This window comes from Pongo pygmaeus, chromosome 1 (assembly GCF_028885625.2).
Source record: "Pongo pygmaeus isolate AG05252 chromosome 1, NHGRI_mPonPyg2-v2.0_pri, whole genome shotgun sequence".
NCBI lineage: Eukaryota > Metazoa > Chordata > Mammalia > Primates > Hominidae > Pongo > Pongo pygmaeus.
Genome location: NC_072373.2, coordinates 93,222,652 through 93,293,319, shown reverse-complemented (window position 1 = coordinate 93,293,319; position 70,668 = coordinate 93,222,652). Strand labels below are relative to the sequence as shown.

General features: G+C 47.1%; 2 protein-coding genes across 3 annotated transcripts; both read right to left on the bottom strand.

The window, feature by feature from the left end:
* Positions 1-12,906: 12,906 nt before the first annotated feature.
* ETV3L (ETS variant transcription factor 3 like) lies at positions 12,907-20,645 on the bottom strand. Its single transcript, XM_054439042.1, has 5 exons — positions 20,303-20,645; positions 19,978-20,215; positions 19,543-19,732; positions 18,705-18,825; positions 12,907-13,990 (listed from the first exon to the last, which is right to left on the bottom strand). The coding sequence occupies exons 1-5, from the start codon at positions 20,358-20,360 to the stop codon at positions 13,512-13,514; spliced, it is 1,086 nt and encodes a 361-aa protein (XP_054295017.1). The 5' UTR covers positions 20,361-20,645; the 3' UTR covers positions 12,907-13,511.
* Positions 20,646-42,109: 21,464 nt separating this feature from the next.
* ETV3 (ETS variant transcription factor 3) lies at positions 42,110-59,603 on the bottom strand. 2 transcript variants are annotated; one of them, XM_054439019.2, is made up of 5 exons: positions 58,923-59,603; positions 56,910-56,968; positions 56,074-56,311; positions 54,716-54,831; positions 42,110-46,909 (listed from the first exon to the last, which is right to left on the bottom strand). In XM_054439019.2, exons 2-5 carry the CDS (start codon positions 56,953-56,955, stop codon positions 45,771-45,773), a joined length of 1,539 nt encoding a protein of 512 aa, XP_054294994.1. In that variant the 5' UTR covers positions 56,956-56,968; positions 58,923-59,603; the 3' UTR covers positions 42,110-45,770. The 2 variants fall into 2 exon arrangements, with proteins under 2 accessions (XP_054294994.1, XP_054295005.1); XM_054439030.2 differs by having other exon boundaries at positions 56,910-56,965.
* Between the last annotated feature and the right edge of the window lie 11,065 nt (positions 59,604-70,668).

Genomic DNA, 70,668 nt, shown 5'->3' with positions numbered 1-70,668 from the left:
TGGGGCTTGGAAAGGGAGGATAGGAAGTAGGCAGGATCTTGTTGAAGAGGGTGCTATTATAAGGCCCTTTAGGGGAAGGATCACGTGTGGGACTCTCTGTATTAGAAGCAGGTGTGAGATCATGTGTCAACATAGCTGTCACTTCCCTTCTTTCAATCTCCTTTATTCTGTAAAATGATAGTGAAGCTTGATGCTCTCCTGGAGGGTGTGTGTTGGAGAAAGATGCGGGTGGAGAAGGGAAGGTATCTTTGTCATTGTAATTATTAGTACAAGTATAACACAATAGCTTCACCACAAAATGTCATTCTTGCTTACACCTTCCAATAACAGTACATGCTTTTACAATATTTACTTTTTTTTTTTTTCTTCAGACAGTGTTGCTTTGTTGCCCAGGCTGGAGTGCAATGGCGTGATCTTGGCTCACTGCAACCTCTGCCTTCCGGGTTGAAGCATTTCTCCCACCTCAGCCTCCCGAATAGCTGGGATTACAGGTACACGCCACCATACCTGGCTAATTTTTGTATTTTTAGTAGAGATGGGGTTTCAACATGTTGGCCAGGTTGGTCTTGAACTCCTGACCTCAAGTGATCTGCCCATCTTGGCCTCCTAAAGTGCTGGGATTACAGGTGTGAGCCCCCATGCCCTGCCTACAATGTTTACTTGATCTTCCTACTTGATCTTGTGAGGCAATTATGGTAGGCAGGAAATATTTACTTTAAAATTTTTAAATTTTATGTAAGTAATATGGTATTGTAGTTTTAAAATCGTCAGTATAAAATATATGCAGTGAAAAATCTACTTCTCTTCTGTCCTCTATCCATCCATTTTCTTCTCCCCAATAGGTAACCTCTATTGTTCTTGTTTATCTTTTCAAACATTTTATTTATTTATTTATTTATGTATTTTTGAGATGGAGTCTTGCTCTGTCACCTAGGCTGGAGTGCAGTGGCGTGATCTCAGTTCACTGCAGCCTCTGCCTCCTGGGTTCAAATGATTCTCCTGCCTCAGCCTCCCGAGTAGCTGAGAGTACAGGCATGCACCACCACGCCTGGCTAATATTTTTATTTTTTTATTTTTAGTAGAGATGGGGTTTCACTAGTTGGCCAGGCTGGTCTCGAACTTCTGACCTCAAGTGATCCACCCACCTTGGCCTCCCAAAGTGCTGAGATTACAGCTGTGAGCCACCGTGCCCGGCCCTTTTCAAGCATTTTAGTACCTAATCAAGTCAACACAAATTTATATATGTATTTTTCCCCTTCTTAAACAAATAGTAAATCCCACATATACTCTTCTGCTCCCCCTTTTTTCTCTTAAGACAAACTTGAGAGGTAATTCCACATCAGCACATAATGAGCTTCTGCTTTCTTTTTGACAGTGCATAGTGTTCCGTTGTATGGATGTACCATTATTTGTTTAATCAGCACACCAAAGGGGGACATTTAGGCGCTTCCAACATTTTTCTTTTGAAATCATGCCGCATCAAATTTCCTTGTAATTTTGCACCTGTACCAGTATATCTGTATCATCTCTGTTTCATAGATGGGGCAGCTGGGGCTCGAGGTGATGAAATGACGTCTAAGATCACAGATGGTCATCAAAGCAAGTTCTACAGCCCAGCCACTGTCAGAGTTTCTCTCCAGTACAGCATGGAGCCTGGATTTTAGTTCAGCAGCCCTTGTTGCATGTTGCCATATGCCAGACCCTATCTAGGAGACAGCGCCGTAGAGCTTGATAGGGCCTCGTCCCTGCCCTGGGGCAGCTTACATTCCAGGGTAATTTGCACACAATGCAGTCAGTGCTATGATAAAGCTAGGCGCAGAGGAAAGGCAGTTGACCCTGCCTGTGGGGTCAAGATGAGCTTCTGGGCCGGGAAATATGTAGGCCGGGTGCAGTGGCTCAAGCCTGTGATCCCAGCACTTTGGGAGGCAGAGGCGGGCTGATCATGAGGTCAGGAGATCGAGACCATCCTGGCTAACACGGTGAAACCCCGTCTGTACTAAAAAAAAATACAAAGAAAAAAAATTAGCTGGGCGTGTTGGTGGGTGCCTGTAGTCCCAGCTACTCAGGAGGCTGAGGCAGGAGGATGGTGTGAACCCGGGAGGCGGAGCTTGCAGTGAGCCGAGATGGCACCACTGCACTCCAGCCTGGGCGACAGAGCAAGACTCCAACTAAAAAAAAAAAAAAAAAAAATACGAGCTTCTGAGCAAACTCCTAAAGGATTAGGAGGAGTTAGCCTAAGAAGAGGGCAGGCACGGCCTGTCAGTCAGAGGGATGAGCAGGCATCCAAAGCACAGAAGCACAAGCAATTTGGTACCACCAGGGTGTCAAGCGGGTGTTGGGAAGTGGCTGCAGAAGTGTGTCTGTGAGTGCGTGGGGTCCAGTGACGAGCTCCTGGATCCCATGTTGTAGGGAGCTTGGGCCTGGCTCTTTAGGTCTTATCTGAAGTCCATGGAATTTCTAGGAAAATGTTAACTTTTGTGTCTTACTTTTAATGATAATATAAAAAACAAATGAGATAATCATGGTTTGGATCATCTGGGTGGCACTTTATAACCTATATTGTCAAATGATTTCAGTGTCTGCATTCGTCTTTGTGTTTGTGATGAGTTGGCACCAAGTAGTGCTGCTTTAATTGTCTCAGCTAATTAGAAAAGAACAGAGGAGGACTTAATATGTAAATGATGCGTTTGCGCCTGGAGGAGGCCAAATGTCCTCCCAGTAGGCTGAATGAACGAAGGGTGAGCAGAAGTTCCAATAGAGAAAAGTGGTGGAAGAAGTGAGTCATTGCACAGCGTGCCAAACTCCAGAGACCCTGAGCTGGAACTCTCCATTCCACGATCACATTTTGTGCAGCAATTAGTTTCAGCAAACATCATCTGTCACAATAAATTAATGTTTTTATTTTAAAATGTATTGGCTTTATAGTTTTGTTTCTATTTAATTGGTAAATTGCCATTGCTTTTATAGTTTTATGTGCCATAAATATATATTTATACCTAGTTTTATGTCTATATCTATTTAAATGACATTATAGTACATATAAATTATCATCACTAGGGGGATAGAGAGTTTTTTTTCCTTTCAGGGGAGCCATTGAAGAGTTTTAAGTTATGTGATCAGTTTGGCATTTTAAACAGAGCACCCTAGCAATACGGAGTATGGATTGGAAAGGGACAAGATTAGACTACCTATAGGGCCTAAGCTAAGTCAGTGTAGAGTTGTCCAGGAGAAAGCAGATTTGAAAAATGTTTAGGAGGTAAAACTGATCGGATCTGGCAACCTACTGGGTATAGGCAGTGAGGGAGAAGACAGCATGAGCTGACACGCTGGTTCCTGCTTTGGTATAATTGGATGTACTGTGGCGTCATTAACTAAAGCAAGGAACAGAAAGAAAAGGAGAGTGGAAGGCAGCACCAGGTGTTGAGACAAAGAGTTCCATTTTGGACATGCTAAGTTTGAGATGCCTATGGGACATCCAGGCAGAAATGCTCAGTGGGCATTTGGACCCATGACCTTGAAGCTTGAGCCAGAGGTCAGGGCTAGTCATACAGATCTAGGAGCAGTCAGCATTTAGGTGGTGGTTAAGGCATGGAGAGAAGCCCAAACGGAAACTCTCTAGGAAGGATGTGTAAAATACACAGAGCTGTGGACCAGTGTTCTGGAGAACCCCAAAGGTGAGGATACAGAAGAATGCCCAGAAATGAGGTTGAAAAGCAACAGTCTTAGGAAAGAGAGAACTGGGAAGGGATGGATATTGGCAGCTAATGGAACAAAGGGCTGTCCACGATATCACAACCAGAGGACAAAATAAGATAAGGACAAAAATGTGGTCACTGGATTTAGTACTATGAAAGTCATGGAAAAAACATGGCACCACTCTCCTCCCTAAGCCCCCAGCACAACCTTGGAATCCTTCTTGACCGTGTGCTTCCTAGTTGTGTCCCAGTCAATTAACTGGAGTTGGCACAAGAGCTAACACCTGCTTGACCTTCCTTGTTTGGTACAGGTGTAGGGGTTACATCACTGGGTCAGGAACAACCCATTCTTGAGACTAGAAGTAAGGACTGGAGGAAGGAAAGGAAGCCCTAGTAGGAAGTACAGTAGACTTTGTTTTTTAATTTGTTTTGTTTTGTTTTTGTTTGTTTGTTTTTTTGAGATGGAGTTTTGCTCTGTCGCCTAGGCTGGAGTGCAATGGCGCGATCTCAGTTCACTGCAACCTCCGCCTCCCAGGTTGCAAGCCATTCTCCTGCCTCTGCCTCCCAAGTAGCTGGGATTACAGGCATGTGCCACCATGCCCAGCTAATTTTTGTATTTTTTAGTAGAGACGGGGTTTCACCATGTTGGTCAGCCTGGTCTTGAATTCCTGACCTCAGGTGATCCACCTGCCTCAGGCTCCCAAAGTGCTGGGATTACAGGTGTGAGCCACCGCGCCTGGCCAAGGAATTGCAGTAGACTTTGGAGATGAAGGGAGTGGGATGTGGGTGGGAGGAGATTTAGAACAGATGCTGAGAGCTGACCCAGGACTAGCAAAAGGCTTGTGAGGGCCAGATGAGGTTGGAGAGGGAGGGGTGTATGGTAGCAACAAGTCTTGCAGTTGGGAGATTTTCTCCATCAGTTCACAGCAAGTTGATGGTAGGAAAAGTGAGTGTGATTGACACTCAGGGGTTCATACATAGGTTTTACTTTTCCGATGACCTGAAACAACTCTCCTCAGGGGCCTTTGAACCTGCAACTAAGAAATAAATGGATGGACTGGATGATATCCCTGGCTCCATTGCTAAGTCCTGGCAGTGGTCCATGGTATCTGAGCTGCGTGGGTCTCATGGCATTAGGATGCCCAAAGACCCGGTCTCACCTGTTGCTTGCTTTCTTCTGGCTGAACCCTCCAGGTATTTATGGCAGTGGTCACTCAGTTTTCCCCTGTGGTTGCTCTGCCTGCTCTGAGCCTCTGAAATGTTTGGGATAAAACAATGAAATAATTACGAACAGTCAGTAATTAGCTACAGTATTACAATTTCAAATGAAATTACAGCTTTCAGCCCAAGTAGCCAGAGGGGAGTTCTATAAAAGGCATTTATTTTTTCAATGCTAAATGAAGTAATTGATGGCTAGCCTGGTGATTGAAATGTTTTCTTCCCCCTTTTCCTCAAAATCTTCTGAAGAACTCTGTCCCCTTTTTGCTTCCTCTTTCTTCACCCATCTGTATTTCCTCCCTCCATCCTCATCTGGCAGTCATATTAATTTAAAATATCTTTTCTTTTTTTTTTGAGACGGAGTCTTTCTCTGTCACCCAGGCTGGAGTGCAGTGGCGCGATCTTGGCTCACTGCAAGCTCCGCCTCCGGGGTTCATGCCATTCTCCTGCCTCAGCCTCCCGAGTAGCTGGGACTACAGGCGCCCACCACCACGCCCGGCTAATTTTTTGTATTTTTCGTAGAGATGGGGTTTCACCGTGTTAGCCAGGATGGTCTCGATCTCCTGACCTCGTGATCCACCCGCCTCAGCCTCCCAAAGTGCTGGGATTACAGGCATGAGCCACTGCACCCGGCCAAAATATCTTTTCAATATTGTGTTAGTGAGGTGGTCCTTGTTCCTAATTTTAAAACAGGAGAGGCCAAATTATAAGTAGCAAATGAGCAGAAAAACGTTCGGTTGCCCTCACCAGCTGTTTGAAGACATACCAAAGAGGACAGTAATGACATAACAGTACTCTTATTGGTAAAAGTGGCCAAAGGTGGAGAAAGGCCACAGCTGCTGAGGTTCCAAGAGGACTTGTCTTTTACTATTGGCATCAGAGGCCAGCACTTGAGTAGAGACTGTGGAGCCAGACTGCTTAGGTCTGAACCCTGGCTCTGCTGCTTGCCAGGAATGTGGCCTTGAGCAAGTTATTTTACCTCTTTAGACCTTAATTTCCTCATCTGTAAAATGAGATTAAAAGCCAAGTGTGGTGGCTCATACCTGTAATCCCAACACTTTGGGAGGCTGGGGCAGGAGGGTCTCTTGAGGCCAGGAGTTTGATATCAGCCTGGGCAGCATACTGAGATCCCATTCCTACCAAAAAAAAAACTAAAAAAAAAAAAAAAGGGATTATAATAGTGCAAAGTTGTTATGAGTACTGATTGAGCTAATGTATGCAAAGCACTTAGGACAGCATGGTTCATAGTGAATGATGTATAAATGTAACTTTTATTTTTTGAAACAAGGTCTTGCTCTGTCACCCAGGCTGGAGTGCAGTGGCATGATCATGGCTCACTGCAGGATCTGGGAGTACAGACACACACCAGCATCCCTGGCTAATTTTTTATTTTATTTTATTTTATTTTTTTGTAGAAATGGGGTATTACTATGTTACCCAGGCTAGTCTTGAACTACTGGGCTCAAGTGATCCTCCCACCTCGGCCTCCCAAAGTGTTGCTATTATAGGCGTGAGTCACTGTGCCCGGCCTAAATGTGATTTTTTAAAACTGTGATAATCTTTTGGAGGATAGTTGGGCAATATGTATCCAAAGCCATTACAATGTCATAACTTTTTTTGTGTGTGTGTGTGATGGGGTCTCGTTCTGTCACTCAGGCTGGAGTGCAGTGGTGCAATCATGGCTTATTGCAGCCTCAATTCCCAGGCTCAAGCGATCCTCCCACCTCAGCCTCCAGAGTAGCTGGGAAAATGTCATAATTTTTGACCCAGTAATTTCACTCCTGAGAATTTATCTCAAGGAATTAATATAAGGAAAGAAAAAAAAAATTATAACCACAGACAAAAGTTTCAAAACCATTTTTATCTGTAAAGCAAATAACAAGAAACAACCTAAAAGATCATCAAAAGGGTAGTGGCTAAATATATGTTGAATCAACATGACAGGATATTTGCTATGGTTAAGATGATCAACATTAGCTGCAAATAACTGGTGAAGTGTTTATTAAATAATTAGATGGAAAAAAGTGACCACAGAATTGTATATGTGTTATGATAACTTTATAAGCACATATCACCTGGCTTTCTCCATTTGGGAATTACAGATGGCTTCTTAAGATTTATTTTTAGGCATTTTAAAGTATGTTGATTTCAGGGCCAGAAGTGGTGGTTCACATCTGTAATCCCAGCACTTTGGGAGGCAGGAGGCGGGTGGATCACTTGAGGTCAGGAGTTTGAGACCAGCCTGGCCAACATGGTGGAACCCCATCTCCACTAAAAATACAAAGAAAAAAAATTAGCCAGGCATGATGGTGGGCTCTTGTAATCCCAGCTACTTGAGAGGCTGAGGCACGGGAATCGCTTGAACCTGGGAGGCGGAGGTTGCAGTGAGCCAAGACTGTGCCGTTGCACTCCAGCCTGGGTGACAGAGTGAGATTCCATATCAGAAAAAAAAAAAGGTTGATTTCTAAACAACTCCTGCAGAGCCGCCCCTCCTGGCTGCTCCCCTACTCCTCCCCATCCCCATCCACCTGCAAGCTCGCTTGCCTTCTGTGCAATGTACTGACTTCTGCCAGGCTACCTGTGTGACACAGCACAGATGAAAGTGTCTTAAGGCAGGTACTCTGCTTCTCAGCACCTGGCAGTGCAGTGTTTGGCACACAGTAGGCATTTAATCAATGTTTGTTAAACTGTGTATACAGTCATGTGCCGCATAACAACGTGGTCCCATAAGATTATAATGGAGCTGAAAAATTCCTATCACCTAATGACATTGTAGCTGTTGTAATGTTATAGTGCACCACATTTTTCATGTGTTTGTGGTGATACTGGTGTAAACAAACCTGTGGCACTGCCAGTCATATAAAAGTATAGCACATACAATTGTGTGCAGTACATAATACTTGATCATGATGATAAATGGCTATGTTATTGGCTTATGTATTTACTGTACTACATGTTGAAATCATTATTTCAGTGTTCTCCTTCCACTTATTCAAAAAAAATTAACTGTAAAACAGCCTCAGGCAAGTCCTTCCGGAGGTTTTCCAGAAGGTGTTGTTCCCATAGCAGATAAACAGCCCCTTGCATGTTATTGCCCCTGAAGACTTTCCCGTAGGACAAGATGTGGAGGTGGGAGACAGTGACATTGAGATCCTGACCCTGTGTGTAGGCCTATGCTTGTGTGTGCCTGTGTCTTTGTTTGTTTGTTTTGTTTTTTGAGACAGAGTCTCACTCTGTCACACAGGCTAGAGTGTAGTAGCGATCACAACTTACTGAAGCCTTGACTCCCAGGCCCAAGCTATTCTCCAACCTCAGCCTTCTGAGTAGCTGGGACCACAGGCATATGCCACCAGGCCCAGCTAATCTTTTTTTTAAAAATTTTTTATAGAGAAGAGGTCTCCCTGTGTTGCCCATGCTGGTTTGGAACTCGTGGGCTCAAGTGATCCTCCCACCTTGGCCTCCCAAGGTGCTGGGATTATAGGCATGAGCCACCGCTCAGGCCACGTGCTTCTGTCTTTTTTTTTTGAGACGGAGTCTTGCTCTGTCGCCCAGGCTGGAGTGCGGTGGCACTATCTCCGCTCACTGCAAGCTCCGCCTCCCAGGTTCATGCCATTCTCCTGCCTCAGCCTCCCGAGTAGCTGGGACTACAGGCTCTTGCCACCATGCCTGGCTAATTTTTTTGTATTTTTTAGGAGAGACGGGTTTCACCATGTTAGCCAGGATGGTCTCGATCTCCTGACTTTGTGATCCGCCTGCCTCGGCCTCCCAAAGTGCTGGGATTACAGGCGTGAGCCACCGCGCCCAGCCCATGTGCTTGTGTCTTAATGTGTGCGCTTGTGTCTTAGCTTTTAACAAAAAAGTTTAAAAAGGAATAAATAAAAAAATTTTGTTAAATAGAAAAGCTTATAGAATAGAGATAATATCCTACATATAAGGATATAAAGAAAAAATATTTTTGCACATCTGTGCAGTGTATTTGTGTCTTAAAGTAAGTGTTACCACAAGAGAGTCTAAAGGTTAAAAAAAATTAAAGTTTTTAAAGTAAAAAAGTTTGGGAGGCCAAGGTAGGCAGATCACCTGAGGTCAGTTCAAGAACAGCCTGGTCAACATGGCAAAACACTGTCTCTACTAAAAATACAAAAAATTAGCCAGGCATGGTGGCATGCTCCTGTAATCCCAGCTACTTGGGAGGCACGGGAATCCCCAGCTTGAACCTGGGAGGCGGAGGTCGCAGTGAGCCGAGATCGCGTCACTACACTCCAGTCTGGGCCATAGAGCAAGACTCTGTCTCCAAAAAAAATAATAATAATAATAATAATAGATGAATAAAATAAATAAAATAAAATAAAATAAAAAGTAAAAAAGTTACAGTAAGCTAAGGTTAGTTTATTATTGCAGAAAAAAATCTTTTAAATCAATTGAGTGTAGCCTAAGTGTATAGTGTTTATACAGTGTACAGTAATATCTTCAGGCTTCACATTCATTCAACACTCACTCACCGACCTATCCAGAGTAACTGCCAGTCCTCCAAGCTCCATTCATGGCAACATGTGCTCTACAGGTGTACCGTTTTCTACCTCTTGTGCTGTATTTTTACTGTATCTTTTCTGTGTTTACATACACAAGTACTTATCATTGTATTACAACTGCCTACGGTATTTAGCACAGTAACATGCTGTAAGGTTTGTAGCCTAGGAGCAATAGGTCACGTGCAGCCTAGGTGTGTGGCAGCCTGTACCATCTAGGTTTGTGTAACTACACCCTATGATGTTTGTTCAAAGACAAAATTGCCTAACAATGCATTTTTTCAGAATGCATCCCTGTCATTAAGCGATGCATGACTGTTTATTTTTATATATTTAATTGGGAAGACATCCATGAAATATCGTGTTATGGAGCAGCATGTATAGTATTATCCATGTCTATTTGGGCACAATCAGGATTGCCTCAGGCAGGTCCTTTACCAGGTATTCCAGAAGAAGGCGTTGTTATAGCAGATGACAGCTCCATGCATGTTATGGCCCCTGAAGACTTTCCCGTGGGACAAGATGTGGAGCACTGAAATCTTATGTATAAAATATGTATATGGTGCTTGAATTTTTTTCTTCTCCCTGGGTCAGGGTCTTCATTAGGGAATGAAAGGGGGAGGACGGGGATTGTCCTCACTCTCACCAACGACTCAGGACAGCAAATACTTTGCTTTTGTTTTTGTTTTTAAATCTCCAAGGCGGGCCAGGCACGGTGGCTCACGCCTGTAATCCCAGCACTTTGGGAGGCCAAGGTGGGCAGATCACCTGAGGTCAGGAGTTTGAGACAAATTTTGTATTTGCAAAAATACAAAAATTAGCCTGGCCTGGTGGCCCGCCCCTGTAATCCTAGCTACTCGGGAGGTTGAGGCAGTAGAATCACTTGAACCCAGGAGATGGAGGTTGCAGTGAGCCGAGATCATGCCACTGCACTCCAAAACAACATCTCATCTTATTTTGAGACAAAGTGAGATGGTGTCTCAAAATAAATAAATAAATAAATGACTCAGGAATAAATTGTAAAGCTTTCCTCTTAACATATATACTCATTTCTAAGGGATTTTCGATTCTCTAATTGACTGGTCATGGTGAAATGGAGAGAACATTAAGTGATAATTAGGAAATGTATGTTCTACATTTGATTCTTCTCTCATTTGGTTTTGAACAAGTACCTTCTTCTCTCTGGGCCTGTGAAGTTACGGGACTTGAACTTGATGCTCTCAAAGGTCCCTTCTGATTCCTAACAGTGCAGCCTGGGAGTCTGACTCCCTGAAACTCCCCAGGCCCAGGTGTGTGTCTGCATGTGCCTTTGGTACGGTGGAGCCAAGTGCCCAGGAGCAGGGCTGGCAGGTGAGCTGACTCTGCCGTGTCTCGGCCCGGTGTCCACTGTCCTGGAAGAAGACTTAGCATCCACAGCATTCTATCCCCAGATGAGGCTGACAGTCACAGTCACAGTCACAGATGGCCAGAGGATGTGATGTCACCTGGTTGCACCAGAAACAAACAGGCTGCAGAGTGTGTTACTACGTTAGACCTGTACGCCTTTGGTGGATGGTCCATGATTTGCTAAGGGGGTTTGAAACGGGAAGGTTCTCATAAAATGTTTTTATTCTGCAACTCTCTTCCTCCTCTCAGAGGATTCCAAGGTGGGCATCACCCCTTCACCTCAGAGTCGGCTGTGGGCTCTCCACCCAGCCTAGGCTGGGGCTCTGAGCTCCTCTGGACCGCCGGTACTGACTCTGGCCACCAGAGGGCACTCTTGCCTTGTGGAGACCAACAGTCTTCTGTGTCCGAGGAACCTGGTTCCCAATCTTTGCCAGAACATCTGGATTTGCTGAAGCTTTTCTTTACTTAAGTGGCTCTCCACTGGGAGCAGTTTCTCCCCTCTCTCCGGGAGACATTTACCAATGTCTGGACCAATGTCCTCCACCCGGGTGGAGGAGGGTGCTCCTGGAATCTACTGAGCAGGGGCCCCAGATGCTGCTAAACGCCCAGGAATGCACAGGACAGCCACCCACAACAAAGAATTATGCAGCCGAAAATATCAACAGTGCCAAGGTTGAAAAAGTCTGCTCCACTCGAATCTATTGCCTAAATGCAGAGTGCACCACCTGGAAATGTAAGTCCTCTGGGGCTGAGCTTTTAGTCTCCCAGTTTCACCTACTCCAAAGAGAAATTTTAGAAGAGTGACCTCAAGGCATTTCCCATTGCCTGAGACGTTCGGGTCACAGACACCACAAAGCACTGAAGAGGCGGTGGGGTCAGGCAGAGGGGCATGTGAGGATCCCCATGAAGGAGAACAATTCTGTCCCAGGGGCTGGTCTCTCTGAACAGGGCCCAAACCCCATGACAAAACCATCCAGTTCCTTATGCTGGAGCAGACAACACTAGCTCTTTGTCTCCCAAAACTGGGCAGGGTGATGGGAAAGCCCCTGGGGGCTTGTCCTTCCTGCAGGGCCAGGGATGGGCCTGTGGCTTTAGGGGCAAGTGAGAAGCAGTTTTCATTGTAGCGCTGGGAACTCTCAGGAGAGAAACTCTGTGGTCCCCACTTTCTTGGCATCTGGCATGAAGGAGGGAGACTGAGATGAAGAACTCTCATAGATCCTTTCTCTTGGCTGAGATCCAGCTTGGAAACCCAGGACCTGTGTGCTGTGTCCATCACCACCTTCCTGAGGAGCGAGGGCCCATCCTGCCCGCGTCTGGGTCTCTCCTTTCCCAGTTCCATGTGTGGCCCTGTGGGCATGCATATGCCACTAAGAAGGGCTGAGAGGCTGCAGAAGCACGTGCTCAGGGCGTCCCTGAGAGGGATGCACCTACTCCTGGGACTGAGGAACAGGGGCAAACATTGAGTAAAGGGGCCCTCTGTGCCACACGAGTCCATGCTCCATGTCATAGAAAGGGAGTGGGGACAAATCCTAGGCTTTTAATAGGCAGCCTAGAGACAGTAGGATGATGGGATCAACAGTCATGGCTCCTGGGGCACCCCTCTCTGTTGGCATGTCCTTGTTTGGGCAAAAGACCCTCTCTGTCACATGTCCCCTACTTCCCAGGCACCTGATGCCTCACTGCTGCTCTGCTTGGCATTCTTAGGGCCTGGGGTGTAGAGGAAAAGGGGCCCCTGACAGCGCCCTCCTCCTCACCCAACCCTTCTGCTCCAAGGTGGTCCACAGGGATCTGAGGGCCATTCTTTAAGGACCCCTGCTGTGGTCTGAAGTTCCTCCCTTGAGGCGGGTTTCCCACTGTGCCCAGGAAGCTCCTCATGCCCTGGCTTCCTTCCAGCCTTTCTCTCTGAGAGGAGATGCTGGCAGGAGGGAAGAGACTGGCTGGTGGGATGTGTAGCTTCACTCCAGGCCTCAGGTCCTCCTCCAAACTGCTGCTCGGGCCCTTTCCCATCACACCAGACCAGAACGCAGGAGGAGCACAGTGGGAGGATGGGGGTCCACTGCAGGGTGGGTGGTCAGCCAGAGGACAGTTTGCAAGGGCATTTTATTCATGGTGACAGTGGAGTATTACAGAGCAGAGAAGGCCAGTGTCTCCCTACCCCACCTGCCTGGGTCCTGGGGAAATGGAGAGAGGAGGAAGTGCCTGCATGGGACAGGGGTTTCCAGGGTCTCAGAAATCAGAGGGATGGGAGAGAAGTTGCATGGAGGGGTGAGAAAGGGGCTGGAGACCTTAGCCTGGAATGGAGAGATGGGCCCCGGAGAAGACTTAGGAACACAACCACCCCTGTCCTCTCCCCAGGCTAGACCCTTAATTTTCCCCCTTATGTGGGCAGGATGGAAATTATGGAAACTTTATTCTCATCTCCCTGAAGAAAAGTTGAGATTAGGAATGTCTCCTTAGTCTGATTAGCAATATGGTGAAAGAGGAGGGGCACCCTGTCTTGGTTTTTCCCATTTCCACATTCACACCTTCCCTGCAATGCTCCCCACCTTGGGTCCAACTCCACCCCTTCAAATCCTGCAACTTTAGCCCATGTCCAGCCAGGGAAAGGGGCTAACCCAGAGGCGGTGGGCAAGAGGAGAGATGGACTTTGGAGGACTCCTCCCCAACTTCCCACCTTCCTCTCCAGTTAAGGAGGATCCAAGGGCCACACTGCTTTGAGGTTCTCCAGATTGGGGGAAGTAAGGCTTTCCTCCCCAGTTTTGAGTCTGCGGGTCTCTGGGCAGAAGACCTCCCTGGGATCCAGGTATCCCTTTGCCTCCATAGTGGGAGCAGGCTTTACTTCCAGCCCCTCGGGCCTGAGGGACAAGAGCCGAAGCCTCTCACCCGCACCCTGTCCCAGCCCTGCCAAGAGAGGAAGCCCTGGAAAATGCCAGGCCCCTGGGAGGCTCCTAGGTCCTGGGAGCAGGATATCTGGCTTAAAAGCCCCTGGGAGCTGCTGCTCTGACGGGAGAGGAGGCGAGAAGGGCCCCGAGAGGCAGGTCCAGTTGGAGGGCAGAGGGGGCGGGAGGGGAGGGGTGAAGGAGGCAACACCAGGCAGCTCGCCTTGGACGCTCCCCAAATGGCAGCAAGGGCCCAGCCGGCAGGGGCCTGGGGCAGAGCCAAGTCCTAGAGAAAGAAAGAGAGAAAGGGTCAAGGGAGCCCAAACTCTTGCAGATGCCCCTTGCTCCTCCCATTTCCCAGGCCTTCTTGTTTCTTGCTTGGAAGTCTCTCTTCCTCGCCCCACTGCCCTTCCTTTTCTTTCTGTCTTATTTTTTTGAGAGAGAGTCTCTCTCTGTCACCCAGGCTGCAGTGTAGGTTTGAACCCCTCCTGGGTTCAAATGATCCTCCCACCTCAGCTTGCTGAGTAGCTGGGACTACAGGCGCGTGCCACCATGCCCGGCTAATTTTTGTGTTTTTTGTATAGATTGAGTCTCGCCATGTTGCCAGGCTTGCCCTTCCTTTTATGCTTTTCTTTTTTTTCTTTCTTTCTTTTTTTTTTTTTTTTTTAGACAGAGTCTTGCTCTGTCGCCCAGGCTGGAGTGCAGTGGCGTGATCGTGGCTCACTGCAACCTCCGCCTTCCAGGTTCAAGCAATTTTCCTGTCTCAGCCTCCCGAGTAGCTGAGACTACCTGTGCATGCCACCACATCTGGCTAATTTTTGTATTTTTTAGTAGGGACAGGGTTTCACCATATTGGTCAGGCTGGTCTCGAACTCCTGACCTCAGGTGATCCACCTGCCTTGGCGTCCCAAAGTGCTGGGATTACAAGCATGAGCCACCGCGCACAGCCGCTTTTCTGCTTTTCTTTAGGCCTCATCATAAATACCACTCTTTGGAGAAGCCTTCTGAGACTCCTAGCCTAGATGAGAGTGCCTGCTGCCTGCTCTCATCACTCCATGAACCTCTCCTCCAAGGGCACTCGGCTGAGTTAGGGTCATGTAGTCATTTGTGTGCTTTTTATTTAATGTATGTGAGCCCAACTCTTTGGGGGCAGGAGCTGTATTTGTTTTATTTTCCCTCGAATCTACCCGGTCTGGACATAATCAGTGCTCAAGAAAAATGTGTCCAGCGAATAAGGGAAGGATATTCTCCGCTATATCTCAATGGATCCATTCTTCACTCCTTGCCTCTGCAGCACGGGCCTCCAGTCTAGCCGGGCAAAGAACTGGTTGTGTGGCCTCGGCCTTGTCATTTAGATTTGCAGTCCTTTGTTTCTTCATCCATAAAATCCCCTCTCCTAGCTTAGATTAAGCTGTGTCATGGGTAAGAAGGGGCCCTGCAGAGTGCATGACGGGAGGCCCAGGGCAGGTACGGGGTGCCCCAGCCTCCCTCTTCTCTGTCTCACTCTGGTCCATAACTTTCCACCTCCAAAAAGGCTTCCTTCTTCCTGCTCCTTCTAATCCTGCCTCTTTCCCTCTCCGACCCTGCCAGGGCCCTACAATAGGGCCTCCCAGCTGGGGGCCTTGGAGATGACTCTATAGAACTTCACGTCACTTTCTGTATTTCAAAAAGCCTAACTGCAGTTCCACATTTTTCTTAGCAAGACCACATCATTTAACTAAAAGAACAAGCATCAACCCAACCTAGTCACATTGGTTGGGCTATAGTGAATAAAAACTGGAAAAACAGGCCGGGTGCGGTGGCTCACGCCTGTAATCCCAGCACTTTGGGAGGCCGAGGCGAGCGGATCACCTAAGATCAGGAGTTCGAGACCAGCCTGACCAATATGGTGAAACCCCGTCTCTACTAAAAATACAAAAATTAGCTGGGCGTGGTGGCACGCACCTGTAATCCCAGCTACTCGAGAGGCTGAGACAGGAGAATCACTTGAACCTGGGAGGCGGAGGTTGCGGTGAGCCAAGATCACGCCATTGCACCCCAGCCTGGGCAACAAAAGTGAAACTCCGTCTCAAAAAAAAAAAAAAAAACTGGAAAAACAAATTAGTTATTACTTAATATGTCCAGTGTATTTGATAAGAAGAATGTTTCTGAAATCAGATCTATGTAGGGAGAAAACAGTGACAGTGATCCTCTAGGAGAACAAGTGTGGAGGCCCCTATCAGAGCACCCTCTTTCTGGGTCATTGTCCTTTTCCTTGGGTCCTTAGATGAGGTGGAGACTGATGTTGCACAGGAAGGCTGTGTCCCTCCGGGCTCCTGAGGGCATGTGGAAGAGATATTTTTATTTCTAAGAGTCCTCCTCTCATTCTCCCACCGGTTCCCAACCTTTCCCGGCACTGGACCTGCAGCTCCCCGCTTCTGGCTCAGTAGACCTGGCACTCCTGGAAGCAGCTTCCTTTCTTGGCACCGAATGCTCTGAGTGAGGGTGGAGGTGAGGGGCTGGCACAGGCTTCTGGAATCTCAATCTAGAAGTGGGGCATGTGGCTGCTTCCAATCTTCTGGTGACCTACACCTGCTTAGCATCCCTTAGGGCCCAAACATAGGCAGGGCATGTGTGTTTTCCTGCAGAGGGGAGGGAGGTGCAAAATAGCCCACTCCAAATGGGGCCTGGGAGGGAACACTTTTTTCTTTCTTTCTTTCTTTCTTTTTTTTTTCTAACACTATCCACCTGGAGAGGGAACACTTTTTTCTTTCCCTTATAGTTTCCCAAAGACAGAAGCTCTCTGCCCGAAGCATTCCCAGAGCTGGGACGGGGTGGGTGGGGGTGGAGAAACAGGGAGGGCTGTTCAGGTGCTATTGAGCTCCAGGCTGCCAGACCAGGCCCAGCGAGTCCCAGCAGGCCCTGGAGCACCCCACACCCATGGCCTCAGCTACACTCTCAGGGGTGCAGAGCTTGGGCCCCCAGCAGCTCAGGGGTGGGGTGAAGGCCATGGATCCTTCTTCCATGAAATTGGCTGGAGTGGAGGGGCAATTCTTTGACCTCTGCACAAGAGCCTTGGTTTGGCCGAGTGTCTCTGTGATCTTTTTCACAGAAAATCTGATATTGTCAGTTCCCAGCTCACAGCCTTTGTAAGAGCTGATGTCTGCCTACATTTCCACCTTCTTCTCCCACTCATTGGCCACGTGCTTATGCACTGGCCTTCTCCCAGTCCCTCTGTCCCAGGGCCATTGCACACACTGTTCTCTCGCTTGCCATGCTCTCCCTACTCCCTCTGAGCTAAGCTGACACTCATGTACAATTTGGGTGTCATCTCAAGTGTTACTTTGTCAAGGAAGTCTTCCCTGATGCCCTCGGCACCCTGCACTTTTCCTTTGCAGCAGTTAGTACAGTTATAATTACTTATCGATCATTAGTTGAATATCTGCATCCCCCCTTGCCTATAAGTCCTATAAAGGCAGTGTTGCTCACATTGGCTTCCTAGCCCCTAGGACAGTGCCTGGCACATTAAACAGGAGGTCATTAAGCATCTGTTGAAAGAAGAAATGAATGAGTGAGTGAATGAGTGAATGAACCCTATCTTCCCAATCTCTCTCCAGCTGAGCCTCCTTCTTCATCCCATGGCCCTAGTCTTGGTTACCGCCTCATCATCTCCTGCCTAGATTATCTTCAAAAGCCTCCCAACTCCAGTCTTATGCCTTCTCCAGCCCAAACTCTACACACACACAGTCATCTTTATAAAATGAAAGTCTGGCTGGGCACAGTGGCTCATGCCTGTAATCCCAGCACTTTGGGAGGCCAAGGCGGGCGGATCACCTAAGGTCAGGAGTTCAAGACCAGCCTGACCAACATAGAGAAACCCGGTCTCTACTAAAAATACAAAATTAGCCAGGGTGGTGGCGCACGCCTGTAATCCCAGCTACTTGGGAGGCTGAGGCAGGAGAATTGCTTGAACCCGGGAGACGGAGGTTGCAGTGAGCCAAGATTGCGCCATTGCATTCCAGCCTGGGCAACAAGAGCGAAACTCTGTCTCAAAAAATAAAGTAAAATAAAATAAAATAAAATAAAATAAAATAAAATAAAATAAAATGAAAGTCTGACCATGGATCTCCCTCCCAGTCCCTCCTGCCCACAGAAGGAAGTCCTGCTCCCTTAGCACGGCTTGTGAGGCCTCTGTGGCGTGACACCTGTTTGCCTTGCCAGCCCCGTCTCTCATCCATCCTGCTTGTTCCCACTCCATCACAAGACTTGCTCTCCAACAGCAAACTACCAGCAGTTCTCCAGATTTGCTACACTTGTTCACAGCTTTTTGCTTTATAAACGCTATTTCTGACTGGGTGTGGTGGCTTACACCTGTAATCCCAGCACTTTGGGAGGCTGAGGTGGGCGGATCACCTGAGGTCAGGAGTTCGAGACCAGCCTGGCCAACATGGCGAAACCCCGTCTCTACTAAAAATGCAAAAATTAGCCAGGCGTGGTGCTGCATGCCTATAGTCCCAGCTGCTCAGGAAGCTGAGGCATGAGAATCACTTGACCCGGGAGGCAGAGGCTACAGTGAGCTGAGATCCTGCCACTGTGCTCCAGCTTGGGCAACAGTGAGACTCCGTCTCAAAAAAAAAATAAAAAAGAATAAATAAATGCTATTCCCTCTGCTTAGGCATCTTTTTCCACATCCTTCACCTGCCCCAGTGTTGTGTCTTCTGGGAAGCCCCAGTTCCTTCTCTGGGCCTGAATGTACAGCACCTAGTGCTTACCTGAATGCCAGCAGCAGTTGCCAGCAGTAATCCCATCTCTGCTCCCCACTAGGTTCTGAGCCTCTTGAGCCTTTCATCTCTGAACCCCCACACCTAGTAAATAGCTGGTGTTCAATAAATGTTGGTCTAATGAATGAATGAGTTACATAGTATCCCTTGTCTCATGCCCCCTCAGCCATGTACTCAGCCGGGAGGGCCCTCCCTCCTCTGGCTAAGATCCCCTGGGCCCTCCCAGCCTTGAGCACTCACGGTGAATGCTGCTGCTGCTCTCCTTCTTATCCCCAGAGGCCTCTGGTGGCCCTCGGGGGGTCTGCTGTCCCATTAGCTGCTCCACCATGGCCTGATGGACGAACAGCATGCTGTGCAGGAGCTGAGGGGTGAGAAGTAGGTGTGAGGTGTGATGGGCTCTCCTTGGCATGTATCCTCCAGTACACTCTGGTACCGTCAGACAGTTGCTAAAACAATGAAATACTCTCATACCGATTTTTTTTTTTTTGAGTTGGAGTCTTGCTCTGTCACCCAGGCTGGAGTGCAGTGGCACCATCTTGGCTCACTGCAACCTCTGCCTCCTGGGTTCAAGTGATTCTCCTGCCTCAGCCTCCCTAGTAGCTGGGATTACAGACATGTGCCACCATGCCCAGCTACTTTTATATTTTTAGCGGAAATCGGGTTTTGCCACGTTGTCCAGGCTGGTCTCGAACTCCTGATCTCAAATGATCCGTCCACCTTGTCCCCCCAAAGTGCTGGGATTACAGGCGTGAGCCACCACGCCTGGCCTCTCATACCTATTGTTAAAAGCCCACTGCCATGGCTGCCTATAGTCTCAGATGCCCTGGGCCCTTCCCTCTGATCCACCCCTAAAGGAGTGGCGCCTAGCACAGAAGGAGCCGCCCTTTCTCACAGGTGGGTCCTGTACCACCTGGATTGTTCTTACCCCTGCCTCTGGGGCGCTCAGGGTCTAGGATGCAGGAGGAGAAGAAAACTGGAGGCTGCTGGGCCCCAGAGGCAAAGAGGAGGGTGGGGAGCCTCCTGGGCAGAGGGGCAGGACCTGGTGGAACCCTGAGACAGGGGCCGCCTCTGCTCTTACCTCACTCTGCACACCCACAGGCACCAGCGCTGGCCGACACAGGGCAGGGGCCCCCAGAAGCAAGTGGGGGGATGGCGGCCCCCGCACTTCCCACAAAGGATAGTTGACTACGATGAGCTTGCTGAAGTTGAACTTGTATGTGAACCTTTTGCCTTTGGTCTTATGCAGGATCCTCTTATTGTAGTAATATCTGGAGAATTCAAAGTTGAGAATAGAGTTGGCCCAGAGGTCAGAGAATAGAGTGAGGGACCCAGTCGCATTCTCCTCCCTAGCCGGGCTGACCCTAAGCTGTTCCCCGAGAACCACTAGGCAGCTCACCACAGGCCAGGACACTTCCCAAGCCTTGGAGGGGTGGGAATCAGCAGGGGTGCCAGAAACCACAGCCCTTTTCCTTGAACTCTCCCCTCTTTGGCCATGTCAGCCGCCTCCTCTCACCTGAGGGCCCGGCTCAGCTTGTCATAATTCATCTGTGGTTTGCATTTCCTGCGGCCCCAGAGGCGGGCCACCTCATCTGGATCCTTAATGACAAATTCCCCGTACTCTCCCTGCTGCCAGGCGATGACATGGCGGAACTCTTCCTTCTGCAGCAGCTCCAGGATGAAGTGCCACAGCTGGATCTGCCGGGAGCCTGGAGAGGACTCGGCTTTGTAGGCCCAGTCAGGGAAGGCCAAGCCTGGGTGGAGAGGGGAGAGTGAGGGCTCTGGAGGGCCTGCCCTAGGCCACCGTTGGAGCAGGGGGTAGGCCCGGCCAAGAGGCTCACCTGAGATCCAGTTGCCGGGGGTGGCTGGGATGCCCTCAGCCAAGCAGCTGCAGTGCATGGTCCACTCCGGCGAGATGGGCTGTGTCTGGGCCTTGGGGAAATGGTCACCACTTAAGAGGAAGGGAAGGAAGGAGGCAGAGGGGAGGACAGTGAAAGAGGAAGGAAAAACGGAGGGAAGGAAGGAAGGAAGGGAGAGGGTCAGGAAAGAAAGAGAGAAAAGGGAAGGGACAAGAGGTTGCCAGTGAAGGGGAGAAAAGGGAACCAGAGGCAGCAAGCTTCCCCATATCCAGACAGGGCCCAGCCTCCTCTGGGGACCTCCCCACTGCCCAGGGCTGACTCGGACTCAGGGCTTTCGGCTGAGCTACTTATATAATGGAGAGAAGTGCAAAGGGTCCTATATCCTGCCCCTGCTGGGGGATTTAGACAGAGAATGAGATCTCTTCTTAGGGCTTAACAGGATTGGAGTTTTTCCCAAGAGAAGACAAAAGAAAATGTAATTAATCATGGGCTCATTCTAAATCTTGAGTGGGAAGGAGGTGGCATATACACATACCTGTGCCTTTACAGTATTTCTTTTCTTTTTTTTTTCTTTTTCTTTTTTTTTTGAGACAGAGTCTCACCCTGTCGCCCAGGCTGGAGTGCAATGGGGCGATCTCGGCTCACTGCAACCTCCGCCTCCCAAATTCAAGCAATTCTGCCTCAGCCTCCCGAGTAGCTGGGATTACAGGTGCATGTCATCACGCCCAGCTAACTTATTTTTTATTTTTTATTTTTAGTAGAGATGGGGTTTCACCACGTTGGCCAGGCTGGTCTCAAACTCCTGACGTCGTGATCCACCCACCTCTGCCTCCCAAAGTGCTGGGATTACAGGTGTGAGCCACTGCACCTGGCCGCCTTTACAGTATTTCAAACAATTTCACATTTGAGATGAGCAGGAATTTGTTTTGTTGTTGTTGTTGTTGTTTATTTGTTTGTTTGTTTTTGAGATGGAGTCTCTGTCGCCCAGGCTAGAGTGTAGTGGTGCGATCTCAGCTCACTGCAACCTCTGCCTCCCAGGTTCAAGCAATTCTTCTGCCTCAGCCTCCTGAGTAGATGGGATTACAGGTGCCCACCACCGCGCCCAGCGTATTTTTGTATTTTTAATAGAGACAGGGTTTCGCCCTGTTGGCTAGGCTGGTCTCGAACTCTTGACCTCAGGTGATCTGCTTGCCTCCACCTCCCAAAGTGCTTGGATTACAGGTGTGAGCCACCACACCTGGCCGAGCAGGAATTTTTATGGGCTTTTTTTTTTGCCAGTCCCAAGGGCCTGGCACACAATAGGTGTTCAATAAATGATAGCTGATTGAATGAATGGATGGTAATGGACTTATAGATAGTGTCTTCTTTGTTGAACATCTGTACCCCACTCAGAGTGTCAGCTCCGAGGTCAGGAACCCTAGCTGTCTTGTTCTCCTCTGCTGGCTCCCCAGATCCCATCGTAGCACAGGACCTCATACTCAAAGGTGCTTTATAGATATTTGTTGAATTGGTGAACCATGGACAGGAACCGGGAATCTTGCGGTTCTCAGCTGAGACGGGTGGGGAGTTTATGGAATGAGCTCTAGTGAGATAGACTTGCCTGATACAGGAAAACAGAAAAAAGTGCCTAAGCTCTAAAGCCTTCTGGATGGAACAGAAAGCCTTCTGGATGGTGCAAAAGGCTGGTTTCCACTATAACTGATGGAAGATGAAACAATATGCAAAGGGACTGAGGAGGGATGGGAGAAGCTGCTGTGGGGATGAAGCACATGGGACCTGCTCCTGGTGGGCCAGGGCATTGGGAGGTTCCTGGGCGCTTAGGACTGCCTGTGAACAGGGTTACGTGACCCGGGCCTGGCTCTCCATCTCTGATGGAGTTAGTGTGCAGTACTCTCAGCGAGAACTTATTAGGCTGTGAGGTCTGGAGGGCATGTGAGGATTTGTCTGGAGTTGCTTCCTCACTTTCCAGAGGAGGCTCAGACAGGGAAAGTGACTTGACCAAAGACAGATGGTGAGTTACCTGCCCTGCCCCCTGACTCCTAATCCATAGCACTTTCTCATATACTGAGTTGCCTTAAGACTTAAAAAAAAAAAATCTATGTTGGTGCTTTTCAGACTCTAATGTGAATAGGAATGATCTGAAGGTCTCTTTAAAATACAGATTCTGATTCAGTGGGATTTGGGGGACCTAAGACTCTGTACTTCTATTTTTTTTTTTTTTTTTTTTTTGAGACAGAGTCTCACTCTGTCACCCAGGCTGGAGTGCAGTGGCATGATATCAGCTCACTGCAACCTCCAGGTACAAGCAATTCTCCCACCTCAGCCTCCCCAAGTAGCTAGGACTACAGGCACCCGTCACCATGCCTGGCTAATTTTTGTATTTTTAGTAGAGATGGGGTTTCATCATGTTGTCCAGGCTGGTCTCAAACTCCTGACCTTAAGTGATCCGCCTGCCTTGGCCTCCCAAAGTACTGGGATTACAGGCGTGAGCCACCGTGCCCAACCAAGACTCTGCACTTCTTTTTTTTTTTTTTTTTTTTGAGACGGAGTCTCGCTCTGTTGCCCAGGCTGGAGTGCAGTGGTGCAATCTCAGCTCACTGCAAGCTCCGCCTCCCGGATTCACGCCATTCTCCTGCCTCAGCCTCCCGAGTAGCTGGGACTACAGGCACCCGCCACCATTCCCGGCTAATTTTTTGTATTTTTAGTAGAGACGGGGTTTCACTGTGTTAGCCAGGATGGTCTCGATCTCCTGACCTCGTGATCCGCCCGCCTCGGCCTCCCAAAGTGCTGGGATTACAGGCGTGAGCCACCGCGCCCAGCTGACTGCACTTCTAACAAGCTCCTAGGTGATGCTGCTGCTGCTGGTCCGCAGACCATACTTTGAGCAGTGAGAACCCATAGAACCCATGGGATGCAGCAAAAAGAGGCTGTGGATGTCAGAAAGTCAGGGAACCATAGACACTTCAGGTTGTAAGAATCCTGGCACCTCCCACTGCTGGCACCAAATCATCTGGTCTCTCACTCCCTTTCCCAGGGAATGCTCAGTGCCAGGGATGTAAACTGACAGACAGGCAGTTAGCGGTGGGAGCTTGGAAGCACACATTCTGGCCTGAGCTGAGAGTGTCTCTGGAAATTAAGGTGAATAGGGCAGTGAGTAGATCCAAGCTCACCTGGAATCTGCATGAATAGGTTATCCTACTCATCCCTCTGTCTCTAAACTGGCAGCTGACATTCTGGAGTCTTCTCTCCTTTCCTCCCCTGAAGCAGATGCCCCCACTCCTCTTCCAACCTCCTTTCCTTCCCTGTCTACTTGGAAATTCCTCCTCGGTCGAACCTCAGTCTGAATAGGATCTCTTCTGCTTCACCTTAGGAAAATGGGCTGGGGAATGGGGCAGGGTGCAGAGGTGAGTTTTGAGAGATTCCAAGGCACGACTGTTCTCTGGAGGAAGCTGATAGAATTTCCTATGGCTTGCCCTGGCACCTGCTGAGTCTGATGGTGTTTTCTGGTCTGAAGGGTATGAAACCTTAGGGTAGATTTAGGATCTGGCAAGAAGAGAATGATAAACCCCACCACTGACCAGACACTCAGTGTGCTCTGCACTACATTAAGGGATTGAAATAGACATATACTGAAACCTCACAGGAGGTAGCAGAGGGGTTGCATAACTTCCCTAAGGCCATACAGCTCTTAAATCAAAGAGGGGAAAGCAAGACCTTGAGTCAAGATTTATAATGTTTGGCCATCTAGGTAGGCTCCCAACACCCCCTCCCCTACCCCCCAAAAGAAAAAAAACTCAAAATACAAAATCAAAGTGGCATGAGTAAGCAAGGTCAAGTCTCCAAGCTTCCTGATGCCAGCAGCCTCCTCCCCAGCCTCTCCCGTGTCTGTGAGAGTCCCTGGTGGATCCTTAAGTCTCCGAGGAGCTTGCCAGTTCTGGGTGTGGAAATGTTCGCTGCTGACAAGTCCTGCCAAACGCCTTCCCTCCATCCTTCCTTTTCTACATGAGCCTCTGAGCTGACTGGGGAACACTCAGAAAACACCAGGTCTCAGTTCTGCCTTCATGTCCAAGAGCTGTTCTTGGCACTTAACCTTAACTCCATGTGCTTCACTTTAATCCGCTCTCTGGTGGTGATGCTCCCAAGGCTGGGGGAGATAGTCCCTTTCTGTCCCCATCCCGCCCCTATCTTCCAGGCTCCCACTCCTCCCCTCTTGTGCTGTGGGCTAGACACACAAAGCTTGGGGAAGCTCTAACCATGGGTTCTACACAGCCCCTGATTCCCCAAGACCCCCCATGGCAAGATCTTAGAGGAGAATGAGTATTGAAAACCATAAATCAAAAAGGATCATAACCCAATCTCAAATGATCAAAGTGGCTTCTCTTAAGCACTTTGTGTTTCTTGAAGGGTTGTAGCAGCAAGCAATTAGTATTGTCATCACCACCATCATTCTGGTTACTAATAATATGATTAACCCCCTTGGCCGATGTAAATGTTCATTACAACACATGTAGGTTTTAGGTCATTACTTAATAAAAGCAATACAGATGCTGAAGATAACAATAGAGAGTAAACCTTAAGCTAGGGCTTGGAGCCAAAGGAAATGTCCAAAGCACAGGTCACCTTTTGAAGATTTTAGTTAATATGAATTGAGCCCCTATCATGCTCCCAGTATTGGGTTTAACATGTTTTCCTATGTTACTTCATTGACTCTTCATAATAACCCTTCGAGATGGGCAATATCTGTTTTGTACGCTAAGGAAATTGAGGCTCAAGAAGATTAAGAGACTTGCATAAGATCCTGGCCAAGTGGTGGAGCTGGATGGGAACAGGTCTGTCTGACTTCAGGCTCCAAGCTGTAATCAGTCAATCAGGGCAGAAAAGTTGAGGATGAAACTTCAGAGCAGAGAGGTGAGGCTGATGGGAGGCCCTGGGCCCTGAAGGAAGCACTTCTAGTCTAAACCCTCCATGTGGGCTCTTTGCTAGAAAAATTATCCACAGAGTCCCCAGAAAGCCAGAGGATAGCCAGCCAAATGGGCAGAGAGCAATACAGAAAGGATGAGAAAGACAAGAACCTACACAATCTTAAAAAAAAAAAAAAAAAAAAAAAAAAGTCAGAGTGTTCAAGACCAATGCTGCATGTATACAAAGTGGAAAGTTGCATCAAAAGTCCCTTTGTTGTTGGGGCCTTTTAAGGGGCTGAAGTGGATTGACTGCATAATCAGATTGATTGGACAAACCAAGTGTTTTCAGTGACTGCTTGATTGATTCAGTGGGAAAATGGGACTGTGTGTAAATACAAAGGCAGCGGGAAGAGATGGGCCATGTTAGTCAGCGAGAAGGAGAGTGAATCAGAGAGTATCAGACAGAGAAAGAGTGACGCAGAAATCAGAAGCTGTGGACACAGGTGAGGTCCAGAATATGGCCCAGGGGATGGAAAGATCAGAGTGGAGAAACCAGCTTAGAGGGGTGACAGTGCAGGGAGAAACCCCTTGGAGACATTGCGTTGGTGACCTCCAGGGGGTATTTTGTGCTTGTTAGCCCTGAACAAACTGCATCCCCCACCCCTACACCAAATCCCCAATCTGATTAGAAGCTTCTGGTCTCTCCTCTTGATCTCAGCCCGAAGTGGAGAGTGGTTAGTCCTGAGACCTGCTTTAATGCTATTAGTTAAAGCTGCTTAGGTAGGAGAGCAAGAGGGGCTGGGGGCCTGGGAGGGTCAAAGCTAGTTGCCTTTTTCCTTGGGGAATTTGGGGGAAGGAGAGGGCTAGATGCCCTTCCTTCATGTCCCCTTAACTTCTCTTTCCTTCTCCCCTGACCAAAGGATATGCTGGCAGTGACCCCAAGGGCATCTTTTCTCTCCCTGCCCAGGCAATAGAGAGGGCCCCTTTTTGATGCTAGGTGCTGGGAATCAGCCAGATGAACCCTGTCTCCCTCCTGCAGCCTCAGCTCTTCCTTCTATCTCTGCAGCTGAGAGAGCCTCCCCGAGTGGGGTCCAGCAGCAGTCCTGCTTCTCCTTCTCTTTCCTCAGTCCTCAACCCCCCTCCAGGCTCCCTCTCGACTGCTGTCACTGCCCAGTCCCCTCATACAGCCTCAGATCTCTGCCCAACCCCTCCTCTTCGTCCCCCTGCCCCTTGCAGACGCCTCCAACTCTTGTCTCTTGGGTCCCTGGGGGCCGTGGGATTTAAAAGGTTTGTGTAACTCCATGGAGCAGAAATCCAAACCCAGACACTCCCATGCCCTGCCCCCCAAGACCTGTCATAACGGGCAGCTGAAGGTCGGGGGAAGGTCATCCCCTCACACACCTTCAGGGACCCAGGGGCTGGGGGAAGGGACAAGGGTGTCTGGAGACCAGCTTCCAGCTCCGCATCCATCCCTCTGCCTGTCAGGCCCCTGCTGGTCTCCACTTCTCTCTGTTTGACCCGTTTATCTTTCTTCACCTCATTTGCTCCTTCACTGTTCTCTCCTCTTCCCTCCCACTTTAATTCTTCTTCCTTCTTTCCACTTCCCACCCAGCAACCTTCTCTTGGCCTTTCTTCCCCACCATTATTGATTTTGCCGTATATTTGTCCGCTCTTTTCTCTCTTCTCCCTTGTCCTCTCCTCTGCCGGTTCCTCTCGATCTCTCCATTTCTGCCTTTGCTTCCTGTGTCTGCCGATCCTATGGCCTCTCCCTTTGCCGCCCTACCTATCCTGCCGCTTGGAATGCCCATTTCCGTCCTCTGGAGTGTTGCCTGTCTCAACACTTCTTTCCCAGCCTGGTGCTCTCTGTTTTGCTGTCTCTGTCACTGTCTCCTCTTGTTACTTTCTGTTTCCTTGTCTGTCTTTCCCCTCCTGCCCCCCATCTCTCATCCGTGCTTTGGAGAAGGAAACTGACCACAGGCCTCCCAGCTTCCCTGCCCTGCCCTTACAGCACCACCTCCCCACTCCCCTACTTCCTCCTCAGATCCCCCCTGCGCCCCTTGACCTTCCCCTAGTGGCAACCTCATTCCCATCAGCTGTGCCTGGGGGAGCCCCCTGCCTGGACACCCCCGATCCTTCCCTTTGTCCCCCCAACACAGAGACAAGAAATCCCCTCCAGCAGGCGATGACGTGGTAGAGGAGCAGGCCAGAGGGAGAGGAAGTGAAAGCTCCTAGCAAACAGCTGAGCTGGATGAGCTGGCAGGGCCGGCATGGGGCTGAGTAACTGGGACCAGGACAGCAGTGTGAGAAGCAGGCATCTGAGGCCATTCTCCCCAGCTGGGGGCCTCTGACACCTTCTGACTCAATCCCCAACCCTCAGCCCTCATGTCCACTTCCAGCCTCAACCCCAACCCCAATCTTAACAAGAACCTTCAACTTCCACTAAGCCCCAAGCCTCATTGAAGACTCCATCCATGCACCCTGGTCCCTGTGCCCACTGGAGCCCCACTGCCCTTGGACAGGACCAGAAAGGTGCTCGGAGGTGGCGAGACAGCGGCACCACTCTCCCCAGCCCTTCTCCTCTTGTCTCCACTGGGAAGGAGTTGGGGAGACGAGCAGGACTTCTCTCTGCCACAGGGGCATCATCTCTGTGTCTCTCCAGCCTCACAAGCTTGGATCTGCCCTCACCATCACAGGGGCTCTCGTGATAAGCGGGAGACCCACGTTCTCAGACTTTAGGCTTCTTCTAGGTCCTTGAGAAGGATCCCAAGAGTCTGAGGAAGGGAGGGAGGTAGGAGTGGGGCAGAATCCTCTCATCCCATCAGAGGTTTCAATTCAGAACACCCCAGCCCGGATCAGGTGGGAGCACAATCCTGGTGGCCCTCTGCCCACGCCTGCTCCTTCCCACCCTCATGCTGTGAGGTCCACACCCTCACCTGCCTCCCTCTGCCCAGGAGTAGCCACCAGCTGGTTGTCAATCCTCACCCACTGGTCTTCAACCTCAGCCACGGGGATGACAGCAGAGAGCTCCCTGAGACACAGAACCCTGGGGCAGGGAGATAGCTGAGACCAGCATTCGGTCAGTCCCAGGATCCAACTTGATCCATTCATCCCAAAAGTTGTATCTGCCAATAGCTGACCCCAGCTGTGCCCCATCTAGGGGGAGGAGAGCCTATCGGCAGGCTGGACCTGCTGTCATTATGATGTCCTTCTGCAGGTGCCAGGGTTCTCTCTGGCCTAAGTGCCCAACACCTGGCTCTGCGGCTGTCCCATACCTGGATGGAAGAGCCCTGCCACCTCCCACGCAGCTTCAGTGTGACCCTTGGGTTCCCCTCTCCACCCGGTGCTTAGCTCTCCTTATGTCTCCCCTTCCTAATTGCCCCACGATCGGCTCCACCATTGAGGTGGTGGACAGAGAAGGGCTCGTCCCAGCTGCAGACCTGCAGCTGGCCCCAGCTGCAGACCTGCCATCGGAGTCCCTTACCTCGGAGCAGCAGCCAGGTCCCCGTGCTCCTCCGACTGGCTCCCTCTGGCGCTCTCCTCGCCCAGCAACGACCCCTCGCTCATCACACGCGCGTTAGGGTTACTTGAAATGAGAGCGGGATCTCCAAGCTCCCAGGGGAGCCGATGTGGTTTTCAGACAATAGCATTAACCCTTCGGGGGCTAGCAACACCATGGCCTTGAGCCCCCTCCCTTGCACCCCCACCGCTTTGGGGGTGAGGTGGGAGGGAGTATCTCTCACTGGGTCCTTTGCATCCAGAGCCTGCCTCTGGGGAAGATCAGACCTAAAACATCTGACCCACAGGGAGACTAGGGAGAGGGCTATCCCTTCTTTAACGCCAGGAAAAGGGACGCTGACCTATTGGGAAGGCCTTCTGCTGTCCACCCTTCCTACTTTGTCAGCCCTTCTTTTATGCAGCTTTCTTTGGAGATGGAGTCCAGCCCTGTAGAAGAAACCCCCTTCCCAACCTCTGATTCTTAACACCATCTCACTCCTTGTTTTCTCCTCTGAGTCCCAGGCCATGCTCTGCTCACCATGGTAGTGCTGGATCTTTGCAATTTGTAACTTTTCTTCGTAGTCTCCAGTAAAATGATACTAATCATTTACCTAATCTCTTTTTCCTAAGGATTTTAAAGCAGTGATTATGTCTCTTTCCTCTTAGAGTTGTAGAAAATGATTTTTCCTTTTTTAAAAAATTAATATGACTTGAAGTTAGACAGCAGGAAGAACTTCCAACTAAGGGATAAACCAGGCAGGAGAAAGTGATGACAGGGGCATCAGATAGCCTGCTAAGGAAATATTAGAAACAAGAGAAGGGGTAGGAATCCAGAATGTCCTGGGAGGGGATGGAGGACGTGGGTAACTGACCTCAGGAGAGGCTTTTCCAGGGAAACTGGAGGAGGGAGGATACTGAAGACCAGGGCCTCTGTCGTTAAAGTCCTGGGGATCAAGTGACCCTGGAGCCTGTCGGCCCTGTGTCCAATCTACCCACTGACCATCGGGGAGGAGATTGATGGATGTCATTGGGGGAATCAATGTGATTTTCTTTTTTATTCCCCCTGACTCTGAGATACCAAGTTTCCACCTACCCTCCACTCTCCTCATTACACAGCCCCACCCAACCCTGCGCTGATCGAGATGGGAATGGAGGGCCATGGAATTAAATTCTGGGGGTTGTTTTCTGGCTAAATCAACCGAAGCTAACATGATGGAAAGGTGAGAGAGAGGCTGATTGATGGAGGAGACAGGAGCTGGAGGCCATGGAGAGAGGGTCCTGGTTAGGGGGAGCCAGGGAGGACTGGGCTCCAGGCCCACTAGGGCAAAGAGGAAAGGGGCTACAGGGAGGAATGGCACAGAACACTGTTCCAGGGAGTTAGATGGGTGGGTGGGGGTGATATTAGCAAGGATGAGACAGACTTGATCTCCATAAAGGACAGAGATCTGTGGCAAGAAAGACTGAAGTTAGAGCCAAGATGCGGTAACCTGGTCATTTCTCTTAGGTGTCATTGGTAATTCCTCATCTGGAAAGCTTATCCTGCCCCTTGCTCACCTCCACCCCATCCTCTCTTCTTCACTGAAGAGTTTCAGGATCATTTGAGTTAGCTGCAGAAGATGCCAAGGCCAAGGAGGACTGCATTAGGAAGAATGGCTCTGCCCCTCCTCTTCAGGAAGGCCCTGCCAACGAGGGGGTCAGAGCAGAACTGAAGTGGGGGAACAGGAGCCTAGACCCAGGCACTGGACTCCCGGGATCATTCGGACCTCCTCTTGCCTCTATAGGCTTTCCTAGGGGGTAATATCCGAGAGACCTCCAGACAAGGAGGCTCCAAGCTATTGTGGGGGTCCCACTTCCTGTGACCATCCCAGCTCCCAGCAAAGTCCCTCATGAGGCTATCTTCAAATCCTTTTTTATTGTAGAGATGGGGTCTCAAACTTCTGGCCTCAAGTGATCCCCCTGCCTTCAGCCCTCCGAGTAGCTAAGATTACAAGTGTGCATCACCACCCCTGGCCTCAGGAGCTGCTTCTGAGTGGGGTTTTCACTCTTGTCTTCTGCTGCTCCTTCCACTGTCCCTACCTGCTTCCTCTCATCTTCTAGAGCTGGATAAAGACAGTTCTCCCTGCCTGCTCCCTACTTTCTGTCCAACTCACACTTCAGTGGTTGGCCTTTGTAGACTAGGCTGGGCATGGACGCTAGGCGCTTGGCTCAGACCTTGGCTGCTAGAACGGCAAGCTGAGCCTCCTCTGCTTCATCCTCTAAATATAAGCAGATGGCTTAGCTCCCTAGCAGTGGGTGGAGGAAATGGCAAATGGCAGTGGGTGGAGGATCTCCTGACCCAACCAAGATCGTTCTAGATTATGAAGCTTTCTGTATGCATCCTAGTGTGTAGCACAGTGCCTGGATATGGGGGCTGCTCTATCATGACTGGGAAGTGAATAAACCAAAAACTACCCCATGCTTCAATCAGCACCCCACACTCTAGACAGCCCAATTGCCTGGACTCACAATAGGCAGCCTCAACACATTTTATTTTATTTTTTTGAGGTGGGGTCTCACTGTGTTACCCAGGCTGGAGTGCAGTGGTGCAATCTCAGCTCACTGCTGCGTTCACCTCCTGGGCTTGAGTGATCCTCCTATCTCAGCGTCCCAAGTAGCTGGGACTACAGGCACGCACCACCATGCCCAGCTAATTTTTGTATTTTTGGTAGAGATGGGTTTCACTATGTTGCCCAGGCTGGTCTCAAACTCCTGAGCAGAAGTGATCCGCCCGCCTTGGCCTCCCAAAGTGCTGGAATTACAGGCATGAGCCCCCATCTTCATTTCCATTAACTGTCCAGCTCCCTAAACTCCCTGACATGGTGAACAATAGTGGGGTTGGCCAAATGGGTGGGGGTGCAGCTGTCTCTGTCTGGGGACAGGAACCTGGCAGGAGGCAGCTTTTCTTGCTTTGGTGCTTAGAGCTGGCTCTGGGTGTCTGTCAGCATCCACTTGGGCTGAGGGAGGCCAGGGAGGGAATGGGAACAGCCTCCTCTCCTCAGCTCTCCTCTCAGCCCCTAGAGATTAATGGCACGAACTCAGGCAGGAAGGGTCCTCTCATAGGAGGAAGCCAAAGGACGTGCTATTTGAGCTTCAAGTAGACTATTCCTGTTCTAGTTAGTGACGCTTTTTTCATACTTGAGTAACAACCAGCACAAGTGACTACATTCAGAGTCCATTGACTTTGTATCAAGACCTCACCACCCCGAATGGGTTCTCTCAGGCCTCACTGCGCCTTTGTAACCATCTGACATTAAAATGGGCAGCACCAGAGGACACAGGGATGGGATCAGACCTTGGGGAGTGTTTCTCAAGGAGCTGCACAGGGCGGAGGGGTGGAGATGACAAGATGGTGCCATTGGCTTCCTGAGGAATAGGAAGAAGCCAGGAAAACAGGCTCATCTCTTCTCCTCCACTGGCTCCTTGCCCTTCAGCCAGGGATCTGGCCTGGGGTCATGGCAGCCAGTGGAGTAAAGTTCAGGGGGCCTGGCTGATTCCAGGAAGGTCTGTCTGGCCAGTCCAATCGTGTCGGAAGAAGAATACCCACTCATAAGCACTCCTTGCCGGCTGTTGGAGAAAGAGGGCTCATTCTCTGCCATCCTGATGGGGCCCAATGCACCCCCATTAGAGGGGCAGAGGCCAAAGGCAGGGGCCAAAGTGGTGACTGAGACTGAACTCAGAGGGAGGGGAGGGAACAGGGGCACTCCTGCAGGGAGGGACAAGGCCCCAGGTGGCCAGAAAGGGGACAGGAAAGGAGGTGCCAGGTAAGCACTGGGAAGGAGGAAGAAATCTGATTTAAGGAGACAAAGAAGAAGGAGAGGGGGAAGATTAGAAGGAAGTGATGAGGCTGAGGGAAGAGGAGAGGGACCAGAGAGGGCGGGGGGAGGCCTGGCTGAGGCAGCCCTGGAATGCTGCATCCGGAGGGACGCAAGGGCTGGGGGAGGGCAGGGGAGCAGGCGGTGTGTGAGTATGCGGAGCTGGTGGCTGCGGTGTCGGTGGAGACCCTTCATGTCCCATTAGCGGCAATGGAAGGTGACATGTGGGGATCGATACCAATCGAGGCAACAGACTCCCAGTAATAAACCCATTTCACTCACACTTCTCCACCCCCGCCAGCCGGACCCCGCGAGAGGGAGTGGGAGCTTCCCACCCCTGACCCGAACTCCAGAGAGGCTGCGCCCAGAACCGTCCCCAGCCCTGGCACCGGGCAGGGTGGGGGTTCTTGCTACCTGGCCCTGTGAGTCCCAGGCCCAGTTCTTCCTTCTTTCTAGGGGTAAGGAGGAGCTAGGGCCACCTCCCAAACCCTGGGGCTATTTCCAAGGCAGAACAGGGAAAAGCTCTGGAATTTGTTGATCAGCTCACCCTGTGGGTGCAGGTGAAGGCTTCTTTGTACTCCTGGGTCTATAGAAAGACGTCTCTCCATGTGTGCCTCCATGTGGGAGTCTGAATGCGTGTCTTTCTGTCTCTGTTAGCAGGTGTGCGTCTGTGTGTCTCAGGATTTGTGTGTTCTGTGGCTGACTGTCTCTGTAACCACGTATTTTTGTGCGTAGGTGTTTGTGTCAGTTTTTGTGTTTCCAGTGTGTGTTGGTGGGCTGTGTGTGCCTGTGTCCATGCACACCTATCTCTGAGAAGGTGGGTGTGTGAACCTGGGCTTGCTGTGTGTGAATCTGAGTGTGTGAGCCCATGTTTCTGGGGGTGTCTGCTCTGGGTGCGTGGGCCGTGCTTTGTTTCAGAGACTGTGTGGGGGTGTCTCTCTCGGTGTGTGTGGTGGGGGTTGTGACTGTCTTTGTCCCCTGTACTTGTGGGAAATTGCTGCTGGCCTCTCAGTACTGGCACCAAAACCCTGCCCCAACCTGGCCCCTTGAGCTGGACCTCAGACAATGTCCTACCTTCCAGGTGGGGTGCTCTGCTGTCCTGCTTTGCCTGGGACTGACAGGTTCCCCAGATGCAGTACTTTCAGTGCTAAAACTGGAACAGTCCCAGAAAAACAGGGCAATTGTCCCCCCTCCTTCCAGGCATGGATGTGAGAAGGCCAAGTGAATGGCAGTGCCGGTGTCAGGGAAGGAAGGATGGGAGACTAGTAGGGTGAGGAGAGTCGAAGGAGTAGATGGAAAGGTTGAGATATTTGAATGGAGGAGGAACTAGGAAAAAAAAGGCTGTGAGAGCAGCAGGAGGAATGATAGTTAGATCAAAGGGGGAACTTCCCCGGGGCACAGAGGGGAACTCTGGAAACTAACACAGGAAGGAAAAGAGATGGGCTGTCCCCCGCCCTGCAGAACTCCAGAGGGAAGTCGTGCTGGGCTCTGTAGGGCACAGCAGCAGACAGGTGCTTGCCTGCGTGTGGCTGCTCATGGCTCATGCCTGCCTGCCTGCCCGTGGCTGGTGGGGTGCACCCAGACAGAGCACCTGTGGGGCTCCCACCCTCTTGCACACCCCACGCTGCTCTCTCTGTCTCCTCACTGGATGGGGATGAGACCACGGCTCAGAGATGGGACTCCCTCAGTGCACAGTGTGAGGGTGTCTGGCTTTGTGTCCTTCCCTCTCTCTGCTTGGTGGGCCACCTTCCTCAAAGATGACAGACTGGGCCCTGGATGGCCCCGGGTGATGGGCATGGAGGTCAGGAGGCTTTGGGGAGGGAGAGCTTGTTTATGGTCTCCCAGAGTCTCTGAACTCCAACAGGAGGGTTGGAGCCTTCTCCATCATGTTTACCATGGAATTCCGAATCCCATCTCAGTGCCTGGCACATAATGGCCCCTCAGGAAATGTGTCTTGACTAAACTCAAAGCTTTGCCGCTGCTCCTGAGTGCTTTAGCCATCCTCTTCTCCGGGAGTGAATGACAAAGGGGCCCTTTTAGTTCTCTGGCTGTGCCTTCTCTCAGCGACATCCCTCTAATCCTTCCTGCTCCTGTCTTCCCTGGGGTCTCCTGCACTGGGCCTCACAGGTGAGCACCTGCAACTCTCATTCCTGCAGAAGCCTCTGGAAAGTCAGACACAAGCTGGCTCCAGCGGAGGGGCCTCCAGCCTTTGCTGTCCCTTGCTGTTTTGTCTCAAGGCAGCGTCTTTCAAATTGCCCTGCCACTGCCCTTTGGAGCCTTTGAGGAGTTTGAGGGGTTGTCATAGCCATGAAGATTTAAACTTTGGAGGTCACACAAGGTTTTAAACATCTGTTTTATAAACTGAGTTCTCAGTAGAAGTTTTGAAGACAGATCTCCAGTACAAAAAATCTGTGCAGCCTGGCCTGCTCCTGACATTTGCAGGCATCTGTGCGGGAGTGGAAACAACACTGCTCACACTCAGGAGGATGTGCCCAGGGCAGAGGCTCGAGCACTCCTGGATGGGGCTCCCGTCATTTGGACAGGGAATTGGAGGGTGCCAGAGACCCAGAGTGTGTGCTAGAAGGAGGAACGTGGCTCCACGTGGGCTTGTCCTCTTGGCCTTGAAGAGCTTCACCTGGGCTGGGGCACTGGCTGCCCTGGTCTCAGTATGGTATCCTTTGAGAATGACAATTTCAGTGTGCACTCTCTGCCTCTCTGTGCTGCTGGTCTGTGAGCTGGTCCAGGGCTGCGTTCTGGAAGACGGTGAGAGAACTGAATCTTGTCCAGGATCCCACACTGTTGACTCTCCGTTGGAGCCCTCCCCTTTTATCTTTTGTGTAGTGCTCTTGGCTGGTCCTCAGATGGGGTCTTGTCTCCTCCCTCAGACTGGGGGCTTCAGGGAGCCAGGAGCTATTGCTTCTTAGATGATGAGCTTCCTGGAGGAACTGCATCTCCTTCTTTGGACTGGGGGGGCCTGGAGGGGGGGCTGAGTCCCCTTCCCTAGTCCTCCTTCCTCCAGGTGGAGGCCAGGTGTGTGGCCTGAGCACTCGGGGTTGGGGGCTCTTGGAGAATGGTAAGGGATGGGAGAGTGAGGGAGCTGGGTGGGAAGGACACATGCGCAGGGCTGCAGACACGCAGAACCCAGCAGGCATGGTGCTTAGTTCCAGGGGCCCCGAAAGAGCAGCAAGAGGGATGGACGCTCTTCATGCTTCGTGAGGGCTGGCCAACAGCCAGGCATGGGAGCTGGGGCGCAGGATTGGGGCATGGTGAGAAGAGGCTCTAGGCCTCTCGGGTTTGGGGTCACCCCTGGATTCTATTTCCCTTGTTCTTTTCCAAACCTCTGAGAAGCTGGGATGGGCAGACATTTCCACTATCTGGAGCCAGGAAGGATTTCTTGGAAGAGGATAACTCAGAGGCTCGGAGGGGAGGCAGGTCTCTCTCTCCCTCTCACCCCCTTCCCCTTCCCCAAACACCAACCCAGGGCAGGCTAACCAAACTTTATATATATTCTGAGTTAAGGAGCCCTGTGTCAGGCTGATAGGAAAAAACAAGAGAGAGAGAAGGGGAAGCCAGGAGAATGCAGAGCTCAAATGAGAACCGAGATAAAGCAATTACCTGATCAATACGGGTGAAATTGAGTAATCTAGCAGATCAATACCATGGGCAGGAGGCTGGGGGGTGGGTGCTCCCTGCTCTCAGCCCTGCTCCTCTGCCCACCCCGGCTGCTGTCCCTCCACCACTTGCTCCAGCCCCCTCCTTTGGGAATTCATCTCTAGATCTGCCTTCCACCTCAGCCTCTGCACTCCCATCCCCCAAGGTCCCCCCTGCTCCTCCCAGCCCCCAACCTGTGCTCAGACTGCCACCCCTACTCAACTCCCGCCTCAACTCACCTTACTCACTTCCCTCTTCGTCCTTCCCAAACTGATCTCACTCTCTCAACAGCCCCACTGAATTGATGCCCCCCCGCTGCTCCATCCCCCCAACACACACACTGGGCCTGCAGCTCAAGCCAGCTGGAGAGCCAGCTGCCCACATCTGTGTCCTGGGCAAAGGTGTTGGGAGGTGGTCTCACTTCCTACACCAGGAAAAGAACTAGGTTTGCAGGGACCAGGTCTTCCCCTATCAGCCAGACCTGACCGGAGAGACAGATGCACCTCTTATTTCACCCTGTTATTGGTAATACAACCTATCACGCCATTTATGAAGCATTGATGACACGCTAGGCATGGGCTGAGCTGGGCTGTGGGGGTGGGGAGTTGGGAGGAGGCCCCTGGTTCCTGTTGATGCAAAGGCCACAGTCCCCACAGTGAAGGGCACTTGTCGATCTGGGGACTGCTGGTGTTTAGAAGGGGATCTTGGGGCTGTGGCTTTTTCAGAAGGGGACTGGGGTAGAAGGACAACTTCCCCAGTATTGTGGGAACACCTGAGTTCCTGCTGGCCGAAGTGAGTACCAAAAATTCTTTGGCGACCAGAAAAGTGACAGCTTGCTCGGAGATGAAAAGCAAGGCTTTGGCATGTGGAAAGAGCACGAAGTAGGATCATAGCCCCCGATTTACTCCTGTCCTCTGTCACTGCTGGAGTAGAATCACAGCCCCCGATTTACTCCTGTCATCTGTCACTGCTGGAGTAGAATCACAGCCCCCGATTTACTCCTGTCATCTGTCACTGCTGGAGTAGAATCACAGCCCCCGATTTACTCCTGTCCTCCGTCACTGCTAGACTGGAAGCTCCTGGCTGGTCAGGAGTGTGTTGATTTGACTTTATGAGTACAGAACTGGGCCTGGCATCCAGCAGGCACTCGGAAACGTTGGATGAATGAATGAATGACTATCGTCACCTGGCCACAGTCTGCCTTGTATTTCAGTTCATTATATTGGCTTGCTTGGCCCCAGGGAGCAGGGACCTCCCATGTCTCCCAGCCACAGGCTGGCATCCAGCAGCCCTTCAGCAAATGTTTGTTTCATGTAATGAATGACTGCCTGAACATATGTATGAGTCTCCGTCTCTGGGCCTTTAGGTTGTTCCAGGGGAGCTCAAACTGGCAATGATTCCACAAAGTTTCTTAGATAAATCAAGGGCCTCTTTAAAGCAGCTCAATCCCCGACCCCTCCTTCCAGCTGTCTGTATCACCACTGAGAGGCAGAGAGGTATTTGAGAAAAGACATGAACTTTGGAGTCAGAAACACTGGGTGAGTCCTGGCTGGGTTACTCACTAGCTGTGTTGATCTTGGGCAATTCACTTAACCTCATTGATCTTTGTTTTCCTCATCTGGAAAATGGGTATAATAATAGTACTTTCCACAGAAGGTGATTTTGTGGATCAAGTTAGTTAACACAAGTTAAGTGACAAGAACATGTAGATGTTCATGAGGGTAGGAGGAGTTGGTTAGCAGAGAGGCAACATTTTTCAACATGTGCAGATGAAGACTTTTTCCAGTTGGGCTACAAGTGGGAGAATAAAAACAAACTTTCCAATACCTGTTTTATTCTGAAGATAGATTGACGCCTGCATACCTCAGTTTCCCCTTCACTTCCTTCCAGTTAGTTATGGAGGGGGCAAAAGTGATACAAAGAAGACACTTAAATTCCAGAACGCTCACCAGATTGACCGCCTTCCCTGCCATCTGTTTGTGCTGCTCTTTGAGGGAACCTGGGAAAAAACAGAAGGCAGGCTTAATGACTCTCTGTAACAGAGGGTCCCTCCCCCGCAGCCAGAATCTGGTGCTGACCTCTGCCCTCTGGAGAGAGGGGTCCTTCCATCCTCCCCTCCCTGGCGATGCCCTGCAGGACTCCAGGTGAGAGGCCAGTGGCTTCCCCCCTCACTGGCCCTTAGCTCTTTAGGACCCAGGTTGTAAGGCTTGGACTATCTCCTAGACCAGGCTTTGGGCTGAAGGTGGCATGGAGTCGACAACCTGATAGAGCTGAGACAAGCTAGAAAGGCCTGCTGCTGCCGGGTCCCAGACTTTCACTTCTTGTTTTGGCTGCCTCTGCAGGGCTTATGGCCTACTCCCCATTGTCTCTAGACCAGATCCCAGATACTAGAGCCAGGGGTCTGGAGACAGTGAGGGGGACCCCCCACCCCCAATTCCGCCCCACCTCTGTATCGACCCGGGCCCAGCCTCCACTGTCAGTCATGGGGGAGCCAGGTGGGCTCACCTGCATTCCGGGAAGGCTTTCTCCTTCCTCTGTCAGTCCCCCTGGAGCCTGTTTGACCAGAGCTGAAGGGCCCCTCCCCTGGGCCTGCTCACAGGTGCTTGTTCCCCCTCCTGCTGCGTTCTTGCCAGGGTCTCAACACTCCAGACTGGGACACGTGGCCTGACACCTGGAGAAACACTTAAGGTTGGGCCTTCCCCCTCCTCTTCCTATGCATGTCTGATTCTTAGACGCTGCTTAGAACTGTCTTCACCCTCGCCTCAGAGATTCAAGGCAATGGGGAAAGTATGTGATCTGGAGTCAGGAGCCCTCAGTTTGAATCATTGGGATAGGCCACCCGCTCCGGGCCTCACTTGTCTCATCTGTCAGACAGGGATGGTGGTATCACAAAAAGCCGATGTGAAGGCACAAAGCCGTAGAGAGTAAAATAACCATGATGATGGGATGGGACCTCACTTAAACACTGTGGTCACTTCACTAAATGCTTTATGTGCATCATTTAATCCTTGAAACAGCCCTAAAACATAGGGAAACTGAGGCACAGAGAGGTTCTATAGCCCACCTGAGGCCTCACAGGCAGTAAGTGGCAGGGTGGGACTATGGGATTCGAGCCAGTTCTACAGCCTCTCCGTTCTCCAGGGAGGCAGCACAGCCAGCCCGGGAGAGGAGAGGCACAGGGACACGTGGGAAACAGCAGGCCTCCTTGGGGTTTCCTGCTGTCCTCCTGCTCATCCTCTTTCTTTTTCTTTTTTTTGGGGGTGGGAACAAGAGGTGGGTGAGTGAAGTTGGAATTAATGAGTCTGCCTGAATCCTAGGGAGGGGGCAAGAAGGGAAAGCCCAGGTGGGGCTCTTCAGGATTATAGGTGTCTTGGAAACTGGGAGGCCAGGGGAGCACCCTTAGTGGGAGGGTTCTCTATAATTTCAGTTCATTTTTCTCTTGCACATTCTGCTTGAGTAGATCAATACCCCACAAATATATCCTGTGTGTATCCCGAGGGGAGGCAGGGTTGAAGGAAGGTGGGAGGGAGTACAGTTGCAGATAGATGGGAGGAGAGAGGCTGAAGACAGATGAGAGGCGGGGAGCCATGGTAGACCCAGGGGCCAGGAGGATGGAAGAAGGCTGTGATCAAACAGGGGCCTCAAGGCACAGCTCCTTGGGCAGGCAGCCCCTACACTGGGGCTGGGAGCTAGACACTATACCCATGTCACTCTCCCCTCATCCCTTTGCCCATCCTTATCCCAAACCTGCATCTTCTATTCCAACAGTCACACCTCCTTCATATGTCTCTTGTTATTCACTTGTTAAACATTTATCAAGCATCCTCAGGCTCCAGGCAGTGTGCTAGGCACTGGAGAAAGGCCGTTGAATTGAACCCTGCGCTGGCCTGGGGCTTCTTGACTGTTCTGTGAAAAGCCAGACAAGCAGGCAATGACAACACAGTGTGGTGAGGGCTGTGACAGGACACGCAGGAGTGCCCCCTGACCTTCCAGGAAAGGCCGTGGAGGCGATGGCATCTGAGTTGAATGCTGCATGGTAAGATGTAATTGTCTGGTGAAGTGGGGGAAAGAACGGTGTTCCAGGCAGAAGGGACAGAGCCGATGGGCAGTTTGTCAGCATGGCAGAGAGGCCTTGCAGCAGAGTGGTTATGAGCACAGGAACTGGGGTGTGAATTCTGGGCAAGCCAGTTAGCTCCTCTGATACTCAGTGTTCCCACAATAAAATGGCAATAAACACAGCTCCTACCTCAAAGGGTTGTCATGAGGCTTAAATGAGTTGATACAAGTCAGTCCTGGCACAGGGCAACTGCTGTATTCGCACTGGCTGTTCTGGGCGCAGCTTAGGCTTTGTGTAGTGTGGGAGAGAGTGTCCGCATGGGTGTGTGGTGAAGGATGAGGCTGGAAGGGAAATCAGGGGACAGGTTAGGAAGGGGGCCTGCTGAGCTGCTAAAGACTGTAACAGGGAAATCATGGTGAGTTGGTTATTCCCTAACTCACCATGAAGGGCTCTGAGGCTTACCTTTCCCCTTTGTCCTCACCCTCCAGGCCTCATCTCTTTCCTTACTTCTTTTCCACATGCTGTCACTCTTTTCCTTCTTTGCTCAGAATTCAAATAATCACCATCCAATTCTAAGCAGTGAGTGGCCAACTTAGGCTGGCAGAACCAGATGTCTGGGATTCTGGTCTCAAAACTATGTGCAAGTTCATTCCTAAAACAGGTCTCCTTTTGCTTTCAGCAATGAAGAGGGGAGAGAAGCAGGAGGCTCTCCCAGCTGGAGGGTCTCATCCAAGCCCATACCTATTTTCTTGACTTGGTTACTTCAGAGGGTCCACCAGTCAGCCCATCACTTTTCCTTTTTCTTACCTAAATGAGTTGTCTTTTCGAGCAGAGATACTGACAGGGTAGTTACAGTTTCTCAGGGCAGTGTCCTTCGATGGTCCTCCCTGGCTCAGCCTGCTATTTTGTGAAATACCAGGGATGGCCATTGCTAGAATAAAATGCAACCCTTCATAATCCATCCCAGTCGGCCTCTTCAGCCACGTACCTCACCACTCAATTCCCTACTCACAGCGCCCTTTAATAGAGGCCAAATTGAACACCTGGCATATTGGGACCTCCAGAAAGTCACTTTGGCTATCTCCCACGGGTGAAATGAGATTACTGTCTGGCTCCATTTTTCTGAAAGTGTGTTATATGATATTCAGTACTCCACCATTATCCCCTCCTACCCCTCTGGATTCTTGTCATCTACTGAGAAATACTGTTTCCTTAGTACTGGTTTGCCCTTAAAAAAGGTGTTTTGTACTTAAAACACCAAAACACCCAATGAAACCACCTTTACTGAGATATAATTTATATGCCATAAAATTCACCCTTTCAGAGTGGTTGTCATTCAGTAGTTTCTGTTATATTCAAATAGTTGTCCAACTATCACTACTAAGTCCTGAACATTTTCATCACCCTGAAAAGGTAATCTGACCTGTTAACGGCTACTCCCCACTTTTCCCTGGTAACCACTAATCTGTGTTCAGTCTCTACAGATTTGCCTATTTTGGACACTTCATGTAAAAGGAATCAGGCAATGTGTGGTCTTTTGTGTCTGGCTTTGACATGTACTTTTAAAGAATCTTCACAATAATCTTGAGATAGAAATTTCCACCTAACTTGGGTCTCTGGCTTCAGTTAGTTTTAACTGGTAGCAGCCATTCACTCAAGAAAATGGAAAATCTCCAGAACTGTTAAGAGATCTATTTCCTTACTATGTTGGTACCTGTACAATAGGAATAACAATGCATGAGGGTGGGTGAGCGAGGACGGACTTGGCAAATTCTCTGGCATGACCACCCCAGCACAGTGTATGATGAACAACAAAACCAACTCTCAGCAAACATTACTTAAAAGTATTTTTTTATTTAATTTCTGAGGTAAAATACTTTTTTCTTTCAACTTCCATAACAAAATACAGAGCTATCAGATACCCCTGGAAAAAATATGTATATTATACATATATTTCTATAACATTACATCATATATATATAATATATATGCAAAAATTTGAAGACTTTATAGAAAGCAGAACATCTAAAAGGCACTGCACAATGGAGTTAAGATTACTTACATTTTATGTACATATACACACTTTACTCTGCTTAAGCGGGTAACTAGTGAAGTCACCTTTCACATGTAAATGTCTCATTCACAAATCCCTGCATCACAATTCTATAACTCAAAGAATGCTTAAATATCTCAAAACAAATTAACTGGTAACTTTTTTTCCCCCTAAGAAGAAACCAAGAATGGAACAGTTCTTGAAAGATTGAATCAAAGTTGTCTTCTAAACAAAATAAAAATGTACGTTCCATTACTGTTTACAAAACAAAAAGCACAAACATAATTATGGAATAAATAAAAAACAAGGGACAAACAGCCAACTGACTCTACCCACTTGGTGAGAAGTGATATACTTCAACTATTTTTTTAATGCTTCTGAAGTTTCTTGGCCCACAGAGGACTAGGGTGCAATCATTCCCTGTGTTAGTAAGTTGGGTTTAATGCAGCTTCAAAATTAGGGTGAAGGGACTTGGTGAAATGTCTATATTAAATATTTCACTCCTACCCATTCTTCAGGATAAAAGGTGAGCTCAGCAAGGCTGGATGCCATTAAGAGATATTTACTGTTTTCTTTTCCTATAGCTAAAAAAGCAAACTTTACATGAAGAAGCTCTTGATTAATGAAATTTCAATAGATTCATATTTGTAAAATTTTAAACATTTGGCACAGCAAAATTTGGAAAAAATGGGGGAGAAAAAATAGGTCTGGTTGTTGTCCCCCTTTTTCCACCTGCTGCTGGACAGTGATGAGATGCTCACAGAAGAGAAAGGCCTGGCTTTGTACCAGGCTGGCAACAGGTGCTACTAGGAGTGGGCTGAGGGGAGAAAAACTATCTCCCACTCTTTTGTCCCAGGCAATGTCAACGACTTCCACATTCCCTGGCCCACTTCCTGAGCAACCCCAAGTTCGGCTCTGTATAAGGACCCTCCCCTCCCAACCCCAACCCCAGAGTGCAGTGCAAATCAACCAACAATTTACTGGTGGAATGGCAATCAAAGGAAACAGTTAAACACCAGACAATTTCTTAAAGCCAAAAAATATTTTTCATGGAGTTGAACATTTTTCGAGTGTATTTTTTTCAAGTGTAAAAGCAGTGACGTTTTGTTCAAACAGAAGCAGCATCTAGGAATTCTGGCACTTGGGTTCTAGGGGGTTACAGGTACGCATCATGGATTCTTCTCCCTCTTATTTAAAAAGGCCTCGTGTTTCTATTCCTGAGTTCATACCAACACCTGCTGGCTCTCCCCTCTAGCGGACAGTGGGTGGCCAGCCAGCCTCCCTGGTTAGATTGGGCAATGCCAAGCAGACATCCCTCATTCACCTGCTGGGCTTGCTTTCTGATTCAGAGGTAAGTCGAAGTGCAGAGAAAGAAACTTACAAAAGCACAACCACCAAAGGCAGCCTGAACGGGGAGCCCTGTGCAGACTGAGTTGCTGGGGACCACCCTCTCAGTCCCATTCCTGGGGAAAGGTAGGTCACTCATGGAATTTGAATCAAACATGGGGGAGGACACCTGCCACGCAATAATATGATGGACTCAAGTCATCCCAGGCCATCTACTGTCTCCCTCACCTGCCCTAACCTTTTCTGAGTCCCTCCCTCTCTTGTGCAAGCACTGTAGTTTAAAAAGGAAAAAACATCCCCCACCATTAAAAGACAACCTTCAAATGTTGCTCAGTATATAAAGTTTGCTTAGGCTAAGGTGGAGTCAGAAATGTCTCTAATTGTAGACACCATCTCTGTGCCACCCTTCCTCTCATCAGATATGGTGTGATTTCTTCTCTCCCTGCTGCGACGCAGATCTGAGCCACAGTCAGGTACCGATGTACACGACATAGGCACATGTGCACACACAGAAGGTGGGCTGCTGCTTCTTTCTCTCTGCCCCTAGTCCAGGCTCCTTTGCTTCATGTAAGATTAATACTTTCCCATTCCTCTGCAGTTGTTGGAAGGAAATTTCCCAGGAAGAAACAATTCCTCACTGCCTATAGTCTCATGTGGGATAGTCAATTGAACATGAGAATCAGAACAATCTGGGCAAATGGGTATGGCAAGAATGGGAACACCACAACAGGACAGACGCCAACTCTTTCATTCATGCCAGGCCTTTTGGCATCTGGTTGCCTTCTGTGTCTTCTTTCCACCTCTTCCTTCAGTCTCAACATCCACTTGTACCCCCAGCTACCTCCCATGTTTCCAGGTATCATCGGCTCTTAACTCCCACAAGCCTGCCTTTTGGCTGCCCATCCCAACAATATCAAGAGGGAATGACTAAATATCAGCTAGAAACTTAGCCATGTCTCAACATTCCTGGATTATCTGAAAAGCTGTCCATGCCCTTTTTACAGGTTTATGGTGACAGACCCGTATCATCTTAAAGTATGTTCATAGTTAAGGCTTGACTTAAGAAAATAAGAGAACCAGACATAATGGAAAGACCTCTTCAATAATGTTGTCATGCCTCTCGGTGAACGTGCTCACAGTCACACTTTGGTTTGGCTCCCCAAACCCACAATAGAAAAGGAAAAATGAGTATTTTGTTTTTCATTTGTTTTGTATTTAAAGGCATTGGGTTACTTCCTCCTGCCCTCTTTTCTTCCCTGAACAAGAGTTTACAACTCCTCATGGCTTCTTAATAGGTGAAGTAGGTGAAAAGTCTGAGAAGCTCACAGCAGGGTTTGCCGTCCCAACTATGCAGCTGAGAGGTCGCCAGCTCCTGTGCCTTCCCAGCCCCACTATAATTGGCAGTATGTTTGTTCATGTCTCCTGAAAACATTTTCTTTAAAAAGGAAAAGAAAAAAATGCCAAACACCACCAATCAAAAAAAAAAAAAAAAAAAAAAAAAAAAAAAAAAAAAAAAAAGGGAAGAAGAAAAAGAGCAACATCCGAACATTCCCTAAGCCCCACCCCAGTAAGTCTGAGATTACCTTATTCCTTCCCTGAAATAATTATAAAGAAGCATTTCAGGCAAAATACTTAGTATTAATGGTCTCTTACTGCTCAACCTCCCAACCATGCCCTTTTCCCTTTTATGTATATCTCTTGGAGCAAAATAAATTCAGTAATGGCTTTCCACATATAAATACAATAGAAAAGAAAGAAGTCTGGAACCTGACTATCATGGGACCAAAAAGTATCTTGGCCCTTTGGGAGTTTCCTTGTCAGAAAGTATAAGCCTCAATAGGAAATAGAGGCTCCTTCTCCTTTGAGTTCAATACCCTCCCTGTGTCCTACTCACCAGGAAAATAAGTGTGTTCATATCCCACCTAATTTACAACAGAAGATAACCCCATCCCATCCCCAAAACATAAAAATACAAGTCTATGCCCCTACAATGATCAAACCAGTTTAACTCCCTCCCCCCACCCTGAAATCTTGCTACATAAATACATGTATGTATTTGATTATAGTATAAACAGCTCCTAATCCACTTCCAGTTCTAAGCATCAGCAGCTGCTGTTGCCAAGCCCTGGGGTCCTGACCCATTCCAGAGAAACTTGCCACTCTTGCTCAGCTCTCGGGCTTCAGGGTCATCATTCCAGCGCCGCTTCAACCGAAGCTTGGGGGGCATCAGGGCATCTTCTTTCTTCTCAGGTGCACTGGGCTCTTTGCCAGGCCTGTCCTCACTGTCTTCAGTCACCTCCAGAGGTTCTTCACTTGGGGTGCTAATGGGCACAGAGGGCCAGATGGGTGGTGCAGCAGGACGGGCAAAGATGGTGCCTTTTTCCTCTTCAATGGTCCTGCTTGGCACAGTGCCCTCTTCTTGAGTGTGCTCCTCCTTCTCTCGTGCCGACTGCCTGAGGCTCTCAGGATCCTTTTCAGAGGCAGGTTCCACCTTGATTCTTGGGGGAATAGAAGCCATGGTAGGCGTGGTGACTGGTGCTGACTCCTCGCTGCTCTCAACCCTCTCCCGGTTCTTCCGCCCAACTGGTGGGGGCTGCAGCTTGATGGAGAACTGAGTTGACTCCTCAGGATGCACTTGGCACTGCAGTGGTGGAACCATGAGCCCCGGGTAACGGGGAAAAGTCCGAGGACTCAGATGGTAGTTGAACACAGAACAAGCTTGAGAATGAAGGTAGTGTTTCATTTCCTCAGGGTTGAAGGAGAAGCAGCTGCTGCTGGTGAAAGGGCTCAGGCCTGGTGATGGGCTATAGGAGAAGATGGTGGGAGTCAGGGAGAGGGCTGGTGAAATGGGGACATTAAGGACACCTCCGCGGCCAGGGATTGGAGAGACAGCGAAGGGACTGTGGGGGTCAGGGTACATCCCTGGCCTAGCAAACAGAGGAAGCATTATGTCAGGCTTGCGTTTCTGATGGCCAATCCCTCCTCCACCAATGGCATTCCTGGAGGACATGGGATCCACACCCCGCCGCCAGTCAGCAGCTGAGCCATCCTCCAGCTCTGAAAGCTCAGTCTTTCTATCAGTACCATTACTGGACTCCTGGCCAGAAGCAGTTAGGGAGCTAGCAGAGAACCGTCCCGGCTGCACATCACTGGTTGGAGAATGGGTGTCCAGAGGTGGGAAATGGAACCGGGAAGAGGCTGTTGGCACTGGTGGCGCACTCTGAGGAACCACACCTATGATGGTGGAAAATACAAAAGCCTGCATCAGAGGACTGCTCATTCATTATCATCACTTATGCTAACTAAGTGCAAAATATTTAGTAGTAACAAGAAACAATCATTCCAACTGGACTGAATCCCATAGTTCTCCAACTTCCTAGTAACGACTGCTCAGCTGCTTCTACTCAACTTGTCATCCTTCTCTAGGCTCTTTACTGTCTTCACAGTACTCCTTACTGTCAAAAACGTTGTAATTGCTTATCCATATTCTACAACCTAAATTCCACATGGCAGGGACTTCCTATTGTTCACAACTGTACACCTCGCAGTTCAGGGCTTAACAGTTGTGTACTTCCTGTACACAATAAATATTAAGTGGAATGAATGAATGGGTACAAGAGCCTTCTCCTCTGCAACTCTAAATATTGTGTATATATTACCTGTTTCAATTTTTAGCTCTGCAAATAGTCTTTTCTTATTTCCATAATTTTGGCCATATATATATATTCGTGTGTGTGTGTGACGAGGTAGAGGTTTACTGAAATATAAACATTCGAGAACATTTAAGATAGAAAATAATAACAACATACAGATACTTGCTACAAGAGGACATCTGATGTTTACTCACTGCCTAGACTACCCACATGCTATCCCATTTTTCCTTGTTGGAATACAGATATATTTCGAGATGGGATGTGGGGAGGGGCAGAGCTGCTCTGGCTGACTGTGGGGAGGGGCAGAGCTGCCCTGGCTGACTGCACCTCCAGAGAAGCTCTGCTTGGGCCAAAGCCCCATTCCTGGATGCACCGCTTCGCCGCATATAAAAAGCAAACAAACCAAACCAAAAAACAAATCAACAAAACCGGAAATGACATGCATGGAAAGTAATGCATTAAAAACTCAAAGACCCTATACCTCACATACACTGACCATGTTTTAGTAAAAACAGCTTAATTTTTAAAAAGGCTACACATTTCTTAAGTTCTTATTGCCAAGTGTTTTATCATTCCTGATATACAATCACTGCTTCACAGAGATTCAAATCTTTTTCAATCTCTCCAAACCTATGTTCCTCTAACAAATTCTACTGAATGATCTCCATTTCCAACCTGCTTTCAAACATTAAGTAGGCTGGGAGAAAATCCAGGACCTACTATTCCTTCTTCCAAGTTTGCTTACTAAAATGTAAAGCTGTAAGTGATAACATACACTGTGCTATTTATGTCAACTTTTTTTTTTTTTTTTTTTAAGACAGGGTTTCACTCTGTTGCCCAGGTTGGAGTGCAGTGGCACCATCTTGGCTCAATGCAACCTCCACCTCCTGGGTTCAAGTGATTCTCGTGCCTCAGCTTCTGGAGTAGCTGGGATTACAGGTGCGTACCACCATGCCCGGCTAATTTTTGTTATCTTTAGTAGAGACCGGGTTTCACCATGTTGGCCAGGCTGATCTCGAACTCCTGGCCTCAAACAATACACTTGCTTCAGCCTCCCAAAGTGCTGGGATTACAGGTGTGAGCCACTGTGCCCAGCCCGTCAACTTTAGTGGCTCACGGTTCTCAAATTCCCCCAGTGGTCCTCCTGATAAGACATGAAAAAGGTATGCCATCTGAAGTCTCAGGGACCTGTGGGTTCCTGGGAGGTGTCAGCAGTTTCTATAATAATGTCAGCAGGGTTCTGAGGCAAAGGTGAATAAGGAAGAAGGAAAAAGGGAGAAGAAAAAAATAGAAAAAAACAAAATTTTAAGTGAAAGTGTAGTGATCTAGGAGTGGAAACGAAAAAGGTACACAGATATGGTATGGTTATGAATTGCTCCCAATCAGCTGGTGCCTTCTCCTCTTGGTCTAGCAGACTCTGGAGTCTGCTGGTATTTGTAAGACTGTAGCTTTCTAGGTACATGTGACTGAGTAACACTATGCCAGAGCCTCATTTCCCAAACTAATGTTCCACAGAAAACTGTTCTGCAGGACTTTTTTTTTTTTTTTTTTTAAGCCACTGATTTAGAGAGCAGGATGTCCGGCTTCTGAGCAGGAACCTTCATAGTGCCAGTGATGAAAGAGAGAATTAAATACGGGTGATGTTGAGAAAGGCAAGAAGATTTGTGTTCAGAAGTGTGCCCAGTGCCACACTGTGGAAAAGGGAGGCAAGCACGAGACTGGGCCTAATCTCCATGTCTCTTTGGGTGGAAGACAGGTCAGGCCACTGGATTCTTACACAGATGCCAATAAGAACAAAGGCATTACCTGGGGAGAGGATACTGATGGAGTATTTGGAGAATCCCAAGAAGTATATCCCTGGAACAAAAATGATCTTTGCCGACATTAAGGCAGAAAAGGGCAGACTTGATAGCTTATCTCAAAAAAGCTACTAATGGATAATAATTGGACACTGCCTTATTTATTGCAAAACAGAAATGCCTCAAGACTTTCTTATGTGTACCATAATTTAACAGATCTCATAAACCAGAATCCAGATCATGAATGACTGACAGATTTTTGTTGGGCAGTCCTGATTTAATTAAGACTGACTTGAGGTTAGATGAATATGTTTGGCTTTTGGAATTTTAATGGTAATTCCGATTTAGTAAATGCTATCTATCACTGTTTACCCCTTCTAAATATATGACTGGACTTCATTAGTAATGTTCAACTTTTCACAAAGATGATGAATGCCATCTTAAAACTTATTGGAGAATGGTTTTATATTTAGATTTACATAAGTAGTTATGTGAATATATTTAAATACTGGGGAAATTCCTTCACTGTCTCAGAACCAAGCAAGATTCATCAGTGTTTTATGTTCATTTGCCTCTTAAAGGCAAGGGCTGAAAATAAGGTAGCAATGTCTACTTTATATTTTTGGCCTTAACAATAATAGCCAATCTAATTAGAATTCTCTGTATCTAAAGTGATTTCTTTTACTTATTTTAAAGGCATTTTAGTGGGTTTATGTGTAATATCAAATAAAGATTTAACATTTCTCACATTTTATAGGTGATCTATAGGATCAGATGCTTTAAAAACAGTAGCAAGTTAAACTTCACTCTTGAATTCTTTACCATCTAATTCAGACTAAGTTATAATTTGGGACTGTCTCTAAACAGCCATTCAGAAACATAACGCTGTAGAACTGCTGTGTATTTGTGATTGGAAATGGTGCTTTTGCCAATTTAAAAGGAATTAAGTAGAGGAAATATAAACAAATTTAAAAATTATGCATGATTATAAGACTTAAGATAATTAAAAACAAAATCACAGGTCGAAAAAAAAAAATAAAGCCACTGATTTAATCTTAAAATTAGGAAGAACAGATGGATGACCTTGCAAATGATTTGAGTAGAGCCAAGAGGGTCCCAGGCCAAATGTATTCTTCTACTAGCTTATTACAGTGGCTACAATTCTCCCCTTTGTGATTCTTTTGGCTCTTGACTTTCAATTAAGAGTACATCTACTCAAAAGCAAAAAGCCACTTCTATGTATTCAGAAGAATGAAGTATAACGTGCAGGGAAAGGTCTTGTCTCCTAAGCAACTTAGAAATGCTTGGTTAAATCTAGTTTTTTTTTTTTTTGGAGACAGAATCTTGCTGTCGCTCAGGCTGGAGTGCAGTGGCACGATCTCGGCTCACTGCAACCTCCGCCTCCCAGGTTCAAGCAATTCTTCTGCCTCAGCCTCTCAAGTAGCTGGGACTACAGGTGTGTACCACCATGACTGGCTGATTTTTGTATTTTTAGTAGAGACGGGGTTTCACCATATTGGTCAGGCTGGTCTCGAACACCTGACCTCGTGATCCGCCCACCTCCGCCTCCCAAAGTGCTGGGATTACAGGCGTGAGCCACTGTGCCGGCCCAAAATCTAGTTTTTTATTAAAAAAAAAATAATAATAAACTGGAGGATATCCCAGTCTTTACATACGTTAAGGTATACTGTAAAGGAGACATAATAAGCAGTATTTTCCTAATGTATTTAGGTGTAGTAATGGGAGGTGAGACTAGAAGCAATACTGGGAAGCGTTGCTTCTAGCATTCTGGAACCCTTATCTCTGATTAACTGAAGTAGCCCTACTTTTATATGTTGAGATATGAAACCCAAGATTTTGCTTGGAAAAAAAGTTTGCTGCTAAAAAAGAAAGTTTGAATACCATTGCTTTAGAAGCCCACCTCCGTGAAGTCACCATGAAACTCAAGTACTGGGGTTGAAAAAACTGGGTCTGAATCTCAGTTCTGGCACCTTCTACCTTGTAGCCCAGTACAAGTAGCACACTGGAATCTTTGACCCCCTCTGGCAAAATGGAATTCATAAGGTCCTTGCCTAGGTTCCAATCTTGGTCCTACCACTTACTAGTTATGTGCCTCTGGACAGCTTACCTCTCTGTGCCTCAGTTTCCTTACCTGTAAAATAGGTCAGAACAGGGCCTATTGTTATGAGGATTAAGAGTTAATATTTGTAAAGCCCTTAGAATAGTACCAAGCATAGCAAATTGCACGTCATTGTTAAAATAATTTTTTTATTAATCATGGTACAAAATTTAAACCTTAAAAAGACAACTATCATTCGAATATGGACTATGTATTAGATAATAGAATTATATCAATGTTAAACATCCTGGGTGTGGTAATGTTATTGTGGTTATGGAGGAGAATGTCCTTGTTCCTGGGAAATACAAGCTGAAGTACACAGGGACGAAATGTCATGATGTCTGCAACTTAATCTCAAAAGATTTAAAAAGTATATATAAATAGAAAGAGATAAAGCAAATGTGGCTACAATATTAACCATTAGTGAATCTAGATAAAGGATATATGGGTGTTTACTGTCCTTTTTCCAGTATTCCTGTAGGTTTGGAGTTTTCCCAAACAAAAACAAAAAAACTGGGGTTGGTGGGAGTAGAGAGGCATAGACTGAGAGGTATCAAAAGTCCATCCCTGAACTGGTCTGTCCTGCCCCCATCCTGACAGTATCTTCTGTATCTTTCCAATGTTTCTTATGCAAATATAAGAAAATATTTTAATAATGTATTATACAGGATGCTTTTCATGATAAAATACACAGACCAGAATACCCCAACTGTATCAACCCACCTTGTAGACATGATCTCAATGGCCTCCAGGATCTAAAACCACACAGCTCTTTTTAGAGTACTTATCACATTTCACATTGTATTAAACCTGGCATATCTTATCTCTCCTGCTAAACTGTAAATTCCGCGAGGTAAAGAACTCCCATTATCTGTTGAACAAATGAATCACAATCTAGAGGAGGAATGTATGATCTATTAAATAAGGGCTAGATTTCAATAGCTCAATCTCTCAGGAATTGTTTCCCGAGAAACTGTTCAATAGATAACTATTCAACCTACCCTGATCAGTCTTTAACTTTGCTGTCATTTTCCTAATTTTATCATTTGTAAAATGTGGATATCAAGACACTTTACTGGGAAGAGTTGAATAACGTAATTCACAAAACTACTAAGCAAAAGTACCTCCATAAAGTAGATGTTCAATAAATGTTACATTCCTTTGTTATCATAAAGTTAACCTTAAACAACATTTGGCCTTTCTGGTCAAAAGTTCTTTATAAACTAATGACACCAGTTCTTTGGAGTTGTCTATATCTAGGATGTGAGCAACCAGGTAGTAGAGATAGATGTACTAAAATAAATGTACACAGTTTTGCTTTCCTTGTGCTTTATCGAGACTGAGTCTCGCTGTCGCCCAGGCTGGAGTGTAGTGGCGTGATCTCAGCTCACTGCAACCTCTGCCTCCCGGGTTCAAGTGATTCTCCTGCCTTGGCCTCCTGAGTAGCTGGGACTACAGGTGACTGCCACCTGTATTTTTTGTATTTTTAGTAGAGATGGGGGTGTCCCCATGTTGGCCAGGCTGGTCTTGAACTCCTGACCTCAAGTGATCCGCTGGCCTTGGCCTCCCAAAGTGTTGGGATTATAGGCATGAGCCACCTGGCCTGGCCCCTTGAGGCTTTTTGATTAGGATCTTGAGCTTGGGTTAAAGATCAATGTTGGTTCAATCGCCTTCAGGCAGAACAGGTGTGCTGGGCCACTACTGTTAGCTTTCTAGATCGGATTCTTCACAGAGGATCCAGGTTTCCTTGCCCTGGAAAACCACATTACTTCCCAGGGCTTATGAATGCCCCATTCTAGGTTGTCCAAGTGGCTGAAGTTCTGGATTTTCAATAGATAAAAATGAGTCAAAGAAGAACAAGACGAATGAAACATTTTTTGGGGAGTGGGGTGAACGGGTATGAAAACCAACAAATTCTTTAAAATTGTTGGTATATACATCTAGATTCCCAATTCCTCTAGGCACACAAGGAAGGGGCAAGAGTGAGAAATAGAGGAAGCAAGATCTGAGTGGCTAGAACAGGTCTGATTTCCTAACGCCTCTCCCTCAGGCACAAGGAAAGAAAACAGGTTGTAATTAGAGAGATGCATTCCAATACCACTTTTTTTTTTTTTTTTTTTTAAATGCATGCCCCAGGGACAGGAGGGAGTGGTTACAGAAGTTGAGATGAAACTGTAATGATAGCAGAGTCAAGCTAAAACTGCCCTAACTTGTTGTGTAGTAATTACATATCTGCAATGGATCTCAACATTATGTTCTCTCAGCCACACCCCCACTAATTTTTCAGGTTTCTTCCAGCTTTTCTGAGAAGTTGTATTACTGCATGATCAGCATTCTTTGCCTTAGCATACAAGGCCACAATGACAGAGTACTTACTGATGGACTGGTCAGAAAACAGTTAAATACAATCTACAGTAGTCCTTTCTTATTTGAGGTTTTGCTTTCCACTGTTTTAGTTACCCACAGAGGTCTGAAAATAGGTCTGTACAGTACACAAAGATATTTTGAGAAAGACCACATTAAATTTATTATAGCATATTGTTATAATTTTTCTATTTTATTATTGTCATTAATCTCTTACTGTGCCTAATTTATAAATTAAACTTTATCACAGATACATATGAGTGGGGTTAAGGGAAGAAAAAACATCATATATATGAATGGAGTTTGGTACTATCTGTGGTTTGAGAATCTACTAGGGGTCTTAGAACATATACTGCTCAGATAAGGGGAACTACTCTATTTTCTTGGGCAGGAGTATGATTTGCATACGGGAAAAAATCACAAACAAAAAACCACACAACAACAAAGTCTTTTGAGAGACTGCTTTCAATATCAAGAGAGAATGTGGGGAGCTGTGATGGAAAGCTATAACCAGGAAAGTCAAGAGGGGAAGCCCTACTGCACTTAACAGGAGAGAAGGTCAAGTAACCCCAGAATCTTGTTCTCTGAGGATTTGCTGTTGCAGATCAAAGACATTGCTTTTCACTGCAAACATGTGAACCTCCCCCTTCTCTGATCAAGGATGCTGTGGTTTTGATGATATTCACTTGATAAGGGAGAGCTTGGTAGTTTCACAGAAAATCGGAAGTGTTTGTAGAAACAGGTTCCCATCTATGAAAGAACCACTGGGCTGGGTGTTAAAACTGAGTCCTGAACGTAAAGATCATCATAAACCTACGAAACATCATTCCCAAACAAGATAGCGTAATAGTATCTAGGAGATTACATACAATATGCAGAAAAGGGAACCAACCAAATAAACCAAAGAAATCTATCTTGATACTGCATAGCCTATAACTCTCCTTATGAGTGAGATGACTTGAGCGAGAACATTGAGGCAATCCAAAGGATGACATTATTTTAGTGTTTCTAAAATGTTCCTATACATGCTGTGTCTTAGATTTGGATTTTTAAAAATTCTTTTCAATTCAAAATTAATTCCCTACCAAAAGAGTTTGTATCTTACCACTTGACCGAATGTTGATGAATGGGTAGTTGGGCATCACCAGCTTGTTGAAGTTAAATTTATAGGTAAATCTTTTCCCTTTTGTTTTATGAAGGATCCTCTTGTTGTAATAGTATCTGTAAAAACAGGAATACATGTCCATTTGTCTTGTAGCTACTGACAGCTTTCAATACACTTAGGTAGCCACTGAGACCAACAATTCTTGCTCTAAGTATTACTTACAAAAATCATTACCAATCTTTCACAGCCTGGCCCTCCAGGTAGATCTAGGAGACCTAACAGCTTAATTTTCTTACTCAATTTTCAACTCAGCTCCAGTTTTTGCCTAGAGGTTTACAAAGACAACTTCACTTTAAGATTCTGAACACCTGTCCTAGCCCCAAACATTTTCTTCTCTATCTCTCTACAATTTCGATTCTACAGTCCATTTCCTTCCGGTTACACTGCATGTCAGTAACTGCTTAGTTTTTCTTTTTGGTCTTGCCCAGGTGGGGGCAGACAAGTCACTAGGGAGACCTGATGTGGTTAGTCTGGAGGCCTAAGCTCAAAAGACAGACAAAGGAATGTAGAACTGTTTTATGGTGGCAGGTCAAACAATGGCATGCCCTGATCTGGAAAACAGCAGCTAGTGTGGCCCGCCTCACCTTCAAAGACTCAAAGGGATGTGAAAGAATACAGCAAAACCACTGCACAGAGTTTACATTTCAGGTCAGAACTTCAATTATCTGGAACCTTTAGTCTTACATCTATGCAGTAGCAGAGGTCATAAACTGCCTTCTAGCCCCTTGAGGGCTAACGGACTATGAAATGTAAGACCGACAAGGGGAAAAAAGAACCTGAGAAAACTTATAGTGATCAATCTTTAGACATATTGCAGCAGGCTATGGACAACCTGAGCTCACAGACACAGTTCCTGAATAGATAGGTCAGTATCATTGAATCTTCCTCCCGTGACTTGCTTCATCCTTTTCTAAGTTTCTTCCAGGGGAGCCCAAAGAAAGAAATTTTAACAGATTCTAATAGAGAAGTCTAAACTAATCCTTTGGATTATAAATGAACTCCAATCCATGTTTCACCATATACTCTCGCCCACTATAGAGCAGAATCAGCTGTCTGTCAGGATCCAGTGCCAGCCACATTGGAATCCCCTCCTACGTATAACCAAAGATATGCCTTTTCTCCTCCTGTGCCTATGCTACTCACATTCAACAGCTCTTCTACTCCCACTTTAAAGTGACACATTATTCACTAAGATAGTGTAGTCTTTTATTACCTGATACCCTTTTTATCTAGCATTCACCAAACAGCTTAGTCTCCTTCCAATCTGTTAACACAGATTTGGGAATCCTTTCCCTTACCTGAGGGCCCGGCTCAGCTTGTCATAATTCATCTGTGGTTTGCATTTCCTGCGGCCCCAGAGGCGGGCCACCTCATCTGGATCCTTGATGACAAATTCCCCGTACTCTCCCTGCTGCCAGGCGATGACATGGCGGAACTCTTCCTTCTGCAGCAGCTCCAGGATGAAGTGCCACAGCTGGATCTGCCGGGAGCCCGGGGACGACTCTGTTTTGTAGGCCCAGTCAGGAAACTGATACCCTTTCATGTGAGAAGGTCAAGATTAAGCTAGTTAAGAGCTAGGTACATACATACCAGCAACCCCAACTGCACATTCCACTGCTCAGAATCTAGAGTGCTTTGCAAACATGCTTTAAGTACTCTCAGTCAGCTGGGCCTAACCACAATGGGGAGACGAAAGCACAGAGAAGTCACCTATCCTTGTGGCAATCATTAAATCTGATAAGAGTTGGGCAGCAGCAACCAGATGTCCTAATCTTACCTTTTCACACATTACTAAATACAACTACTTTCTATGAGGACATGAAAGTGCTAAAGGGAACAAACAGGAAAGATAAACTAATGTTTCAGGAAAATACAGCTGAAAACTCCTTTTCCCTAAGGTTGGAACTGTGTCTCTGACAGCAAAGAGACTCTAAAGCTTGGGATATGGGTGTGGGGACCAGACATGTTAAATATACATCCATAGGAAACAAGCCTACAACTGTCCTGCCAGTATCCACCTAGCCAAGAGGGTGTCAGTCATGGTCTGACATTTGTGAACAGAGCTCAAGTGGAGAGGACTGGAACCAATGAGGGAACCTTCCAGGTACATCAGAGATGATTAACTTCTGCTCACCTCCACCTCCTTCTGGCTTTTCCACGATGCTACAGCCGGCTTTCATTTTCACCTGCCTGCTGAGAGACACAAGCCACACAATTACTTTAAGATGCTATTTATTTAGTATCCTCTCAAAAGTTTTCTGGCAGTCTCTCCTCAAACTTCCTTTCTCCTGTTCTTCTTTCTGTAGGCAACTCTCTTTCTTTCAAACATGTCACCTCTAAACTGCTACTCCCCAAGTTATCAAATGATGGGCCTCAGGTCATCAGCTTTAAAAGCCATAATTATCGCTCACCTGACTTTAAACCACAAAGTGTAAACACTGTCTTTAATATTTGCTTTCCTCCTTCTGACCAAGCCTTCAAATGTAAAAAATAAAAATAAAAAAGGAAGGTACAGTGAAATGAGTCCAAAAACGCAGCCAAAACAAGTTAAACAGTTTGTCTTCTATTACTAGACAAGCCCACATGCCAAGATACACAAGCCTGAGTTCACCAAGATGTACCAGTTTAAAGGGTGAAAAAACCCCAAATCCATCTGATTCCCACTCAAGAATGAACATCTGATTTTGATTTATTTTACTGAATTATGTGAGATAGGAGAAGGAAGATTCTTCCCAGTCACAAACTGCTCCCTCCCCCTTGAAAAATACCCTGGGATACAGGAAGTAAACACACCATATGTACACTTACTCTATACAAAAAACACACACAAACTCCCAAAAATTTTTTTTGAAAAATTATACATTTTCTCCATTTAACAGGAAGGGGTGAAAAGCAGGCACTTCTGAAGCCCTTCTGGCCAGTGAGTGGAGGGAGTCTTGCTATTTGAATTCATTCCATCCAGATTTACAGTTCCTCAATAAATTTCCTGTTCCTCCCAGCAAGGAGCTTTGTGTCAATCACTTAGCAAAAAGGAGGGAGGGGTGAAACTGCCAGAGGGACATGGAGGGAGGGCAGATCTACCCTCGCTGTTTCCCAGGGTGGATGACAGGCCCTTAGCATCCACATTAGCAGGAATCTGGAGAGAATGCCTAAGTGGCCCCCGGGTAGGGACAAATTCCTTATCTTGGAAATTTCACCTAACCTAGGATTCCTCTAGATCTTTTGAATATTTTTGCTCACCAAACACATTAAGGAGACCAGCAAGTGTCAGTCTACAAAACTACTAGCGGCCGAGGACAAGAATAAACACCCCAAAGGAAGGAGAAGACAGACAGGGAACACACACACACACACACACAGACACACAGACACACTCACACACACACACACGAGATACACAATAACAAGGCACCGGGGCTGAGGCAGGAGCTTCCTCTTCCATCTTAGTGACAATGAGGGAGGAAAAACACGAATTTCCCCACTGCTCCAGGAAGCTGCCCTGGACTCTTAACTCCTAGGATGTGCTGTCAGATCGTAAGGCCTTTTACCCTGCCACATAACTCCCTCCAACCATCACGACCCTGGGGTCCAAATCCCGTTGCAACGATAACCTGACAAGGAAGCCCTCTCTTGACACTCCAGCTCTCCAATTTTCCCCATAAAAGTCCCTTTCCGAGGAGCCCTGAGGCGCCTCTGCACGCCTTTCGCATATTCACTGCAAGGACACTTCATCCAAGTAGGGCCACTCGTCTCAACTCTGCAAACCACAGGACCCCTGCCCTTCCTCTGATCGCGACCACTCCCCGAAGAGTGAGGCATGCAGTCTGTCGCTGCGGGTTTTCCGCAGCAGCTCCGGGTCCTGGCTTCCATAGCCCCCAGAACCTCCTTGCCATTCACCTCCTGGGCCAGGCTTCCCTTAACCGTGGCCTCAGGGCTGCGCGGGGCCACCGCATGAACGCTGCCCTGGGTCCCTGTCGCCCCTCAGACAGACACGGGTTCCCACCCTCCCCCGCCCCCCGCACTGGGTGAGGCCCAGCTGGGTGGGTACGCGGCCCGGCGGCCGGCCCCGATCCCAAGGACGCCGTCCCTGCCAGGGTCCCGGATCCGACCCAGACGCCCCGGCGGCCGAGGCGAGGCCGGGACTCACCTCTTCCCGGCACGGTCCGTCTTCGGTCCGGTCTCCTCCGCGGCGTCTCCGGCTCCTCCTCATCCACCCCAGCAGGAAGTGACCTCCTCGGCTGCTTTCGTCACTTCCATCCTCAGCAGAGAGGGCGGGGGAGGAGGAGGCGCCCTCCCGCTGGTTCCCAGCCTCACCTCGCCGCACCCAGCAGCGTCTCCCTTTCCTTTCTCCTTTCAGCAGACGCCGACTTCCGCCCGCACTCCACCCCCTGCGCGCTCCTCCCGGCGCGCATCCCGCGCATCCGCCCCGGCACGGCCCGTGCGTCACGCTGCGGGGGCACGTTACGCACGCTCGTGGCGGGCGGCCGGCCTGGTCCGCTGCTGGGCCAGGGTCCTCCAGACGCCGAGGGGTGACGCGGCGCGAGGGGGCGCTGGGCAGCTGCACGCTTCACCCGCCAGTCCTGCGCCGTGAGGCAGAACGGACTTTGCGGGGCGAGGCGCTGCCCTGGGGTCCCACCTCCCGGGGGAGGGGACCTCGCAGACCCCACAGGAAGGCCCAGGCGCCGGGAAACAGTCTCTCCCACACAAGAGAGAGGCGGCCCGTCTTTCTCCAGAAATGGGCCCTGCGACCTCCCAGAGAGGGGATCACTCACAATGGGAAGACGGGACCCGCAGACTTCAGACGCAGTTTCCCTACCCTTTTAAGAAAGGGCCCTTTCATATACGTATGAAAGAAACCGCAAAGCTTTCTCTGAAGCACGTCGCTTTGGCATTTCCTCCCTGGGAAGACTGGGGGGGCATGACCGCTTCCCGGCTAGTTCCCACCCCACTGCATTTAGTCTTAATTCGTCCCAGTCTAAGCAGCTTGCAAGTCCCTTCCCTAAGTCATTAAAACGCGTGTCCCCTTTTTGTTTTACCTTTTGTTCCTGCTCGGGCAATTACAAATACCTGTCCAAAGCATGATTTTTTCTTTCTTTAAAGGCTCATTAAGGATAAAGAATTTCAAGCAGTTCAGCTTTATCTGCAGTCCCACCCCTGTAAATCTGAGTGGTGTCCAGGCATAGTTTCACTCCAGAGGCAGAAGAAAGGGAGGAGTGAGGATCAGTAAAGGTTAAAGAATTTAGAATAAATACGAGCGTGGGGGAGGTGAAGAAGAGAGATGGGATTGAAGGAGAATTGACGATCAATTTTGATCAAATGGATCAAAACTTTGTTTTGTACCTCTGCTCTAGTAAGACTTTTACACTGTCTCTGCCACATGGGACTTGGAAATATTAGTTGTTACAAAAATTGCTTCCAGTTTTGAATGTGCTACTAGTCATTGTCTAGCTTTTGATAAATTAACTAGTAAATTGGCTCCCTCTGGCCTAAAATTACCTTACCTGTTTTTTAAAAAAGATAACCTTGTATCTTTTCTAGTTAGAACTTCCTACTCTATAGGTGAACAAAATAAGGAGCAGAACTTAAACACCATAGAGAGGGTTACCGATACCTGCAACTAGTCCACTAGCTCTTTGTAGGAACTGTCTATATATTCTTTGCATCTTGTGCATAGTACCTAGAACAGCAACTTACATGTAGATATCAGATGTTTGCTAGAACATTCCTTTAAAATATTGGGGTTTAGCTAAATGGAAATTAAGTCCTTGTGCCTTCATCTACTAGCTTTGTGACCTTAGTTAAGTGACTTAACTTCTCTGTGTCAGTTCCTCATCTATGTGAACATAATACCTATAGTATCTACTCATATGATTGTTATTAGATGTGTTAATACATGTAGAGTGGTTAGAACAGAGAATGGTATATTTTAAATATGGCGGATGAAAAATGTTGGCAAAGATAATAATCATAAGAATCATTCTTATGAGAATCCTCAATTTCTCATACCACCCATGCAAATCTTAGTAATTGTTACAACTCAGAAACCAGGGTGATCGGGAATGAGTAGTTTCTTCTGAAAGTCTGAAATTGCTCATCTTTGGCTCGTAGCTCAAATGGTCATGGTTAGAGCCAGCACGGTTGACTCCAAGGATCCTGTGCTCTACAAAGGGCCAGGAGTCAGAGTATAGGGACTCTTTCTGCATATTTTTACTCAAGCCAGACTCCTAGGGTTCTCTGCTGCTGCTTCTCTAATTAACGTCACAAAGGATGCCTTGAGTAAACACAATTAACAGAGATAAACAAGTCTCTCTCTACCTGGCTGGAGTCTAAATTGATATATTGAGAAATGTTTATATTCCAGCAGAACTCAACGTTAAGTTTTTACATTAAGAATCTAATCACTGGCCTGAAACTCAAGAGGTAAATTTGGGTTTGATGAAGGAAACTGGAGATTCCCTAATAATTAGTGGGTCTGAATAAATGAGTTGTGGCTGGGATCCTCTCCTGTGGTGGTAGGATCTGGGGACATTAGGATGGCTAGGGACTCCTGGCCTAGCATACCCAAGGCCCCTATCCACCATTTCCTTCACCATGGCACTGCTGCCTTCTCCATCTGCTGCAAACAGGTTTTCAAAACTTGGAGGTTTTTCATGTTCCTGAAATAGGGAGAGCATGAGCTTTCTGAAAAGTGTGGGGGTGGAAACACTTAAGACACTTAGCATAAAAGTCAAGACAGGTTGTAATCTCTCTTGAATTTCCACTTGCTCAAAGCTGTCTTTGTCCACTGACATTACCTTCCTACCCCCTTCCCACCCATCTTTACAATTGTTCCATATGTCTAGAATAAGTTTCTGTTCTAAATCTAATGCTCTCAATTCCACTGTCACCACAGCACAGCCATTTCACTGCTTAAGTTAAAAAAAGAGAAAGGAAATAATTTCTAAAAGTATTTTTCTTCCGAAAAACCCTTTCTGGATTGTTGCGTGTGAGCGTGTGCATTTGCGTTTCTTCCCTGGCTTGTGCTTCTTTATTGACCCCATTTTCATTTGTCTTCTCCACACCCTAAACTAACCTGGACATGTATATGATGTAAATGCTTTCCTCTCTACTCTTGTAGTAGATGACTGTCCTGTTCTACCATCTGTATGTCACAGAAGTATTTGTTCTTCCTAGTGGGTTTGTCTTAGATTGCAGGCCCTCAGGGGTTACAGCCACAGTCAGTAGGTCCCCACACTGCCCAGAGCAGTTCCCTGTCATCATTTGAGATGTCTAATGATGATAATTTCCTTCTCTGCTATCATGTATGCTGATGGGCTGATGCTGATGAGCTGATGCTGATGAGCTTCTGTCTCCTCCTTCAGTCTCCACTAAGTCTCCCAGTAAAAGGCTGGTGGCCTCTTTCCCCCAGTTTGTTTTCACTGAACTTGGATTCAGAAGACCTGAGTTTCAGTCCTAGTTCTGTCCTTTGCTAACTCTATTCTATGACAAGCCACTGACCTCTGAGGTCCAGCCTTCTCATCTCTAAAAGGGGACGCTATTGATGTCCCTGATAAGGACATAAATGAATAGCAGCTGTGGAGCACTTGTAAAGTCTGAAACCCTTTACAAAGCTCAAGGATGCTGATTACGCTTGCTGCCATCCCAGACCTTACACTGTTCTTTAGTATCAACAATTTAAACTTTACAGCAATTTTCACCTCATTTTGCAAGCTTTGAGTGGGGACTTAATGTTTTAGATTTGGGTAGGAATCTAATTCTCAGGACAAAATTCTTTTTTAGAATTTAGGTTCCGGAGGAGTTTCTTATCTAGGCACTATTTTATGAGGCCTAGCTTGAGGCGATACATTGTAATCACTCTGTGCTTCAGTTTCCCCATCCAGAAAATGACCATAATAAGGATTTCCAGAAGGAAAAATAGTATAACATTAAAACATTATTGATGAAGTAAAAGAGTGAAGGGCAAATATGAAATTGATTTATTCTCACCCTTTGTGACTCAGTTTCCCCTTCAGTAAAGTGAAGATAAATTCTTATAAGAAAGAAAACTTTATTATTTGCATTTTACCACAGTGGACTCCAGTAGCTTATAAGATCTTGTGTTTTGGTTTATTTTTCCCATCAACTCAAGGTTGTTGTGAGGATAGAGGAATTAATGTCGGTAACATGATTGGGGATCCCCAGACTAAAGGTTAAATGAGTCCAAAGCAGAAGTAACTTTGCCCAAAGTTACAGCTCAACCAGAATGAGCAGAGAGTCTGGCTGTTTATTTAGCAGTGACTTGGGGACTCAAGGACTCTCCCCAATTCCACGTCCATCACAGTCCACAAATACCCCTTCCTCTCATTTCCCTTTTTCAGGTGTTGGTTCCCGTCTCTCAAATCAGGGCAAAGGAGAGGGTAGTGAGAGATCACAAAGGAACAGAATGGGAGACAGGATTAACATGAGGAAATGACCATTTAAGCTATTTTGCTGACCCCCCACCCCCACCCCTGCCTTACCACTGGCAGCCCAGGAGAAAGATTCCGCTGACCAAATGTGACTGCCAGAATCTATATATTTCTGAAGGCTTGCTTATTCCAGGAAGCCTGCTAAGTTAATTGGAGCAGAGAGCCGGCTTCTTCTGGTCTTAACCTATCTAGGGCGTGTTTTCCAAGGCCTGGCATTTGTTCCCCACACTTACAATACCAGCAACCTTGACCTGTTTACTACATAAACCTTTTTGCTTTCTTTTGTATTTATTCACTGTTCATATCTGGCTCGCATTGTGTTTTCTTTATGACTGTCCATATCATTTGTCATCCTAAGAGGGCAGAGGCTGTGCCTATCATTATATAGTGACCAATAAAAATGATAATCACTGTACTAGAGACATAGGGATCATAGTCTAACAAATGCCAGTAATGGAGTGAGGCTTCAAATCAAGTTAATTAAGACTGTCACTTTAAGAATATCTTAGAATAACTTTGCTTTGATAATTACCCATATATTTATGGGCTTGTAGAATCTTAGAGATGGAGCGAATGTCAGAGGTCATGTATCTCATCCTCTCATGCAGTTGCCACCAGCCTTTCCTTGAAGCCTAATGATGATGTCAGTACTTTGCCCAGCAAACTAGTCAATGTTTTTCATCATAAAATATATCTACAAGGAGTATATAAAAATGTATATGGATCAGTTGAAGGAAAATAATAAAACACTTCAGTACCTACCACTCAGGCAAATAATCAAAATTAGCATGGCCCAGAAGTCTTCTTTTGCCTCTCTTGAATTTCAACCAAGTTCAATGCTTAGAGCACCCTAATCTGTAGAAAGTTCTTTCTTATATGGTGCTGAAATGTGTTCTGTGGACTCTACACATGACTCCTGATGTGGTGCTGTGATTAAATTTAATGTAATTAAATTTAATGTTTCTTCCAAGTGACAACCCATCAACTATTTGAAGACAGGTATTATGCCAGAGTTGCCAGAAGAAACATCCTCATCCTTAGTTCCTTTCCTCTTCTAATGTGGCTTCCGTAGCCAAACACAATCCTCCACAGACCTGGTCTGACTAGCAAAGTATAGAGTGAAACTCTTCCCTCCTTAATCTGGGCATTTTTTTTTTTTTAAGATGGCTTTGGATAGGAATGACTGTCTCAGAGATCATAGTACACTGCTGAGTTGATAGTCAAACTCCTCATGGCTTTCTTATAAGGACTGTTAACCCAGGTCTCTTCTGTTAAGTAGTTTTTAAACCTAAATGCAAGGCTTTACATCAATTACATTAATTCCTGTCGATTTTATTTTGTTAGTTTTCTCTGTTATTCATTCCAGCCTGTCTATATCATCTTAATTTATTAGAATGTATTATTGTATAATTTGATAGACTACTTGGAGCAAGCATGAAAACAACTTCTGTGGAATACATTAAAACACCAGTGTTAAATTATCCCAAACGCAATCAAATATTTTCAGAATGTTTCAGAAGTTACTGCAGGATGGTGCAGTGTCTCATGAATTATTGTGCCTTTGATCTGTGGGATGCCAGTCACTAGTGTTGCAGGTAATGAGATTCCAAATAGCAGAGTGCTTAGTGCATGAAACTCTGGCAGAGAGTTAAAGCCACTGTGGAAAGCAGAGAACATCAAAGTAAGCTAGTCATTATGTTGGCAGTGGGGAGAGGGGAGTGGGAGTTCATGTACAGTAGTTGGAAATCATAAGGAACTGGGAATCTATCATATTTTGGCATCAATTCAGAAGGCGGAACTTCTAGATACATGTATTGCCAGGATATATTTCTCTCAACAATAGATTATTGTAATGGGCTTGGCTAATATGCTAGCAATAATGTGTGAGGACCGGGTTCATTGACACAAGTTTTAAAAACTCACCATCATGATAGCAACAGGTCTTGATTTCATAGCAAAAATTTGGGCTGCCAATACTTTAAGGAAAGAAGAAAAACTCAAAACTTGTGAGGAAAACACCCTAGCATGCACCTCCTTCCCTTGGCACTTAGGAAAGCACCTGGGGCACAGAGAACAGGCCCTGCAGAAGCACAAACACACACAAGTGCCATCTTGTCCAGCTTCTCCATTATGCAGATGTTGGTTGCAGACCAAGTCTTCTCCTGCCCCTGCATGCCAGTCTGGTCCAGAACAGCACTAGTTTCTCTTAGGTTCCGTGTGGAAAATATTTTGCCCTGAGACTGCCCCTGAAGTCCTGAAACACACATTGAACCTGAGTGTTTTAATTGAACCTCATTACTTGAACTGTGTGTGGGAGGCATGGGTCCCTTGGGTCTGAAATAAGGCCAGAGAAGACTCAACTCTCAGTTACACAGTTTGTCTTACGGTGCCAAAATACACTGCTGCTGGGAACCCAGTTACTTGTGGTAACTCTGATTTTTTTTGCCTCCCCTGCTTCTCATTTACTCCGTGTAATTCGCACCTTATCTGCCTGAGTCCTCTCAACTTGATGCGAAGAGAAAAGTGGGAATTCAATGCAAATCATGAGAATCTCTAACATTAGGAGGGTAGACAGAATTTGGGGAACAACCAACTCAGTTACTTGCCCTCACAACCAGTGACACTCATTAGTTAGGTGCTTGGTTCTTCCCTATTCTGTAGAACATGGAAGGTCAGATACGTGGGGTTTCATGGAGCAAAAGTGACTCATACTAGAATCCAGCAGTGCTTTGTGTGGATTTGTGATTTGCTTCCTGCAATTCCACAGAACTGAAATCAAATACCATTTCAAACAGTTCAATCTTATAGTTACTCGTGTATCTTTATTTCTCAGTTGAAATTGCTCTCAGCATAACAGAGCATTATGGGCCTATTGGCCAAGTTCACTAAGATCATTCTTTTTTTTTTTTTGAGACAAGGTCCCACTCTGTTGCCCAGGCTGGAGTTCAGTAGCATGATCTCAGCGCACTGCAGCCTCGATGTTCTGGGCTTAAGCCATCTTCCGACCTCAGCCTTCTGAGTAGTTGGGACTACAGGCATGCACCACTACAACTACACCTGGAGATATATATATATATATATATATTTCTTTTTTTTTGTAGAAATGAGATCTCACTATGTTGTTCAGGCTGGTCTTAAACTTCTGGGCTCAAACAGTCCTCCCTCCTCGGCATCCTAAAGTGTTGGGATTATAGGTGTGAGCCACTGTGCCCAGCCAAAATTATTCTTTGTTAGAATAGAAATGGCTTGGTGATATAAATACTTGCTGACATACCACCTTTGCTAGTACCAACAGAACAGAAGGGCTGCCCAGTTCTGAAAGATGTTTTTCTAGAAAATGCAATAACTCCTTAGATTTGTATAATTATATTTTTCAAAGCATTTAAAAAACATTTTAATTATTAATTCATCCATTATTTATTCATTCCACAAAAATTCATACAGCAGCTCCTGTGTGCCATTCATCATGCCAGATTTTGGGGAGACAAAGCTTACAGAATTTGGTCTCATCTTATTGTAATAACAGTTCTATTAGCAATACTCCCTGCAGTCATTTAAGGTGTGAACCATAGCTTTAAATAAAGTTAAATATTAAAGGTGTTCATATGTTTTGCAAGCCAAACATATGAACAGAGTAAACATATGGACCGAGTTTAATGTAATCAAATATAACACAAACAGGTTCATCTAGTTCATTAAATTCTATCTGTGCATTCCTTTAACAGATACTGGTTGAGCACCTACCATGAACCAGGCACAGTGCTTTGCTGGGGGTACACAGATGATTGAAACACTGGTCTCCGCTTCAAAGAGCTAATGGGAGAGGTAGACCCATAAGCAGACAACTATGACTCAATGTGGGAGCAGAGTGCAACAGTTTCGTAACCTACCCAGTAGTCATTCCCAACCCTTTCTGGCTTCCAGAGCCCTCTTCCTCTTATAAAAGTGAGAATGCTTTTCTATCTTTCCTTGTAACCAGGAAAAGGGCAGTTTACCAAATCCTGGTCAGTGTACTGGAAGGATTTTAGCAAAGATTTTTCACCTGAAAACAGAGAGGAACTCCTATCTCCGAATCTCCTTCTGTTATGGGCTGAATCATATTCTCTTAGAATTCATATGTTCAAGTCCTAACTCCCAGGACCTCAGAATGTGACTGTATTTGGAAATAAGGTATTTTAAATAGGTAATGAGGTTAAAATAAGGCCATTAGGGTGGACCCTAATCCAGTATGACTGGTGTTCTTATAGGAAGAGGACATTAGAATATGGACATTCAACAGAGGGAAGACCATGTCAGGACACAGTGAGAAGAGGCCATCTATAAGCCAAGGAGAGAGGTGTCCAAAAGAGCCAATCCTGCCAACACTTTGATCTTGGACTTCTAGCTTCCAGTATTGTAAGGAAATAAAATTCCTGTTACTTAAGTCACCCACTCTATGGTACTTTGTTATGGCAGCTTCAGCAAGCGAATATACCTTTCCTGGTTTTAAATGTTGTCAAGTAAGTTTGGAACAGCTGCAGCCATCCTGCAGAAGGGCCGAGAGAATTGCAGAGGTGCTGACTTAGAACCCTGATATCACTAAGCCAACCCTGGAATCATCTACTTTCAGACTTCTTGTGAAGAGACAATAAGTCCCTACTGTTTCAGTTGCTTTAGGTGTGGGAGTTCTGTTACTCACAACCACAAGCATCCTAATTGATACAAGCAAGGATAGAGACATTGTGGTATTGCAGGGACACCAAGAAGAGGTTTCTAGATGACAATTAAGCTTGGGTCTTTAAAGATGTTCAGCAATTAATCAAATAAAGAACTGGACAAAGGGCATTTCAGGTGGAGGGGATAATAACAAGAGCAGAGAACACCAGATATGTGACAGAAACTTAGTTACAAGCCTTTGGGTGCTGTAGGAGTTCAAGTGTGGAGCCAAAAGTGGCAAGAAATGAGGCTGCAAAGGTTGGCAGGAGCTGGATAGTGGAGTGAGGCCTCAGTTGCTGCTAAGAAGCTGTGACTTTTTCCCTGTTGGCTTGGTCAGAATTATGTGAATGGAAGATAAATTTAAGGGGTCAAAATTAGAGGCAGGATTCTAACCAGAACTTTTATGAGCATTCAGGAGAGAGAGGAGGGAACATAATCAAGGCAGTAGACTAGAGAGAGGAGTGACTGATATTAGAAAATTCACAAGGCATATTTTGAAGATGTTGCATATCAGTATTATTGTGCTGTATGGCAATTAGGTGTAAAAGGTAAAGGACTATAATTTATAATGTAGCTGAGAACAGAAAGCTGAACTTTATCCTGAATGCCACAGTATTTTTATAATTTTTAATGAATACTTTACAAAAATGTACTATCCACTTCCTTGTTTTCTTCCACAGAGTTTACTAGACGTAAACTAACCTTTTCTTGATGACTCATGGTCATCATTATGAAAAAGGGAGGCAAGATGGTGTAGAGGAAAGGGCAAAATCATGGGGTAGAGGAAAGGAGCTTGTGTTAGACATCATGCAATCTGGGTTTATTCCCAGCTTTGCCACTCGCTGATCTGTACGGTCATGAAAAAGTCACTAAGCCTCTCTGAGTATTTGTTTCTTCCTTGGCTGCCTGTTTCACTGTGTGGGAAAGGGCTTGCTAAAGCACCAGGCACCATACAACGAGATGTTAGGATACTTTTTCTAAGATGAAGTGACATATAACACAATGCTTGTCTACTTTTGAGTCCTATTGTCCTTTGCTCCTAAAGCAAATCTTTGAGGTTGTTTGCTGTCTCTTTGTTCTCAAAATGCTTCCTTCTCTAGAAGGCCTTTCACTCACACCCCACCTTGCTCTTCAAGGGCCATGGGCTGGGAAGCCAGAGGTCAAACTTCTTAAATATTTTTTCCAATGTAACCCAGTAAGGCTCCGTGTGGAGGCCTAAGGACCTGGCTTTGGTTCAATTCGTGTCAGTTATTTTTGGTGCTTAAAGGCCTTTTTCACTTCCGGATTTGGTGCTGCATTCCACAGAATTGAGGTTGTCAGAGCTTAACTTACAGTTAAGCGGGTGTAACTACGGTGCTTTTATACTGCCAAATGAACTATTCAGTTTTAATCCTTCCTGTTGAATTATCTCTTTTATCTCTCTGTAACCAGTTTTCTATGATATCATGGACAGATCTATCCTCACCACCACCCACACACCATGACATAAATTAAGACAAAAATCTTGACCATAAGTTTTCAACACAGATTTCTTGCGTTCCTTCTTTTAAGGATTTAGGGTCCCTGAGTTTCCTCCTGCCTTCCCCTGCAATCTAAAGAAGTCCTTGACAGCATTTTGAGGGGCTTTCAGCCCCCCAACACTGTTTGTGGGAGCCTAGGATATAAGGCCCAGGCATAAGAACATGAGTAGTTCATTTAAATCATAGTAGATAATTACATGAGAAGATGTATAGCATCGTGCTTAAAGCTTGGACTTTTGAATTGGACCACTTGACCTTGGGTGTGTTGCATATCTCTCTGGGTCTCAGTTTCCTCTTCTGTAAAATAAGAGTAATACTTTCTGGCAAGGAGTCAATGTAATAATGCATATAAAGCACTTAGCACAGACCCTGGTACAAAGTAAGTGCCCCTTAAATGGAAGGTGACCATATTGGTTAGAGATACCAGTCATGGGAGATAGTAAGGCTTACGGGAGAAGGATCTGGATTCCTTCAGACAAAAGGAGAAGATGGAAGTTGTTTGGAGATGGAGAGAAGAGGATCTCAGAAGAGGGTTAAGTGTTTGGGTAGAGTGGGTTCTAGACAACAGGCTAGATTTTGGATTATCCATTGAAGGTAATTTCTGGGTTCTGACCAGGCCAAGTTAGGTCTGGGATGTGGAAAGGAGAGACACCTTGGGAGACTGAGGTGTTCACTACCTTCTTTAGTGACCTCAGCCAAGTCTGAAACTTCAACCATCACATCAAGAAACTGTAGTCTTCATTACCCCAGGTATCCTCCTTTCTCTCTCATACATCTTTCCTTCTGAGTCCCCATCAAATTACCTTGTGTGGTAGGTTAAAGATGGTATAAATTCTTTGACATGCCTCCCTTAAGAGGTGGGATCTATATCTCCTTCTCCTGAATTTTGGCTGGCCTCTGACTGCTTTGGCCAGTAGAACACAGCAGAAGTGACATTGTCTGAGTTCTGAGCCTGGACTTTAAGAGGATTTGCAGCTCCCACCTTGCTCTCTTGTAATTCTCTTCAGCTGCTAAGAAGTTTGATTTCCCTACTAGAGAAAGCACATACACAGACCCTGAGACTACATGGAAAGGGGAAAGTACCCAGCTGAGTCCAGCCTCTCGCCACTTTAGGCAAGGTGGAAGACATATAAGCAAAGCCATCTTGGGCTGTCCAGCCCAGCTGAGCCACCAGCTGAATGCCACTGTGTTAGTCTAGTCAATGCCTCATGGAGCAGAAGAATCACCCAGC

Coding starts and splice junctions, on each gene's coding strand:
- ETV3L (XM_054439042.1), bottom strand. CDS start 20,360: ATGCACTGCAGCTGCTTGGCTGAGGGCATCCCAGCCACCCCCGGCAAC. Junction 19,733..19,977: donor AAGCTGAGCCGGGCCCTCAG/GTGAGAGGAGGC, acceptor TGAATTCTCCAG/ATATTACTACAATAAGAGGA. Junction 18,826..19,542: donor CTGTGGGTGTGCAGAGTGAG/GTAAGAGCAGAG, acceptor CTCACCCCTCAG/CTCCTGCACAGCATGCTGTT.
- ETV3 (XM_054439019.2), bottom strand. CDS start 56,955: ATGAAAGCCGGCTGTAGCATCGTGGAAAAGCCAGAAGGAGGTGGAG. Junction 54,832..56,073: donor AAGCTGAGCCGGGCCCTCAG/GTAAGGGAAAGG, acceptor CTGTTTTTACAG/ATACTATTACAACAAGAGGA. Junction 46,910..54,715: donor CATCAACATTCGGTCAAGTG/GTAAGATACAAA, acceptor CCACCATCATAG/GTGTGGTTCCTCAGAGTGCG.